The sequence below is a fragment of the Gossypium raimondii genome, chromosome 10, assembly GCF_025698545.1.
Source record: "Gossypium raimondii isolate GPD5lz chromosome 10, ASM2569854v1, whole genome shotgun sequence".
Taxonomy (NCBI): domain Eukaryota; kingdom Viridiplantae; phylum Streptophyta; class Magnoliopsida; order Malvales; family Malvaceae; genus Gossypium; species Gossypium raimondii.
This window is the reverse complement of record NC_068574.1, coordinates 10,405,611-10,477,699: the sequence shown is the minus strand read 5'-3', so window position 1 is coordinate 10,477,699 and position 72,089 is coordinate 10,405,611. Positions and strand designations below refer to the sequence as shown.

Here is a 72,089-nt window from a genome sequence, read left to right as displayed (position 1 = left end):
TGTGATGCGTCAGCAGTATCCTCACCTTTTCTGATTAGGTAAATTTTGAGGACAAAATTTTCTTTTACGGGGTAGAATTGTAATGCCCCAAAATTTCTAATTTCGTTATTGTGAAAATATGTCACAAATATCTGCCTGCTTTAGTGGTTAAGTATTCTAGGTATATGCATGAGGTCCCAAGTTCAAGCCTTGACTTAGGCAAATTTTGGTATTTTTATGAATAAAACCTTATCTCTGGTAGGGGTGAGCATTCGATCGAATCGAATCGAAAATTTTCGAGTTAATCAAGTTTTCGAATCTCATTTTATCATTCTAACTTTATTTGAAGTTTCTCGAATCGAGTCAAGTGAGATGGAATTTGAATCGAATCGAATCGAATATATTTGTTCGAGTTAAATTTTAAAAAATAATTTTCGGTCCTTGTAACCATTGTCACCCATCGTAATAAAATTTGTCCACCTTAATCAAATTTTTTATTAACTTTCATCACTTCATAATTTATTTATTAATTTTTATATCTTGGTTAGCTTCTTTGCTTGCTTAGTTGTTTCAATTATCTTGATTCTTGTCACTATGTATTTTAGAATTAAAAATATATTAAATGTAAAAATATGATTTTTAATAAAAGTTATTTTAAAATAAAATGTGAAATTGATACCAATATAAAATTTTAACCCGAATATTTTATGGCATAATTAATAATTCAATTTTAATATAAATATTCAATATGACTAAACAATTCAATAATATAAATAATATAAAATGTGAAATTTAATTTAATAATATAAATAGTAGATATAAATAAAATTATTACTATTTATGTTTAGTGATTTTTTGAATAATTTTGATTTTTATTTGAGAGTAAAGGGTGAGAAGTAAAAGTTTAGGGAAAAATAAAAAGTTTTGGGGAATAAAAGTTTGAGGAAAGTAAATAGGGAAGTAAAATTTTGGGGAAAATATTAAAAAAAATTGGAGGGAGGGTTTGGGGTAGATGAGAGGTGGGATGGGAAGGGAATAGAAGTTTTAGGGGAAAAGTGGGAGGGAGTAAAAATTTTGGGGGAAAATAAAAGGTTTTGAGAGTTTTTGGGAGTAAAATTTTGAGAAAAAATAAATGGGAGTAAAATTTTGGTGGGAAATGAATTTTGGGTAGATTGGGGGGGTTGGGAGGGGAAGGGAGGGCAGTAAAAGTTTTGAGGGGAAAGTGGGAAGGAGTAAAATTTTTGAGGGAAAAGTAAAAAGGTTTGGGAGTTTGGGGTAAAAATTTAAAATATTATAGTTTGATATTCGAATTATTCGAGTTATTTGAATTCGAAAACTCAACTCGATTCGAACTCGAAATTCGAAAAAAATTTGAGTTGATTCGAATAACTCGATTAACTCGAATAACTCGAATAACTCGATTCGTTTAACTTGAAATTCGAATTTTTTTATTTTTTCGAGTCGAATCGAGTTTTGCTCACCCCTAATCTCTGGTCAGTAGGCTTATAGTTAAAAGTTGGTAAAAATATATTAGAATGAGCTTGCTGGTCTGGTGGTTAAGGTGTGTGTTGGTGGGTGGGAGGTTTGGAGTTCAAGTCCCTACGCGAGCAAGGGAATAATTTTTTGTTGCTTGGCCGTGTGGCATGGTGGAGTCGTAGTCAAATTGAAATTTCAAGTAGTGGAGTTGTTACAACTGGTTAGGGACAGAATTAAGGAGATGAGTTGCCAGATTTTTAGGCATTATCTTTTTGTTTAGTTTTTTTTTTCAAATTTCGGACTTTTTTCCACCTTTCTGACATTTTCTCTCTTCCCCTCACTCTCAATTTTCAGTTTTCCTCTTTTTTTCTCTAAATAATAAATCATTGCTGCTGAATTTCCTTTGAATTCCCCTTCCGTTTTCGTTGTCTTTCTTCATTTTTTCCCCTTTGTGCGAGCGTGCAATTATGTTGTACGGTAAGTTTCCATTTTATTAAACTCAAATGTTACTCTGGATAAGGGATTAATGGGTGTTTTGTTGACTTTTTAGGAGTCGATCGTGAGGCTAGAATTAACAGTCGTCGATTTGACTCGAAGTGGTGATCGTTTGGTAAGCAAATAGAGTATGCATTTTCTTGTGTTGTTTGGCCGAGTGGTTTTGGCTTTGAATTCGTTCTTAACTTTGTTGAACTCTTCGTTAATGAGGAATGGTTATTTTTACAGCAGCAAATCGTTTCGGTTGCTATCTTCCTCATGTTGAGTAGTGGTGGAATTGTGCGAAGATAGAAGGTTTTTGGTGATCTCGAGATTGCGTAAGCAGCAAAAATGATACAGGTGTGTACCCGAAATGCAAAAAATGAGATTCGGCGAAAAGCCAAAATTGCTTGTTGTCGAGAAATAAGAGAAATAAGAGAAAATGATGTTAAAAATTATAGAGAAAGGAAATAAGGGTCTTATAATCTTGGAACTGTATTAAAATAGTTTTAGACAGCAACAGTAGTCTAAATTTGAAAAATCATCTAAAATATTGGAAATTGAGTTAGAGGTTGAATAAATTATGAAATTAAAGTTTATTGAGTCTAGTTTTTCATGGAAGAAACAATGTAAGAAATGAAATTGTAAATTATGAGATATGTCTGTGAGACAATATCAGAATCGTTTCAGGTTCCCCTGTTCTGACTTTAGAAAATCATCAAAAATTGTAAAAAAAATAATTAGGGGATTAAATTTATACATTTAATTCCTTAATGACTCTATTTTCAAGAGAAACAAACGGAAACATCATCCAAATTTCGTACTATGAGATAAATAATTTTTAGTAAGGAAAGGTTGAAGCTGTCAAACAACACAATAAGGATAAATTTGAAGATTTTATTGTACTTATTTAATAAGCTATAAATTTTAAAAATTTTGTGATAGAAAGGTATTTGAGTCTAGTTTCGAAAACATCAAGTGGATTTTAATTTGGAATTCTGTAGCTCAAGATATAAATAATTTAGTGACAATGACTCAAGTAGACGGCTCTGAATGATCCTATAAGTAAATAGTGAAAACATATATGAATATTTAGCTAACATGGGTTACATTAAAAATGAATCACATGGCAAAGGGCAATTTTGGCCGAGTGGGCCACACGGGCAGACACGGGCATGTGGGCCCATTATTACCGAAATGATTCTAAGATTGCACAGGTCGCCCAAGTCGACTGCGAACCTACTGTAAGGTCGGTAAGCGCTACTTAGACCCCTAAATGTGTGAAATTAACTGAATGGTATCTGTACTGAGCATTATATATACTGAAATTGCATAATAGCATATCATCCATGGTATGTTACATTGCATTGCATTGCATTTGGTTAGGGGTTGTTATTCAGAGGAAGTGTTCTGAAAGGCTTTAAGCCTAATTTTCTAGCAGCTCAGCTACAAACTACTGTTTTGTGTCGTATTCGGTACTACTTAGAGCGTAGGGATGGGTGAGTTGATTATATCCCCACATGGAGTGTAGGGTTGGACGGAGATGCTGTGTAGAGGCTGGATGGGTAGGATTTTGCTACTGCATAACTGTTACTGCTGCTGATACTGTGATAGGCTAAGGCCTTACCATATTTTTAACACATACTGAGGTGGGCTAAGGCCCAAACTGTCACTGATACTGAAAAGGGCTTAGGCCCAAGACTATTTAACTGTGCACTATGAATACTTATTTTTGTTTGTTTCTGCGGGATTACACACTGAGTTTACGTAAACTCACCCTTTTTGTTTAATGGGCATAGGTAATCCCCAGACTTAGACGGTTCGGTGCGGCGGAGGACTCAGTGGTGACCACAGTAATTTTTGGACTTCATGGTTTTCAATTTATGTTTTATGATTTAATTATTATTGATTATTTGGTTGTAATTTAAGGACCCTCTGGGACTTTGGTTTTAAAATTTAGGTTTTTATTTATTTATTTTACTTAATGGATTTATACATGCTGGTCGTAGGAAATTTGGTTTTCAAAAGGTTAAAGTATTTTCTAAACGCATGATCACATAGACTGTTTTACTAAAGCTTCCGCAACGAGGGATGTTTCAAAAAAAATATTTTAAATGAATAAAGACGTCTTCCTAAGTTCTAATAAAGGTTTACTAAAGATAATAACATGGAACGTTTTCAACGTAATAATAATGTTTCAAAAATACTATTGTGTGACATTGCCAGATACGGCCATAACGTCTAGGCTGGGTTTGGGGTGTTACAGTTCTCTTGCGCTCTTTGATGGTGTATCAATACTTTAACGTGTGGCTAAACCAACCATATGCATAATAAATATCAATCTATCATTATAATTAAATACCATAATAATATCATCATTATCTTTTTAGTTCATATTTGAGTTTGAAACCTCTAGGTTGCTGCTTTTCCTCCTTCACTACTAATTTGATGCGTATGAACTCACACCAACTGAAACTTTCCTCGCCTTTCTTGAAATAGATAGTAACAACTCTGAAAAACATATCATCAATCCTTAGCAAATTTTATTTTGTTCTCAGTTGTAGTGGCATGAGGTGTATTTAGAATCCTCCAAGTTACCATCTTTAGCCATGCTTTCAAGAACAAGTGATTGTACATCACTGACCACAAAGCATTACTTGAAACCTTCTTTCTATCCCTATCATCCTTGAAAACAAATGGGAACAAGTTCTTTTTTAAATCATGGACTTTGAAAGTCCCTTCGATAGGTCATGCCTTCTTAAAAATGGGTTGTCACACCTCAAACTTGGGCTTAGTAGTTTCGAGGATAATTTAAGGATTTTAGCTCAAAATGTGTTTGGAAATACGAAGCATGGTAAACCAGAAATGCCTTTGCCTATGGCTTTTAGAAATTAAATCAATTTTTAAAAATAGTGTAGAAAAGACCTTTAATTTTAAAATGTGGATTATTTTGAGCAGGGGGTTAAAATTAGGAGTACCACAAAGGTAAATATACCAAAGTTCAAAATTGACCTATTTCTTCCCCCCACCTACAGTAAACTTAAAAAAATTATTCCCCCCACCTCTTGTTGTCGTCCGTTAATTTTCTTGAACACCATTCATTTAATTTGTTATCATTCATCTTATGGGTTTTCTCAGATTTACTGTCAAACATTCGTTCTTTCCCCAAATAAGGTAATGTTTCATTTTCCTATTATTTTTTATGGTATCTAGCCTTTTAAATTGAGTTTTTATTCATTGAATCAAAAGTTCTGAATAAATGTCGAAATTTGGGTCATTAATTGTGAAATTTAGGATTTTAAATGAAAACGATGTCTCAAAGTGTTTTTCAATTTTTTTGATGTGAGTAGAAGGTTTCTAAACTTTCCCTAAAGTTTTGTTGAAAGACTCTAAAATTTTATTGAGTTTTCGTAAAAATGGTCATTGTACGTCGAAATTCCAGAACCATGAATCTGTGTAGTTTTATTTAGTTTGAAGGTTGAGAATCATTCTTAGATAAATAACTAGATGTTTGGAATCGATTTTAGGCAAAGGGAATGAGTAAATATTGAGATATTTGGGTTTCGAATTTGCAAGTTGAAAATTTCAATTCCAAGAGGAAGGAACCTTAGACCTGCGGTTTTTTAATTGTTTGGGCGTGTCTATAGCTATATTAGTGCATGACATCATGCTTATTTGGTGGTTTTCCGAGCATTCACTGAGATTGATTAAGCCCACCCACACTTTTAAACCTTGCAGACAGTTAGCTTTGGGGTGTGAGTGGTGCGGAAATTCCAAGGAAGTGATCCAAGTTAGGCTTAGTAAATTGAGTAGGTGACGTTATTATTCTTTTATACTATGGAAATAAAGGTAATGTGGCTAGAATGTTGGCTGGATATGCATATTATGTCTTTAATATTTTGATTTGTTTATAGACTTTTAGGATTTGATGGATGTTAATCACTATTCTGTTGGTTTTGCTTTGGTTGGAATATTTGTGGTTGAGATTTTGATTTGGGACTATAATTATGGTCATTTTGATGCTGAATGATGTGTTAGTTGAGGCATGTTGAAGGGTAAACGTTTGAATGTGTATTATGCCCTATTTTGCTCTAATTTTTGCTATTTTATACAGAGGTATCGATAATCAAGGCATTAGTATTGATACCTCCATGTTGAAACGAATGTGCAGGAAGTCAATAGCTTAATTTGGTATCGATACCAATTCTTGAGTATTGATACTCGAGGTAAAAATATAGACACTTTTTGAATTGTATCGATAAATTGTTGGGTTTTAATTTTTGCAGAGAAACAAAATGCTAAAAAGGTACTGATTTCGTAAACGGTATCGATACCCTTTATGAGAAATATCGATACCATTGAGTGCTATCGATACCTATGTGACTTGTTTGACAATTTTTGTTAAGTGGTTTTAAAGCATGCTTCTAACTCGTAATATGGTCGTTCAATGTATTTTTAGTATTATTAACATTGCCTAGGGTATTTTTGGACTTAAAAACTCCTATAAATGTTTAAATATGATGATGTTCGCATGCCAATGAGATATGGTGTAATGTGTGATGCTGTGATGTTGATGTAGCATCCTGTTACTCAGGCTCGACGACTGGGTCGGGTATTGGGTATTACATGGGCCACAGGGCCATTTCTTACCTTTCTATTAGAAACAGCTCTCTCGAGCATGAAATTTCATGAATACGTTAATCAATTTTCACATCAAATTTCAATTCTAAGTATGATTTCCTCTTCCAAATCTCTCACAACTATGTAGTTTGTGGTTATTTGGTTATCACTATCCAAAAGTGATGAAGAAGATTCGAATGATAGACAAATCTTTATGATATGAGAGATTATGTTGGCACTGAGGAAAAAAGATACAACCAAGAACCATCACCTTTTTTGAACTATGTGCCTCTTAACATTTACGAATTAGTCATTGATAGTGTCAATTAGAAGAGCATCATTTGGAAGAGTTCTGTTGAAAAAGTGCAACAATAGTAGATAAACATCCAAATCATTGTAGTAATAGGTTGACCAAAATCTTGAGCAATATCCTAGTAATAGAACATTACAAAGTGCTTTTCTCTATTAGGTGTGAACACATGTCACTTATTATTTGTTAGACCTTGGACATTCAAAAATAAAGCTAACCATTTTAGATGAGTGAACGAAAATAAGTTGGAGACGAATAGAATGAAGATGATCTTGTCGAATCTTTTAAAGTGGAACGAAAGTCTTTTTTTAACTCTAGAACACTCGAAAGAAAAGAGTTTGAGAGTGCTGATAAATATTCTTAAGTTGTATAATAAGGGAGGGATAGTGGAAGAAGATCAAGATCAAAAAGTGGAAGAGGATCGTATTCAAGTGGTTCAACTTGAGAAATAAATATTTGGATCTGACCTGAAAAGTAAACACCAAATTAATTTAGGAAAACAACGAAAAAAATAACAAAAACAAGAAATTTAATAACAAAGAGTAAATATTCAAAACAATAAACAAATAAATGAAAAAAAAATTAAAAGGGGGAGATGGATCGAATAAATCGATGGATATGATGGATAGATCGATAATTGTCCAATTGAACCTTTTGAGATATAAACCCCAACAAACTCAATTAATGTCTCTAATCAACCCTCTAAGAAATAGTTCTTTGACAAATTGAAGGATGAAGAATGAATTTCCATGACTCTTTGAAGAAAATTGAGAAGAAAACTATTAAAAATCACAAGAAAAAAAATCTTGCACAAAGAAACTAACTCCCAGAGTTGAAAACTTTATTAATAGAAACAATTGTGTTTCTAATGAACAACGAAGAGGCTTTTATATAGGCTAACTAAGTACATTCAAATAAAACTCTTAAGTATACTTAAATTCTAATTAATCTAAACAATAAGTAGTTTTAAATTAAACTTTCTTATTTGACTAAGAAACGTAAAACTCTTAAAAACTTAAAATATTTAAAAATATTCAAAATTCGGAATAAATAAATAATAAAATAATAAAACTTAATAAATATTATATTGGACTTATATATAATAAAAATTAAACCTAAAAATCAAACCCAATATGATTTAAACTCGAATTAAAAGCTCGAAACTCATAATTTCCGTAATAATCTTGTCTAGAAATTCTGCTCGTGCAGTCTTCACTAAAATTGTCATAACTTGAATTCCTGAATTGAAAATTGAGTGATTGAAAATGAATTTCGAAGATAAGAGATAGATGTTCAAACACTATGAACAGATCTCAACCCAAATATGCTTGGATTTCATCCAAAAATTCGTTGCAAGTCGACTGATTTTCTAAACCTAAAAATTGACAGCTTCGGTGAATGGAATTTAATAATTTTCACTCCATCTATATATGTATCATAATACCTATGCATATTGGTCACTTATTACTTAGTAAGCTATGGTAGTTTGATAAGAAAGTGATACATGATGGGTATGAGAACTAAAATTCTTTTGTGAAATAGGTAACACTCCAAAATCGGTCTAGGCGTCAAGACCAAGTTCGAAGAGTTACATTGCCGTTACTAGAAAATCCAGCTTTTATAAAACACAAATAAAAGAAAATCATTCGACAAATTATAACAATTATAAAAGCCAGTCGATCATTCAACAGTATTAAAAAGTCATATTATTAAGGAATACTGAAATGACTAATAATATAAATAAATGGTGATAAAGCAGATTGACTAAGCTTCCACTACACTGACCCGATCAAAACTGTAATTTACTTGAAATTCAATCAACAACAAAATGATTTGGGAACCCAGTGTATAACCGAAATAGATTCAACTAGAAGCACAATTATAATAATAAATTCTTGAATCTCAAGTTCCAATCAGAATAAGAGAATATCCAATACAGATTTAACGTATCAGTTATATGGTAGAGCAATTCCAATTCAGATATACAATAGATCAGAAACAGATGTAGTTATTCCTACCCCTATCCATTACACATCATCTCCGACCATCCCAACACACCGTTAAGGGAATTTAATGCCCATCCAGCCCTACACAACATATAGTGTCGGTCCGACATATTCAATGAGATGCAGACTAGCTGCTAGATCAAATTGTGATAAAATGCCAGATTCACATCCAAATTGTGGCTTAGCCACTGAATCAGAACATATCACTTCCTCCTTTACATAATTCTCATCCAATGTAAATGCAGATTTCAGATGTCAAGAACGTACACACAGTCATTCAGATTCAATTCATAGTTAGGTGATACAGATTAATATCATCAACAGTCATCACAATCAGTATGCATTTATATAATCAACACATCAGTCTCAGATAATCAAATAGCACTCATATGGTCTAATTCAGATCATAAATACACTACGGAAGGCCTACGTTCGCGTTAGACAACGCTTACAACCTGAGAGATAACTTTCAAATCTGACCCATACGTCTGTGTGGTTCCACACGACCTGGTACACGCTCGTGTACCAACCCGTGTGTCTTACACAGCCTGACACACGCCCGTTTTGTCTTCTCGTGTGGTCCTAAATCGTGAACAGTGAGTCACACGACCTGGACACACGTTCGTGTCTTTGGCCCATGTAGCCTCTAATAGCAACAGTGAGTCACACGGCCTAGACACACGCCTTTGTCCCTACCCGTATGATCCTTATCTTGTAATCAGTGAGTTACACGGCCTGGACCCACCCTCTTGTCCTTAACCCGTGTGATCTTTATCTTGTAATCAATGAGTTACACGGCCTGGACACATGCTCGTGTTCTTGTCTCGTGTGAACCTTATACTAACATGACCACACACGACCTGGACACATGTTCGTGTCCTTTGCCCGTGTGGCTCATATTTGGTGGACAGTGTGTTACACAGCCTAACACACGACCTGTCACATGGCCATGTGGCATCGACAACCATGTTTTCTGGCGTTCGAAATTTGCTAAAATTGGGTTTTTGGTACACACCTAAAGTGATTTCGAAGCAGTAACAATGTAAAGGATTTCAGAAGCCTAAAATGACCATCCAATAACTCAATCAACCAATTTTATCAACAATAATGCACAGTTATACGCAAAATACTTATGTTGAAATTTTCGACATGAAACTTTCAACAAAATCAACACTTACCGAAAGATCAACAACTACTACTTGAATTGATGTGCTGACGTTCACTACTTCCGATATCCTTACCTAATAGGGAAACCAAACGATTGACTATTAGAAAATTACATGATACATTCGAAACACCCAATTCAGAACATGTTACGAAGAACAAAAGGAAAAACCGCGAAAATAAACGAATTGACAATGAAACTTACTTAGTAACCCTTCGATCAACGAAACTAATAGCGTAAAACTTTAACTAGTCCCGTATTCACTTACGATAGTAATCAAAATAAAGAAGAAAGAAGAAAAAAAAATCACAAAAGAAAAGAAAAGTAAAGAAGAAGAAGAAAAGAAAATAGAAGAAGAATAACTAATGTTATATCCCAATTAACTACCAATCAGATTCTTAGCATTTAGCAAAAATGTTCCCCATTGCATACTCCGAAACTCGAACACAGGACCAAACAAAATACAAAAGCTTAATCAGTAAACCAACAGGCTCATTCTTGACACATGTTTACATTGAATTAAACTTAAATATGTAATTCAATGATAGATATTATTTTAGAATAAATTAGCAAAACTTCTAAAGATGCTACTCAAACTCCTGACCTCGATCACATAAGCAAAGCACATAACCACAAATACAAATACTCAAATACGACAGAATCCAATAGTCAAACATTCAAATTTTTGGGGCGTTACAAAATATAGTAGATTTGTCACAGTTATGTCTTTGACACTGTAGGTGTACGAAGACTAATTTATGCTTAAGATAATTATTTGTGAGAAAAGCGAAATATATACAAATGCACAAAAGAAAGGGGTTGATCTTAAGAGAAAAACAAAGAAAATCATGTGTAAAAAGAGAAAAGAAACCATAAGAATGAAAAAAAATAAGGCTTGACTTTAGTAGAGAGAAAATAGAAAAAAAATTTCTTTGTAAAAGGAAAAGAGAACAAAAGTTCTTTTAATACCAACAGACCAATGGTTGTGTTTGCATGTAAACAAGGTTAGTATTTGGCATACTAGTAGTGTACTTTTTTTCCATAAGCAGTTTTAAAAGTTTATTATGTGTATCTTTTTTAAAATATTTATTTTTAATATTATATTATACTTCTTTAGGACACTTGTCAATTCATTGACCTTATTTGTGGAGTTTAAAAATTTTACTAGCAGTATAATTGAATATTTTTCATATAAATAAGTTTTTTTATTGTTAACCTTGACTCTTCTTTCACGAGTTATTTTATTATTATTTTACTGTGATATGAAAATGTCTTTCTCAAAGATGGCTAATGGTTTACCACAAGTAAGAAAGATAGAAAATCAAATTGACTTTATGCTTAGAGCTTTGATCCCAAATCAACCTATAATTCAAGACAAGGTTAATGTACAGAGGTTAGTAAATATCTCAAAATCTTGAAATATGATATAAAGGCTTAGTTGATGATGCGGGATAAGAAGGAGAATGAGATTTACAGAAGAAAGTTGAGGAGTTCTTACAAAAGGATATATTTGATTTCCAAATAAAAAAATATTTGAAAGATATAACTAACTCCCAAACAATTTTTCTTTTCTAAAATATATGGGATTGATGTAAGAATAAAGTTGATTAATTTGTTATTTATCCTATTTTTAGTAATCAGATTTATTTAATTTAGCATTTTATTAATTGTTATCAAATAAATAATGTTTATCAATTAAATTTATTAATATCATAATGTTATTTTAATAACATGGAATAAATGTTAAATGCATTAAGAGTAAAACTTTTTTTTTTGAAATTATTAACACTAAAACTTAGTGTGAAGTTATGCCTTGCATTTTCAGACCAAACAGTGTGTGGCATCGCAATGAGGAAGTGTTTTTTGTGCTGACGAATAACTGACATCGTGACGAGAAGAGAGCCTTCCTCCCGACGATGCGATGCCCCTCGCCCCGACGACGTGAATGCCGTGTCATGATGAGGCGACGTATTTCTCAAGTTTCTTTATTTTCTTCTCTCAGTTAAACTCTGTTTCAGATTCCCACTTAAACTCTTATTAACCTAGGGATATTCAAGTCATATATGCTACAAATTTCAACCTATAAATAGACCTTAGTTACCCTAGGTTTGATATAACAGAAATATTTAGATTGAGAGAATTTTGTTCTTTGTTTCGAAGAGTTTTTCTTTTGAGGCTTCGGGTTTTCTTTTAATTCTCTCCATCTTTTGTATTCTACTTTATTATAGTGAAATCTCCTTTTACCCGTGATTTTTTCATAACAGCTTGTTTTCAGTGGTGTCGAAAATAGTGGTTTCCAGACATAATTCTGACGTATGGGTCTGTAAATATTATTTATTTAATATTTACGAAGTCATTAGAGTATCGCATTAAAGTTTAGTCTAATAATTTTAATGTTTGAATAGTTAATTGAGAAAAAATGATTAAATCGAAAAAGCCGCAAAAGTTACTCGCTATTGATTTTTATTAATTAAATAGCTTAAATAGTAAAAGTGGAAATTTTTATGTTGTAATTAGACCATAATTAAATATTATGGACGGTTGGTGATGTTTTGTTTTAAAGTTTCTTAGTTGAAAATGTAAATTTATAAAATAAGGTAATTGAAAAACATAAAAATGAATTATCATCATCTTCCACTTAGTCTTTCACCACCGAAATAAGAAAAACAAAAGCTTGAGAAGCCATTGTTAAGCCTCAAGGTTCGGCCAAGCTAGGACCTTTGCGTGTAAGTTATATTCCCACCCGTTTTTCATGAATTTTATGTTTTTGAGATCGTTGTAACTTAATCTAGCTATCCCAGGGACTATATTGAAATATTGTTAAAGTTTTGAAAAGTTATCATTGATGTTCTTAAAGCTTTTTATATGTTAATGGTTGAATTTGAAGCTTAGTGTTGAAATGGGACTATTTTGTAAAGTGGATTTGGATAGTTTTAAGTTTAGGGGCTAAATTGAAAGCATGTTAAATTTGGCATGAATTTCTTGTAAAATTTAAGTACTTAAAGGCTTATGGGGATGATAATGAATTCGAAAATATGGCTTTGGGATTAATTATGAAAAATAAGCTTGTTTCGGTTTAAAGGACTAAATTGAATAAAATGTCAAACTTTAGGGAAATTGCAAAAAAATATTAATAGGAGGTCATATGCATTACATTACATTTTTATAAGGTAATTGAGACTTATAAATTGAAACAAATCATTGTATAGATCAAGAACTGGTAGATAATCGAGGAAAAGAGAAAATTGCAATATAGACCTTGACACTCCTATCTTTGTTGTTTGGCCCTGGTAAGTTCATATGGTATAATTTTGTGTATTTTGGAATGTTGGAACATAGGATGAAATTAAGCAAAGCATAAAAGCATATCATAAATGAACAACAATTAAAAGTTAGAACATAGGATGAAACTATTAATCTTAATTTCAACATCAATCTTATTATCAGTCCCCGCATTATCTTCATTTTTGAACTTCTGGTGGTGAGAAGAATTATTATCATTATCCCTTATACGATTATTATAAAGCTACTTACTACATCTACGTCAAAGATTACATCTTTATATATTGCTACATTTGCTTTAGGGAATGGAGCAGATCTAATCTAACAGGTTTTATGGTTTTTCATTTAATAGTTCATTATTTAATTCAACCATAAGTAAACATGAAATTAATTCACAATATATCTTAAAACCTTTTCTTTTATGGTATTATTATTTGTAGGAGCACATTTGAAACATGAAAAGTTTAAAAAAATCTCTAACAAGTTCTCATTAGTAATATTATTCTAACATAATTGAGAGTTCATCTTAAATAATGCAAAGTTATACTCATAGATTTAAAATATGTAACTTCAAGCGCATCTAATCATAACAAGCTATAGATAAAATTATCATATTTCAATGTGCATATATTTCTCTTAAATTAATCCACAATTCAAGTGGATTGTGGATCTTTCACAATCAAAATCCAATCTTTCTCTATCTTTTTCAAAATAAAGATGGGCATCTAAGTATCATGCATAATATAATTCAATAACTTAATCTTTTCTATCAAAAGAAGCAAATATTTATAACAAAAGTGATTCATACTAATTTTTTTCTCATTCACAATCTCAATGTGAGATCTATCATAAGGAATATCTTTTAAGACAAAATAATTTCTCGAGATTGACTAGAGCATAATACATTAATTATCACTTTGTTTCTTCGCACAACAATGTATTATCTCTCCTAGAGCCTTGAATTAATTTTTAATACAAAATATTAGTGTGTTTCATTGCCACCTTGAACATAGGGTAACATTATATTAGCTCTTTTGGAGTCTTAAATTAGTTTTGTACTACTAAAGTTTAATTTGTTTCATTACCATATAAAAATGTTTTTATCCCTAAGGATTGTATGCATTGTTGTGTTGTCTCTAGAAATGTTTCCTTCCTTTTAAGGAATATTAATAGATTGATAAAAATATTTAGATGCACGACAAGTACATTTCATACATTAAGAACTTAAGTTATTTCTCCTCAATTTCTAGTTGTGAACCCTTTATCATATTCACAATTATGCCATTCAAATATATTATTATGCTTGCATTCAGGGAATGTGATTCAATATGATGGACTTCTATACGGGCAAAGTAACATTAATATAGTATATAATAATTAGAAAACTTTAGGGATCATATGTAACTAATCGATAAATAAATAACCAAATGATGAAGTTTGATAAATAAAATCTCAAAGATTGATATATTAACTCTTATGAAGCTTTTAACTAAATTTGTATTACCAAATATTTCAATAATATTGGTTTGTTTCAACACCACATAAGATAAATATTTTTTACCTGTAAGGACAATGTTCATTGTTACAAAAATATTTGGGTATACAACAGGTATGTGACCAATGATATTTCATTTTACATTGGTAACATAAGTTATCTCTACCTTTTGAAGGGTTATTTTGAGAACTCTCATTGTTCTCTTATTTATTACCATGTTTCCACTTCTAGTGGTTATTCTTATGTCACTTATCATATCCATGATTGTATCCTTTAAATTTATTTTTATGCTTGCATTCGCGAAATGCAAAAGATCTAATAGGAACTTTAGAAGTCCGTCCTACTTGGACTTCAACAATAGTAGGTTAACAAGTACTCCTCATTACAATTTTAACAAAATTTCAAACATATTTAATAACAAGAATTTAATCATCAAATATTCAATTATCTAAATATCATGCATAATTTAACTCAATAAAAATAAACTCTAGTTTGAAAAAAACTTTAAAGTAATATTTTTTTAGCTTAAGGGTGTAAAAAGCCCTCAAACTTCTTCAAAAAAAAAAGAATTAAGCCCCTGCTTTTTTTTTCACTCAATTGAGTACTTGAACTTTCAAAATGCATAAAAAAGACACTTAAAATTTTTCACAAAAGCAATTAAGCCCTGCTCTTATTAAAAATTAGAAAAAAATAAATTTTATAAAATTGTATTAAATTTTAATAAAATTTAAAATTTAAAATTATTAAAATTATAATTTTCTATAAAATTGTTAAAAATAAAAATGTAAAATTTTATAAAAATCATAAAAATTAACGACCCTTTTTCAATTAAAGTTATCACGTGTCGCAACACAAGTGTGACATGTGACAAAAATGATAAAAATTCAATAAAAGTTATAAAAGAAAATTATAAAATGCTTCTTTTGGTATGATAATTTTATAATTTTTACAAAATTTATATTTCTTTACATTTTCTATAATTCTCTTACGAACTTATAAAATTTTATAATTTTTATATTTCTATATATTTTATAATTTTTTACTATTTTTATAAAATTTACAATTTTTATAATTTTTACTATTTTATATTTTTCTAATTTTTAATAAATTTTAATATTTTAATTTTTTAATTAAAATTTAATAATATTTATAAATTTTAGATTTTAATTTTTTCTAATTTTTAATAAAAGTAGAGGCTTAATTGCTTTTTTTGAAAAAGCTCGAGGGTCTTTTTGATGCATCTTGAAAGTTCAAGTACTCAATTAAAAGAAAAAAAAAAGGTAGCGGCTTAATTGATTTTTTTGAAAAGGTTTGAGGGCCTTTTTGATGTATTTTGAAAGTTCAAATGGCAAATGAGTACAAAAAAAAGGGGGGGCTTAATTGCTTTATTTGAAAAAGTTGATGGTTTTTTGCACCCTTAAGCCTATTTTTTTTTCATAAAATAATTTGCCAAAAATAAGAAAATAGGAAACAAAACATATGAATTTTTATTGTCAAGAGGATTATTTACAATATTTCTCCAAAGTCTATATTTATAGACATAAAAGTATAAATAAATTAAATCTCTACTTCTAATGAATATTAGAGTATTAAAATTCATCAAACTTATTTTTATCTTAATGGACATCCACTTAATGATAATATATTCAAAACACTCCCCATTGGATATATATTGGTAGATAATGTGCCTTGTTATACTTTACTAAGATAAAAACTCTGTAGAAAAAAATCTTAGTGAAGGAAAAAGAGTATAATTATCTATAATATGCATATCATGCTGCTTCATTAAAAATCTTATCAAGAAAACTCAGTGGGACAAAGCCTCAGTTAAGGGAAAAAGAGTGCAACGCGTATTTACTCTCCTCTCATGACAACATCACATAATATCTTATATTCTATGTATTCAATCTTGAATGTTAACTTTTCAAATGATCACTTGAATAGATTTGCTGAACATTTATATCATCATCCTTCTAGAAGTCATGAGTGAATAAGGCTTTTAGGGAAATATATTTGATCTTGTCAAGACTTCTAGAAATCCTATGATTGGTCTGGTAGTCAAGAGTTGTTCACCCAGGTTCAAGCCTCTGAAAGAGCAAGTAGGCCTTTATTTAGGCACCTTCCTTTAGACATAGTGTGTGCATGTGTGGTGTGAGTATGTTCCTATTGTGTGTATGATAACTGAATTCATAATGGTTGTTTTATTTTATTGAAGAATAAATTGATGTGGTTTGATTGAGTGCAGTTAGGTGACGTCAAGGGAATTACTGATCTAGTTTAAATAGCTCACAAAATCGAGGTTGTTGACTTGAACTGTATTATTCTTGTTCATGAGACTATTGGAGCCGTGGGAGTTGATCTCGAGATTGTCAAGGCTATTCCTTGACCTCTACAACCGACTTATGATTGAGTGGAGTGGAATCCATAATTTGTGAGCAGTTCGGAATCGAAATTGAAGTTGTGTTTGGGCTAGAGTTCTCTTTATTAAATTTATTTTTATTTCAAAATTCTAATATTCTATTTTATTTTATTGTATTTTGATTTTATTATATTTTAACCCCTCTTTATTTTCACAAGAAACTCACTGATTTTAAGGAATCTTAAAATCAGTTAGATCCACCTCTTTGGAATCGGCCCTACTTCTCCAATAATGAATTTAAATTTTAGTTTAAGAGTTGTTATTTTTTTATGAATTTAGTTTTGTCTTCTTAATTTTTAAATCAATGGGAGAAAATTTGGGAAAAGGTAAATATTTTTTATCTTCTTAAGCTTTAACCTAAATTAATTATAAAAGGAATATATTTGGTTGTGAATTCTTTGATTTCTCTTCACTGAAAATCTGAGTAGTTTTATGTATGTAAATAAAATAAAAGGATATAATTTTATGGCATTAATCTCTCCCTCTTTTCTTTATGATTATTTATCCAGGTAATCTTTGCAATTTCCAACTTTGTTTTGTCTAGCCATGGACCTATATGATCCTTCATAATTAGGCATGATGACTGTGTCATCCTCAAATTAGATTTTAAAATTCACCTCTTAATTTTAATTGCTCTCTCCCAATCATAATTTCATTAGTTTCTCGTTGTTGAAATAAATGATAAAATCAATGCTTTGATGTATCCATCAAACTAACCCAAGAAAATTTACCAAAAATACAAAAAAAAAAAGATACCTATCATTAGCCTCATTAAATTATTAAAAGCAGCATTGATTCCTTCTTCAAGGATTTCTACATCATTTCACAATTACGTATACTACTCTGTCCACCATTGGTTCAAAACCTGGACTATAATTTTAAACATTAAGAAAAAAATGATTATAGTGAGTATGAATCTTTGGATTAATACGGCAAACACAATAAATCATGAAATTGACCTGAATCAATTTTTATTCATTTATATCATTTTATTTTTAATTTTTTAACAATATATATATACTCCTTACTAATAAATAAAAATAAAATATTTATTACACTGAATATATTTTGTTAGAATTGTGTCACCCAAATTTTTGTTAAAAAATAAAATATAATGACAAAATAAAAGAATCTGTGTAGGGTTTAAAGATATAATTTTTTAGAGGTACGGATCACGTTGCACAAGTAGAATTCGTATATAACGTCGAAACTCCTCTTGCATCATTCGTTTTTCAATATTAATGAATTTCTTTTTCTCTGCGCGTGATTTTTCCCCGTAAAGGTTTCACATTTAGTTTTAACATATCTAATTATTAATAAATAGATTTGCTTGATATTTTCTAGCCCTATATCTAGTCAGATGTTTGAATGGCATTATTTATATCATCCTTGTTTTCTTTCCTCTCTTCAAACTAAACTTTAAAGGTATGTTCTCTTGACATCCTTGTCCGGTCGTATATATTGTGCTTCTTTTTTATGCGTTTCTTTTGTTGTTTGTTGTTAGTCCATAGTGAAAACCAAGGGAGGGGATGGGCAACCTATTTTGTTGTGTCCAAGTAGACCAATCAACCGTAGCGATAAAGGAAAGATTTGGCAAGTTTGATGAAGTTCTAGAGCCAGGATGCCATTGTTTACCTTGGTGTATTGGGAGCCAGCTTGCCGGCCATCTCACTCTGCGTTTACAGCAGCTTGATGTGCGTTGTGAGACCAAGACTAAGGTTTGCAACCATCAAATCCTCGCTTTATACCATTTATGTTGGTTAGACTCAAAAAATTGTTGGTGCAGGACAATGTATTTGTCAACGTTGTGGCATCCATACAGTATCGTGCCCTGGCTGAGAAGGCTAATGATGCTTTCTACAAACTTAGCAACCCCAGGACTCAAATTCAAGCCTATGTTTTTGATGGTCTCACAAACAGCTATCTTATTGCTTTAATATCCTTCTTTAATTTGTTGCCAAATGGTAACTTGGATTTTCTTCTTTACCTTTTTTTTTTTTTTCTTATTCTGTAGTTATTAGGGCAAGTGTTCCAAAGCTGGATTTGGATGATGCTTTTGAGCAAAAGAATGATATTGCTAAAGCTGTTGAAGATGAGCTTGAAAAGGTAATTCAAACTATCAACTTCTTTATTCTCCAAACGGCTTGTGAGCCTGTACAATCTTGACCTCCGTATAAAATTTTTTGATGGGATATTTGATGATTTGTGATTAATAGGCTATGTCTGCTTATGGATATGAGATTGTCCAGACCCTCATTGTTGATATAGAACCAGATGAACACGTGAAAAGGGCCATGAACGAGATTAATGCTGGTGAGTTTATTTCTAAATCAAACATAAGCAAATCATTATAAAGCTCTTATTGTGACATCTAATTGTTCCAAAAATTTTGATTTGATCAATGATTAATTATTGGTAAGAGTTTTGATATATATGACAGCTGCAAGGATGAGAGTTGCAGCAAACGAGAAAGCAGAGGCGGAGAAGATTATACAGATAAAGAGAGCAGAGGGAGAGGCGGAATCAAAGTATCTGTCAGGAGTGGGGATTGCAAGGCAACGACAGGCGATTGTGGACGGTCTAAGGGACAGTGTGCTTGGGTTCTCAGTCAATGTTCCAGGGACAACGGCTAAGGATGTTTTGGATATGGTCCTTATTACCCAGTATTTTGATACCATGAAAGAAATTGGAGCTGCCTCTAAATCTTCATCCGTCTTTATCCCTCATGGACCTGGTGCTGTTCGAGACATTGCCACCCAGATTCGAGATGGCCTGCTTCAGGCATCTCACCATCATGAATAAAGGGTCAGACCCAAACTCAATTGTAATAAAGTCTTAATACCAGGATACGGTTTAGTGTGTTTGAGTGAAATCTATATTTAGTCTCTCTGCTTAGAAATATGAAATGTAATTTGCTATCTAAAGTTAATGAAAGTGAACTTTTCCATTTATGGTTTATGATTTAGAGAATTTTCTCTTCTTTTTTCCCCAGCATACAAACAACAATGTTAAACAATTTCCCAGGAAACTAGCAGGATTTTCCAGGAATTTCACAATGCTAAAACAAGATAGTAGATCAATGCTACAGGTAAAGCAATAAGCATGCCAAATATCACCCTGGAAACAAACAACAACCAAATCCTCATCAGTCAAATGGATCCAAATCAAAACAATATGAATTGAAATGTTGATTGCCCTGCGCTTAGTATATCCGGATGAAATTCGAATTCTTTGGCGAAAACAAATGGAACTACTCCTGGAGGAAGAGCTGCCTGGAATATGTAGATTTGGGGGTATCAATGTTTAGCTTTTTCATCCCTTTGAAAAATCAAGATTAATGGAACAGTTACTAACCTGCACGATTCCCACTCTTAATAATCTGCCCGAAGTCCCAAGGCAGCTGAGGATGCAGCAATTAGAGCTGGACCAGCCATGAATTTCATGACCATGGCTACTGCTGTCATTCGTATACCACATGCTATTCTGCTACGCTGTGATGCCATAAATAGACCTATATTAAGTGGGAAGAGCTGGGGTTAGGATCAATGACCGTGTTCAGTAACTGTAACAGGTACTCTCACTTCCGCACGCACACACAGTCAGGTCTATCATATGTGGAAGTCCTGGGTTCGAGCATAAAGAGGCGCACTTTTGAGAAATATAACCTTGAGAGAAGTGAGAGTACTCAAAGAGAGCAATTCTTGATTGTAATGTACAGGCAGTCGTTACAGTCACATAAGCAATCCTATTACGGTCAACTGTGATGGATATGGACAAAAGCGAGAACTAAAACTGTAATCCTACCTAAACTGATCATTGACATACCAAGTCCTCCGCTAGCTAATATTGATAATGAATTCTGAATAATGGCAGGGAATTTTATTTCCCACCTACAGAAGATAATCCATTTTCAGCAAAGTTGAAGCAAATTTACAGTCACGAAATAATCTTTATCAAAGATGAACATCGTGTTGTTTGGCTTAATATTTTATGTAATCTAACCTGAATCGAATGCCTGCCTAAATGAGACCCAGCCAAGCTGCATGAGTGTTGGGATTTGCCACCAGCTTCTTTTCCACAGTCTAGAAAATGAGCATAATCTTGGATTTGCTTGCTCTGGTTTCTGCCTCTTCTTCTCCTCTTTCCCTTGTCCTTCCGTGTCCTCTTATTTCAACAAAGATTAAATAGTGATATATGTCGATAGAACATTCATATAATTGTATGAACTTGATGCTGGATAATATATATCGGTATAGTTTATGAAATTGATCCATGTTTAGATTTCATGCAAAGTTAAAAAAGTTTACCTATGTCTTCTGAAGTTGGTGTAATCTCAGAGGCTGGCTTTGCAGCATTGAACTCGAACATGAACAACAGTAAATTATACCAAATCAAGCTTTGAAGAACAACAATCTGAGCCAGTAATCCGGCCGGTTCATCACCATACATGGCCTTCAACAACGGTATCCCCAAGATCAAAGTGTTAGGCAAGGTCGATAACGAGAAGCCAGTTATGATCACTACACCAAAACAGGTTTTTAGCGGCGTTTTTTTTTGCCTTTAGCGGCGCTTTTTAGCGCCGCTAATACTTTTAGCGGCACTTTCACAAGTGCTGCAAAAAACGCCGCTGTTGACAACGTCGCTAACATTTGCGGCGTCCGCTAATACTTTTAGCGGCACTTTCACAAGCGCTGCAAAAAACGCCGCTGTTGACAACGTCGCTAACATTTGCGGCGTTTTTAGAAACAAACGCCGCTAAAGGCAAGGACCTTTAGCGGCGCTTTTCCCAAAAACGCCGCTAAAGGTCAGGATCTTTAGCGGCGCTTTTATTACAATTGCCGCTGAAGATCATGACCTTTAGCAGCGCCTTTTCCACAGACGCCACTATGAAGAATGTCCTTTAGCGACGCTTTTTTACAAACGCCGCTAAAAACATGACTTTTAAAAAAAATTAATTTAATAATATTTATTTCCATCATAAATATTATATTATGTTTTATTTTTGAAATTTAAACTTTAAACTATATACTTTTAAGGATAAAAAATATTAAATTAAAATTTCTATTAAAATTTGAACTTAAAGCTAAATATAAAAATTAATGAATTTAAATTAAGAAAATTAAAACAAGATACATTCTATATTAGAATTACATAAGAAAATTGTTTACATTCTATATTAGAATTACATAAGTCTTGTGACCGCATTTAGTATAGTTCCTTAATCTTAAAGATATTTCAGAATACAACAATTTCGCAAAAAAGGGTACAATATTTAATATAAGTGGAACAACAAGCACATTATTTATCATAACCTTCTCCAGGCTCTATACATCCTCCAAGCTGGAAATCCATCTCAATTCTGAAATCTTAAACGTCAAAACTGGTCATCAGTATGCAAACAACGTGGCTGTATAACTTCAGCAATAAGTTATGCTATCATCAAACTATGCCTCAAATCAAAGATATAGGTTACCCATCCACATAGAGAAATGCATGTATCTCATTCTGCCAAATACATTAGACAATTTGTGGTGAGGAGAAACCAAAATAAATCATAAATTGTAAGAACAAATTATGCCTGGACTATATGCTTCTATGCCACCTTAACTAGAAACTATTTCACAGGATTGATTGCCAAATACTCAAGCATACACTTAGACATCAAGTTTTGAACCAAAAAAATTGGAGCCAAGAGAATAGGAACAATAACAAATAATGCAACTCATCGAGACAACAGAAGCAATATATAAGTTTACACACTGACCGAGTTCTGCTCCAATGGAAGGACTTCGAGAAATAAATCAAGAATGTCTCTATTTTCAGAATCATTTACAAATCGTGAAAGCGCCCGGACTGCAAGCGTACGAATTAACGAAACCTTGTCCACCACCCGAAATTTCATTAACTCTATCACCTCATCCCATAGTTCATCGCTCACTTTTGAGTCATCGGCCAACCGTAATATTATCTGTTTATATATATATAATTCCTAAAATTCAAAACGCTCACTTCTGACCAATTTTCTTGGCAAAATAAACGATCATTTATCATAAAATTTTAACATCATGCACTCGCAAGTCAAACTTTTTTATTCATATATGCCGACTAAATTTTAATTCAATTGATGTTAGTATAATTGTCAATCTGTGACTAAATTTTAACATCATGCACTCGCAAGTCCCATTACATCTACCATAAACATAAAACAGTAAAAGGAAGAAACAAAATATTCTTTTCTTATCCTGATAAGTCATAAACAAAAGTTACCAGAAATGTACATTCAAAGTCCAAATAAGCAAAAGGAAAATAATGCAGACCATAGCATACCAAAACTTCATTTTTCCAATTTATCAAAACATTGCCTTATTTTCTAAAAAAAAATTTTGTTGCTGGGTCGTAACTAAGGCGGGAAATGAAAGGCTGATTACATGACTCAAGCTCAATGCAAAATTGTAATTTTGAATTTTATTTTTAAATTCTAATTTTAAATCAAAATAAAAGTTAAATTTTCTCAAGTTTACTTCATTAAACTCATAGCTAATTGTAATTAGCTGAAGTTCAATTCCCAATCTCAAATTCGACTTTTTAATACTTAATAGCAAACAAAGGTACTGGGATATGATCCTCCAAGGACATATCCAAGTCTGAATAACATAGCATATTATAAAAAAAAATATAGATTTTAAACAACTGAACTGAGGACCCAATATAAAGTCCTCAGTTAATCATGGATTTCTAAAGAACTTCAAGGAATAAACATGAAACTAAGATCGAAGCATTGTTTATCTTTTCTATGGCTCTAAACATGAAGGGAATAGTAGCAACCATATTAGTTATTGTAAGGCATGGAAATTGAAGCAAGCATAGAAATTGATGCAAATGAAAAATAGCATCCACATTTACAGGCAAATCAAGAATAACTTATTACTTATAAGGCATCAAAACTGGACAGTTCACATTTTCTTCATTTTTGCACATGCATCCTTTTCTTTGTTATTATTATTTCCATGAGCAACCTACTACTTAAGCATTAGGATAACACAGAATTACATACCATGGCCAAGAAGATGAGCCAGATAATCTTCTGGTTTCTGCAGATACCTTGCAAAAGACAAGGCAGTGCCCACCTTAATTCAAGGATATGGACATCCTTAACTGCCTATAACCTGTAAAGTTTACCAGCTCTCCAGACAGGACCTTCCACCTTAAACTCTGGCTTTCCTTGAGAACCTTGTCTGACGTCAGAAAATAATTCAACAACCAAGTGCTGAAGTACATCCAAAGACTTTGCACCATCAAGAAGTATTATCATGATTATGCTATTAAAGATGTAAACAAATAATTTAGATAACAATTACACCATAATTTTCTTCCAACTGACATATGTACAATAAGCACTAAAATTCCTTCAAAAAATTAGAATAAAATGCTTAAGTATGTTTAAGATTTTCATGGAAAAGTTATAAACTTAAAAAAATTAGTTAAAAAATCAGCTGTCTAAACAAGGTAAAATGGATATGAAAAATAAAACAAAATTTTGGACAGAAATGGAGGAAAAAAGAGGCAGTGAAAATAAATGCCATCCAAGTTAAAACCACTGTTGCCCTCAGAGACTAGAAAGAGAGAGTAAACAATGGCCACAAATTTAGAGAATCACAACAAAGTAACTTACCACCACCAATTACCACTAACTTCATCAGTCCGCCATGGTAATAATCATTATACAGTTCTAGTATTTGTTTGCGTAGATCAATCCCTTTCTCAATAGCATCAACCAGGCTCTTCTTGTTTCCTTCCATTTAAGATAAGGAAAATTCTCATTTTTCATTCCAGTAGACATAAATAAGTTAAAAGTGAACAAATATCAATTGGATGCAGAAACTAGTAGTTAATGGAATAAGCAGATTACCATGTCAACATTGAATCGTTCAATCCCAGCCAGAATCTGTGGTGCTAGAAACAGATCTGCCTGCAAACAAAGTCTATAGGCCATATTTATGAATTATTCAGAACATTTCAAAATAAATAGTTTCAGATATTCCTTATTCTACAGTACATTAGGAGTGAACTTCTAAAAGGGTTTCATAACAAGCAACATAAGATGATATTAGCTAAGGCATAGCCGGCTATGCCTAATTTCCAATTTTTCATATTTGGAATGCAAAGGCATATATAATTTCAACTTAGATATAGGTATAACAGGGAGTAAATCTATCTAATTCACTAACAGTATAAGCTATTAAAAAACAAAGCAAGTAATACATAATTCCACAAATTTTCAACTAAACTCAATAGATTAAATTGAAATATATATATATATTATAATCTCGCATTTCCAGATTAAATTCTAAATGTTAAAGCACCTTGAGTTTAGAAAAGTCCAAATTCAGAAAACTTCAAATAAATAAAAAAAATGATAATCTAAACCAGAAATCCAATGTCGATGAAGAAATTCAAACCTAAAAATTCTACACATGAAAGTAGCTTGAGTCTAGAAAAGTCCAGATTGGTAAAAGGAAATTACATTACATTTGAAAAGAAACTGAGAACGCCGGAAACCCTTAACGAGGAGAATAGATAAAAAAATATAAGGTTGGTAAAAGGTTTTAGGTTTTGGCAATTAATTATAGATCTGATTGAGGGGTTTTAATAAACCCTGATTTAGAAAGGGTAAGGAGAGGAGAGGAGGAGATTACGACGAGGGATTGAATGAGAGGGGAGCTGGTTTGAAGAAGAAGGTTGAAGGCGAGTTCGTTGTTTCTTGTTTGGATCAGAGGAAAATCAGAAAGGAAGGAGGGATATTTTTAGGGGGAAAAATTAGGGGTTTCAGGGGAAAATTTAGGGATAAAACCGGGCCATTTTTTTTAAAGGCCGCTATTGCTTACCTTTAGCGGTGTTTTTCATAAAAGCGCCACAAAAAAATTCATCTTGAACAAAACTAATCCGTTTTGCTATGTTATGCTAAAAGGGGCTTTTTTTTAAAGTAAAATTATTTTGTGGCGTTTTTTTATAAAAACGCAGCTATTGCTTACCTTTAGCGGCGTTTTTCATAAAAGCGCCGCAAAAAAATTCATTTTGATCAAAACTACGCCGTTTTGCTATGCTATGCTAAAAGGGGGCTTTTTTTAAAGTAAAATTATTTTGTGGCGTTTTTTATAAAAACGCCGCTATTGCTTACCTTTAGCGGCGTTTTTCATAAAAGCGCCGCAAAAAAAATTCATTTTGAACAAAACTACGCCGTTTTGCTATGCTATGCTAAAGGGGGCTTTTTTTAAAGTAAAATTATTTTGTGGCATTTTTTATAAAAACGCCGCTATTGCTTACCTTTAGCGGTGTTTTTCATAAAAGCGCCGCAAAAAAAATTCATTTTGATCAAAACTACGCCGTTTTGCTATGCTATGCTAAAAGGGGGCTTTTTTTTTAAAGTAAAATTATTTTGTATGCTTTTATAAAACGCATTATTACTACCTTTAGCGGCGTTTTTCATAAAAGCGCCGCAAAAAAAATTCATTTTGATCAAAACTACGCCGTTTTGCTATTCTAAAAATTTTTTATTTTGTTTTTTATAAATTGATTTATTTTTTTATTTTTTTCTTATAATTTGGTCCTCTCCAAAATAAATAATTATACCTAAATATCCATATCAATCTATTACTTTTTTAAACTTATTTATTAATTCTATTTAAACTAATATTTAAATATATCAAATGGTTTAGATTAAATTTTTTTTAAATATAAAAGCATTAATTAATTGTATAAAATTTTATCATTTAACAAATCTCAAGTAAACCCTAAATTAACCATTCAATACATATAAAGTCTATCTATTATATATCTCTTAAATAATTTAAACTATACTCATAATTTCAATATATTTGATTTATTATTATCTCTTTTACAATTATATAAGAACATATTTAAAATGTAAATTAAAAAAATAATTAATCTAAACTCAAAACCTTAACTCGACCCCTAAATCCCTAAACCTTAAATCCCTAACTCTTAACCCCTAACATCTAACCCCTAAACCCCTAACCCCTAAACCTTAAATCCCAACACTTAAACCATAATCCCTATTTCATAATCCCTAAATTCATATTCCCTGAACCTTAAAATATGAACTCCTAAACCGGCCTTAAATATTAAATTAATCACATACCTTAAACTAAAAACCCTAAACAAATTTATTATTATCTCTTTTACAATTATATAAGAACATATTTAAAATATAAATTAAAAAAATAATTAATCTAAACCCAAAACCCTAACTCGACCCCTAAATCCCTAACTTTTAACCCCTAGCACGTCTAACCCCTAAACCCCTAAACCTTAAATTCCAACCCCTAATCCATAATCCCTAATCCATAATCTCTAAACCCATACTCCCTAAACCGACCTTAAATCTTAGATAAATCATATACCCTAAACAAAAACCCTAAACAAATTTATTATTATCTCTTTTTCAATTATTTTAAATAATAGTATTTTAATTTTTCCATGTGTTTTGTTTCAAATTATTTCTACGTGTCATTATTTTTTTGGCCGCTAAATCCCCGAAAGCTCACAAAACGGCGTCGTTTGGCTTATGTTTTTTTGCGGCGCTTTCTTAAAAACGCCGCTAAAGCCCCGAAAGCTCATAAAACGGCATCGTTGGGCTTAGGTTTTTTTGCGGCGCTTTTTCAAAAACGCCGCTAAAGCCCTGAACATTAGCGGCGCTTTCTTAAAAACGCCGTTAAATCCCCAAAAGCTCAGAAAACGGCGTCGTTGGGCTTAGGTTTTTTGCGGCGCTTTTTGGAAAACGCCGCTAATGCTTATTATCAGCGGCGTTTTCCATAAAGCGCCGCTAATGATTGATATTTATCGGCGTTTTTTATCTAAACGCCGCTAAAAACCTGTTTTGGTGTAGTGGATAGACGGCTAACCGCCCCGAGATCGGAGTTGTCCAACGGCAATCAAAACAACGAAGGCGAATACTTTCTGAAGAAAGTCGGCAAGTATGAGTTTGATGTTCATCTTGTGAAGGTTGCTTCCTGAGATCACTTGGAAAGACAGTAGTGGGATTGAGAATTTAGCTACGAACTTGTTTATGCCTGCACATTGTTGTGGTGTAAAAAGCTTCCACCATTTACGGAAATGTAAGCCAAAATCAAGGCGAAGTATAAAGGAACAGTGGCTGCAAAAACATGGTAGATATCTGCCGGAGAAATCATGGTAAACTAGTTATTATTGAACGATTTTTTTTTTCTTTTAAAATGTACTGCTTTGATCGTATAACCTTAGTAAAGACAACCGCTATTCACATTCTCATTGAGTAAAATTACTTAAGAAATAATTCTTTTGGAGATTTAATGGGTAAAGTGAAAAGAGAAAGAATCAAAGTGTAAATATTAAGACATAAATTTGTCATTGTGTCATTTAATTTTTCAATAATTCACTTTATTGAACAAGATAGGCACTATACATAAAGCCCTGACTTGATAGCTTACAGTGTACAAGGCTTGAGAAGTCAAAATGCTCAAGACGAAGAATAATAAAACACTATTTAACACGATATAAAAACTAGTACAAGTCACAACAAGAAACAAAACACTTAACAACACAAAAACTCTACATGGACGTGTTTGATCACTCCACACTGGCTCTACTATAATCTTTCACTCATGAAATAAAATAAAATGAGAACATACATTACCAACTTTATACCTCTACATATCTTTTTCTTTAAACATATCCCAACCTAAAGATTGATGAATTCGTAAGCACCCCTTCATAAAATTAGGCTCATTCTTCACTACACCCTTTTCTTTCCCTCCTCCATCAATCAATATCTAATTAAGTTTTCCCCATTTTCTCTTTCATTATCTCCACCTACAACATGAATATATTCCTCTACCTTTCCTAACTTCTTTCTTCGATCAACAAATCCACTTGATTTAGTATCCGATAGCAATAGAGACATGAATATATTGTGCTTTGTATTTTGGGAGAATATCTAATGCACTATCAGTGCATAAATCACATGCACCATCAATTAATAATAACATAACAATTAGAGGTGCTCATAGGTTGGACCAATATAAGGTATCTAGATCAATTTTTCAAGCTCGGGCTCCATTCAAAAAACGGGCTTACTTTTTTTCCCAAGCTTGACCCAATTTATGAAAGGTAAATCTAGGCTCGACTCACCCTACCCATATTTGTTATTTTAGATTAATTTTTATTTTAAAAAATATTTTTTAAAAAACAATGCGATAAATGCACTAAAAAAATACTAAAATAAAGGTTTCTAACACATTAAAAAGGTATTTATATTAAAAATACTACAATAAATATAATAAATATTTTATTATATTAAATATAATTTTAAAATTTTATATTTTGGGTTGGGTTATTTAGTTGGGTAAATTTTTTAGGTTTTAGGTAATGAGTTTTATTGTTATTAGGCTAGTGATTTAATATAAATATATTTAATTATTATTTAACATATATAATTAATATAATTAATTTTTATAACATAATATATTTGGGCTAAACCCAGGCCAAAAAACTTATTCAAGGCCTGACCCATATATAAAATACCCATATATAAAATGGGTCTTAAATTTTACTCAAGCCCATTTTTTGACATCGTATTTTTGTCCAAACCCTCTCATTTTTTGAGTAGGCCTTCGAGTTTTGGATAGGTGATCCGACCCATAAACAAGTTTAATGACAACTCATCATTAAATTAACAAAAAAATAGTGGAAGATTTATAAAAAAATACTAATAAATTTATTTAGACATAATTAATTATAAACAAATGCTAAAACCCTAAATCCTTGAACCCAAAATCCTAAATATAAGAGTTATTAATATTTATTTATAATAATTAGTTAATTACAATAAAATAAAATTATTAGTATTTATTTATAAACCCTCTATATCTTTTTAAGTTAACGATGATATGTCATATTATTATTTGAATCACATATTATTCCATTAATAAATTTGGAAAAAAAAACAATCAATTAATAAATATGGTAAAATAATTAAGTAGTACTAATTTGATAGTAATTGAGAAAATTCAAAATTCCTCTCTGTTTTCTCGGCGAAATATTTTGCATTCACTTGCATAACAGTAAACTTTAACTGTCACCGATGAGTTCACAATTTCTTTCACATTTTCCTACAATCCAAGCATGCCAAATTGTCAGCCTAAATGGATCCTCCCATTAGCTTTTGGCTCCATTTTCCCCTTATTTTTACTCTGTTTTACAACCATAGCCTTTTTTAATGGCGTCCCATTACTTTTCTTGTACCGTTCCTCCTACCATTTCGTGGAGAACCAACTGAAACCCATCCCCGTCTCGACTCACATCACTATCTCCACTCCGCCTTCACCTCCCCGCTTCGCCTACCTCATTTCCGGCTCCGCAGGCAATGGTAAGATGCTGAGAAGGATGCTTTTAGCCATTTACCATCCCTTGAATCAGTACATAGTTCATCTTGACCGGAAAGCTAGCCCTGCAGAGAGGCAGACTGTTGAGCAGTTTGTGACAGATTATAAAGTGTTTAAAGAAGTTGGGAACGTTAGGATGATTACGAAAGCTAATTTGGTTACTTATAGAGGATGTACAATGGTTGCTAATACGCTCCATGCTGCTGCAATCATGTTGAGAGAAGGTGGAAACTGGGATTGGTTTATTAATCTTAGTGCTTCTGATTACCCCCTTGTTACCCAAGATGGTGAGTTAGATCTTCAAAATATATGATTTTTTGGACTGTCTTTGTTTTTATCTATTTATTTTGACATTTGGGTTCTGTCAGATCTTTTACACATATTTTCATACGTACCAAGGGATTTGAATTTCATTGATCATACAAGCAAAATGGGGTGGAAAGCGTGAGAACTTGTTTGAAATCTTTCCCTTATCTGGGTACTGTTTTATTGTTTGGGAACTTTGTGTGATTTGATGGGGTTTTAATGTTGAAATGGCAGGGGTCAAAGGGCTAAGCCAGTTATAATAGATCCAGCAGTGTATAATTCGAAAAAAGCTGAAGTGTTTTGGATAACTCAGAGGAGAAGTATCCCTACTGCATTCAAACTCTTTACAGGTTAATATGCTGAAACCTTCTACTTTTCTTTTCAAAGTGTTGTTTTAGCTTATAATATATTTAGTTGTTATTTGCCAAATTCAGTCTTTTTTGTGTTAACAAGTAGTTCGGCCCTGCTTGTATGTTGTATCCTAACCCCAAACAGTGTTTTAATCTTTTCACATTTATGGTTATTATAGTAATAATGCGAAGACAAAGTTTATTCAATATTTACAATTTAAAATGATGAATAAAAGTTTTATAAAAATTATTAATTGTAATTAATTTATTATTAACTCATATACTAAAATATATAAAATAATAATAATACTACTTTAGTTGAAAATCGTCTAAAAGCATATTGTTTATCTATATAACTTTATATAAATCATCATACTCAGATTTTTTTAATAATACTACTTTGGTACCTGAGTTTTATACTTTTTTTTTAATATGGTAGTTGTGTTTATTTTTAGTCTAATGTGGTATATGTATTTAACAAAAGTTACATATTTTTGGCACTTGAAGGTAACAGATTAACTTTTTAGTATTTAATTCAGATTTTATAGTTGATTTAATAAAATTCATAACTAGCTAATAATACTAGCAATTATTTTTCATCAAATTTACCTTAAAAATCAAATTAAATCACATCCATTGCATTGTATTTAACAAATTAAATACAAACTTAAACAGATTTACAATTAACACTAAATTTATTATATTAACAAAGTCAAAGAAAATTTAAACTTAATAATATTAGCAATTATAACTTTCATCAAATCAACCTTAAAAATCTGAATTAAATATTAAAGAATTAACATCGTTATCTTTGGGTACCAAAATAAGTATTTTTGTCAAATACAGATACTAGATTGGACCAAAAATAACTCAAGTACCACATTAGAAAAAAAAGTGTCTAATTTGGTACCAAGATATACTAAGCCTTTACATTTTGTAAGAATGATTAAATTTTAATTTTGGTCCCTCTAATATGTCTAAATTTGAGATTTATAACATATTTTGGTCTTTATATTTATATAATGTTATTAATTAGTCTAAATGATTAATATCTTTAAATTTTTATTAAATCAAAAGCAAATTCTTAAATCCAGACAATAGAAGGGTTAAAATTTTTAAAGTAAAAGTAGAGACTAAATTTCAAATGTACGAAGTGTATAAAAATTTATAATATATTCTTTACTTTATAGTTTTAACCAAACAAATAATGAATCTATGCAAAACGTAAGTAGACTATACTAGTACAATTTGAAAATATGGACCCATAGATAGAATTAAGCTTTGCTTGGTATCGAGGAAAGAAAATTGAAAAGATAAAAATTGAAGGGATAAAAAATATATAAAGATGAAAATATAAATTTTCTTTCCATTTATTACTCGGTAGGATTGAAAATGAAAATAAAACACTTGAAAATGTATAATTTTGATCTAAGATACACATCTCTTCCATTTTCTCTACTCTTATCATTCAAATTTGAAAAGACTAGTTTTTATGCATTAGGGTGAAAAATGATCATTTTTCTTTTTTTTTTCCTCTTACTTTTCTTCTCTACTGAGCACCCTCAAAATTTATTTCTTTTCTACTTTTCCACTCTTTCCTCAAATCCTTCAAATTTTCTACCCAACCAAACACGTCCTTAAGCAACAAAAGTATTTATTCCAAAAAAGAATATATGCTTTGTTACACTTCAATTCATATATGTCATCCATTTTGAGAATTCCATTGTCAGTATTTAGACGTAGAGGTGCTCATGGGCTGGGCGGCCCGGTCCGGCCCGACAGCCCGCCCGAAATATGGGAGGGTTTGGGTAAAAATATAGGCCCAAAATATGAGTTTGGGCAAAAAAACAAGGCCCGTCTCGGGCACCACTTTTTTGGCCTGGGCCCAGCCCGGCCCGAATATATAATAAATATATTTTTTATTTTTTTATTTTTAAAATATTTTTAAAATACTTTTTTTTATTTTTAAAATAAATTTTTGGTGTTTATTAAAAAATGGGTCGGGCCGAGCTCGGGCTTAAGAATTTTTCTCGGGCCGGGCCTGGACAAAATTTTAGGCCCATATTTCGGCCTGGGCTCGGGCCTAGGATGCGGGCCGAAATTTTTTCTAGACCCGGCCCGGCCCATGAGCACCTCTATTTAGACGGTGCCTACATAAATTTGTTTATACTTTTTGTATAGTAGAGTTGAGGTTGATTCTTTCAAGAGCAAACCGACGATAAGATTAAAAGACTGTAGGAATTCAATTGCTATGCTCTTGGTCTTGATTTCAGATACACTCTTATGGTTTGGGTGGAAAAGTGAAGGGGTGGGAGTGTAAAAGTTGAAAGAAAATAAATTTTGAGGATCGAAAGAAAATAAATTTTGAGCGTGCTTGGTAGGGAAAAAAGTAAGAGGAAAAAAATAAGCAGGATGATCATTTTTCATCCTAATATCTAAAAACCGGTCCTCTCAAATTGAAATGATGAGAGGAGAGAAAATGGGAGAGAAGTGTATGTTAGTTCAAAATTATACATTTTTAACTTTTTTTTTCTTTTCTCTCAATTTTCAACTTTGCAAAGATATGGATGGAAAGAAAATAACTTTACTTTTTATTTTTCAATCTTTCCTATTAGGCACACCTATGGAAAGAAAAAATATATTTTTTATCTTTTCAATTTTCTTTCAACTCTACCAAACAAAGTATTAGGGTGTGCTTGGTTGAGTGAAAAGTGGAATGATAGAAGTAAGAAGAGGAAAAGTGGAAGGAAAATAAAATTTAAGTGTGCTTAGTAAGGAAGAAAAACAAGAGGAAAGAAAATGGGAGAGATAATCATTTTCATTGTAATGCATAAAAATCAATAATTCAATTGGAATGATAATAGGAGAGAAAATAAGAGAATAGTGTATTTTAGTTTAAAATTATGCATTTTCACTAGTTCCATAATGGATGGAAAGAAAATAACTTCTTCTTTCAATTTTTCTATTTTTCCTATCAAGCACATCTATGAAAAGAAAATTAAAATTTCCACCCTTCAACTTTTCATCTTTTCAAATTTCTTTTCATTTTACCAAGTAGAAAATATAATATTTCTTTCTATACCTATACTTAATAGGAAAATGGAAAATTTGAAAGAAAAAATATTTTATTTCCATTCATTATTTGGTAGAGTTGAAAATGAACTACAACATTTAAAAATGTATAATTTTGAACTAACATGCACTTCTCTCATTTTCTTTCCCTCATTATTCCAATTGGGAAGAATTGATTTTATGTATTAGGATGAAAAATGATTATTTCTTCTATTTTCTTTCTTCTCACATTTCTTTTATATCAAGCATACCCAAAATTCATTTTCTTTCAATTTTTCCACTCTTTCCATCCCTCCACTTTTCTTTGAACTTTGTTTGGTGGAGTGGACACAAAATTAGAAGAATGGGAAAATTGAATGGGTAAAAAATTAGAAGGATGAAAAGTAGAAATTTTCTTTGTATATGTGTGCTTGGTAGGAAAGATGGAAAATGGAAAGAAATTTTTTTTTTCCATCTATTGCTTAGTAAAGTTGAAAAATAAAAGAAAAGAAAATAAAACATTTGAAAATTACATATTTTTTAACTAATATTTTATCTCTCTTATTAGATTAAAATAAAAATTATCATCTTTCTTATTTTCTTTCCTATCACTTTTCTTCTCCATCAAATATACACAAAATTTATTTATTTCACGCTCCTCCAATTTCTCCACTTTTACACCCAAACAAGCATTCCTGTTTGTAGAAAAGGCATGTCTAAATTGGTTCACCTGTTTAAGTGACTTGTAGCGTAGCAGACTAGCAGTATATACAGCTCGGAAAGAAAGCTTTGCTGCTGTTTCCAAGGGATTGTTGGTGAGAAACATTCTAGAAAATTGGTGCAATAGGCAAAAATATCTGAGAGGATACGAAATTACTTATGCTATGCTTCCATGTTCTCGTTCTTTCACCTGGTTAGCAGCCCACTCTCTCATTTCCCCTTAAAACATTAAAATTGGAGGATTTTTAGTGCATTTAAATTTTGCTGAATATTTCCGAAGTCTTGGTCGAAGCTTGGATATCCTAAAAAGATTGTTGTATGTTTACACTTTAATCTCATTTTCTTGTACCCAATTTCTCAAGAAGTTAAAAAGTAGCCAGTTGAATAATCTTATGTTTGTCATTTTCATTGAATTTGGATGAATGTTTATAACAGTGAATACTCATCATGTTTATGATGATTGTACATAACGTAATCTTATATCGTCAAGCTGTAAGTAGGTTCGGCATGGATGGCACTTTCTCGCCCTTTTGTGGACTACTGCATTTGGGGATGGGACAACCTCCCTCGAAAAGTCCTCATGTACTATACCAACTTCCTATCATCTCCAGAAGGTTACTTCCACACTGTCATTTGTAATGCAAAAGCTTTCAGCAACACTACAGTAAACAATGATCTTCATTTTATATTATGGGATAACCCACCTAAGCAGCATCCTCGTCGCCTCACGCTGTCTCACATGCAACGGATGCTCAACAGCAATGCCCCTTTTGCCAGGAAATTCCATCAGAACAGCCGAGTGCTGGACAAAATCGACACTGACCTCTTATCTCGGGGCAAAGAAATGTTTACTCCTGGTGGTTGGTGTGTAGGAAGTGGGGAAAACGGGACTGATCCGTGTTCAGTTGTTGGTACTCCAACAGTCCTCAGACCTGGCCCCGGCGCCAAAAGGTTGCAAACTTTGATCAATTCTCTTCTATCCAATGACAATTTTCGACTGCGACAATGTAAATAATACTCAAGGAAAGCTGCTATGGGATGGGAGGCACTCTTCTTGCTAACTGGGATTTAATATCAGATGATGCAGTCCAGCATCCGGTGTTGCTTCCGATACAAGTTGGAAAGAAGAGTGAATTGATCAAAGTTTGAATACTAGTAAAAAGAAATATCTATATTCAAAGTGTATTGGGGAGAAAGATTTATTTTTACTAGAATGAAGACCCAGGGGACTCATAACCATAAAATTTATTGATTTTGGTTTCAAATCGAAATGTTTCATAGAGCAATGATATTAGACAAAGGCTATTGCTTGGACGACAAATAATAAAACCAAAAAGTAAAATGGCTGTGTTGGGTCATCAAATGGGTTGCCTTGTCATTTGCATTTGTTTCAGGCTGCCATGATTCCATCAATTCTCCCAGGCAGTGAAGTGAAGGAATTGACGATCGGAACCGAACTGCTTTTTAAGGTTTTTATAGTGTTTCTGTTTTTTTTACAACCAAAAATCCTGAGGAGGAAAAAGAAAATAGAGGAGCAAATATATCAAAGATGTACGGAAGAAAATTTTACAGCCTCACCAATATTGTGCCAAATTTACAGGCTTCTCACTTCGGTTTTTCCAGCTGAATCTGAGCTACCTAAAATCTCCACAACATATTAAATAATAAATTAGACAGATGTAACTACCTCCTTCAACAGGTATAGTTTTTATATATAGGTATAGATTATGAAAGGTTATATATTATTTGAATTATAAAAATTATTAAAAATACAAACTAGTAATAATAAAATAGGACTAGGGCTCATAAATTTCATTAACTAGTCCCTATATTTTTATTTTTTTGAATAATTTAATTTTTTTGAATGAGGTAAGCTTGTGGACTAGATTTAATAAATAGAAAACATAGAAAAACTACGTTAAAAGAAATGGATAAGGAAGAAAAGCATAGGGAGAAGCATAACAAAATAGAAAATAAAGAAAAAAGAAAGAAAGTTAAAAAAACATAAAAGAAAAAAATTAAATTGCTCAAAATGAAAAAAATATAGGGACCAAATGTAGAATTTAACCTAAAATTTTCATTTGTAATGATGATTTAACGTGCCACGTCAACTTACCGTTGCACCGTTAACGGTAATTAACGGCTTAGTGACTAAAATGTTACAACACAATAACGTTAGTGATTGAAATGTAACATTTCAAACATATGTGACTAAAATGTAACCTGAGGCAAACAAAAGTAACTATTTTAATAGTTAATCCTTAAAAATAACACCTTTTTTTTTGTGTGTAAAAAACTTGTAAAACTAAATAAACCTAACTACCCTACAATTACCTTATTATTCCAATATTTCTCCAAATGAACGTTCAGAATCTAAATTGTGTTCTCTAGATGGATTCCACCTTTGAGTATCTCTGTACTATTTTGCCCAACTCACTGATATCTTAATGATTTCTATAAAACTCTATGATAATCCTTAGAAAGTAAAAAGATTCTTATTCTTCCATAGACGACATGCTAGCAAGCCAAAGAGAGTAGCACAAGGAATCTCAATCCTTGGCACCCACTCACAATTTCCCAAATTTGTCTCAACTCACTCTAAGAGATTTTTTTGAGAAGAACTGAGGTTGGGCGCAAAATTCAACCAAATCTCTTTAGTGGCCTGACAATCTCTAATGACATGCAACATATTTTCTATATTATAATAACAGGTTGAACAAAATGCATTTTGACCAATTCTTCCTTGCATGCACTCAAGGTTAGTAAACAACCGTTGCCTGCAAACAAACTATAGAAAAGAAAAAACGTATAGGATCACTTCTTTAATTAGTTATATATTTTATTAGTGTAAGAGTTATTTTATTTTACTTTTTACAATTATAATTTGAATTCAGAATATTTTTTGAAAAACAAAAGCAAGCATTCACTAATAAACTACAACTTAGTGTTGTTATGCTAAAATTTATATTAAATATTACTTAATCATTTATTTAGTTTGGAATTAATTATGTTTGTATGTCCTTTTATTAGTTAATTTATTTCATCGATATATTCAATAGTTTTATATTCAAAATGATTGTGTAATGTGTATAGGTCTCTTCCTGTACATTGGTGAGATGTCACCTTACAACCCATCTACAGAAGATCAAACGTCCAATTCTTTGAACAACATATTTTTATAATATATTGGAAATTTCCTTCTTCAAAACAAATACATATGTTGAAAATATTTGGTCAGAAGAAACATCAGAAACTAACTATATGCTAAAGGTGACTGATATCATACTACCAAATATATACACAAATTCATATAAAAGAAGATAATAATTTTATTAGGGGTTTGGTTTGTGCAATATATTTATCATAATATTATATTTTAGAATCAGAGTTACGGTGTTTGGATTTCAATATTCGATCATTTCGTAACTTCACATTACGATCATCTCATAACATAGGGTATAATCTCATTACGGCCCATTCTTTATGTAATCTTAAATTATGGGCGTAGTTTTAAATTTTGAATCAATTTGCCCTTTGTTTTGTTATTATAATCATTTTAATTTTTTCTTAAATAAAATTTAAGACTAATTATAAATAAATAAAAAATTTCTTAATAGTGAACTAGCAAATATCATACATTAGAATTATAATCATTATATTTTATTTAATAAATTATTTATTAATATATTAATTATGGTTATAATTATAATGTGTTGCAATATTTTTATTATGAAATATTATAATTACGATTTACAAATTTATTTCATCATAATATATTTACTTATTAATATATATATTGTAATAAAATTAAGAATTGTAATAATTTATCATAATTTTATAGAAAGTGAGATTAATAAATATTAAAGGAAGTAAACTTGTTAAAACAAATTTTATAACAATGATAATTGAGTAAAATGGTACTTCTAAGTAATTTTACATTCCGTTAATTAAATACTCGAATCTTACATTCCAGTTAAATGAACTAAACAAAGTAATCTCACATTCCATCTGTAATCCTATTATAAAAGGTAATTTAAGATTCGGCGAACCAAATGCAGTTTAAAGAAAAAGAAACTGTGTGGTAAGAAGTGTGTATTATTTGAAGAAAAAGTTATAAAAACTCTAACTAGAAGCCTGGTCAGTCCCCCAAGCTGAAGGACAGAAAGTAATTACATAGTCTTTTGAGGCACAATTCACCAATGGTGGAGGCATGTCAAAGGCATAGCTATAATAAGAAGGGCATGCGTCCTTAAACATCTTTGCATACACACTTGGTTTGCATTTTTCAGGTGTCCCAAACTCGTTTCTGCAACAAAATGAATCGATATCAAATGCCAAGCAAGCACTTTTGCAAGCAACTACTTCCCCATTTTTGTTAACAACTTGAAGTTCTTGAGGGCAAAAGTTGTTTGGATTTTTTGAGCAGCTTCCGATGGTGCATTTGGGTGAAAAAGGTCGTGTAGTGACCGAGACAGGAAGGTTGTAGCCGTCAACCAGGCTAACGTCGTAGAAATTTGGCTTGCCTTTATCACCTTGAAGTGCAACTTGGACTAGTGTGGCTGGAGGTATTCCTATTAGTCCATTGCATTGGAGCCTTCCATCACAGTCACCGGTTTCACAAGCCGGTTGCCAATTCGAGTTGAAGTTGCAACCTGTCCTTGCCCAAATTCGTCCGTTCCACGTCCACGGTGCCTCAAACCGCTGCATCTGTCCTGGTGGGAGATAGAATCCGCCATTTGCTATCACTGGATGGCCGGTGTTGGGGGCCGTTGCTGGCCATATAGGAAAGGGGCACTTATTGTGTACATAAAATGTTACCGTATGTGCTAGTGAATGCCCTGCAAATTTTATTCGCTTCCATTGAATTAATATTGCTAAAACCATCAGTTATTCAACAAATTTTAGATAATAATTGGTATGAAAATTACCAGAAAACAGGAGCAGAAGAACAGCAGCAACCTGCAATGACTTCATTTTTTCAATTCAGATGGAGATGAAAGACAAAAGGTTTTCCAAACTGTAAATGGAAACATAAGTTACGAATTTTAGGTCTGCTTAGATTGCAATTTAAGGTTTGATGTGTTTAATTTTTGCAAACAAAGCAATCTTGTCTTTAAGGAAAATCAAACAGGTTGAAGGAAGTCGACATTTGTTGTAAAAATTTACAAACTGTTAAAAATCAGGTTGTTTGTGTTTGTCATTTGAATTAAGTATAACAGTTGGAAGTGAGTATTTTTGCATCATTTTCACAACATTCAGAAGGGTAATGGATGATGCATAATACTTGTATCTAACATATAATGGATATGAATATGAAAATATCATCCTTTAAATATATAAAATTTTATATAGACACATAAATGTCTCTACAAACACATTTAGTCAAAAAAAAAAATCAAGTCACCATTATACGAGTCATTTTAAATAAATATGAAGAATAATAATTGTATGTCACATAATATCAAATGGGGTAGGATGGATGAAACTGAATTCTGATATGAAATATATAAAAACTACATTTTCTAAATGTGACAGGCATCAACCAATCATATTTCGAAAAAGAAAATTGTATTTCTTAAATAGATCCTACTTTTAGCATTTTCAATGTAATTACCAAAACCATAGTACTTCTCCCAAGTGCTACAAAACTCTGATCATATTAAGAGTAAAGAGTTACACTCAAATTTAGTTTACCATAACCATTTGTTTGTATCTTCGCTGGATTTTTGACTCCCACGTTTGAGTTTTTTTTCCTAAAAATTTGGTTTTATTATTCCACTTTTGGGTCAAGAACCATGACGCAACTGTGGATCGTGAGCGTGATGGACATGGGATCCAAACTCAGACCACCTCTGTTTCAATTCTAATGATTTGTAAAAGGGCTAGTTTCGACTAGTCCCAGTGACGTCCACAGCTTCAATTTGTCCTCGTTGGTTTAAGAGCCCATGAAGCAGAAAGGAAACTTTCACGCATTGATGGTAATGTAAATGGGGTTCTAGTCTCGATGGTAATTTGAAGCTTTGGTTGGAACCTTCAGTATGACGGCTGAGCATTTCATTGAAACATAGATCACTGCTTCATGCTCATGAAATAATTGAAGAACTGTTTTCGACCTTTGTAGAAGTTGCTGCTACATTATTGATGAGCCTTTTGCTACTACTTGTAAGGTTTTCTGCTTTTGCGAGGATATGATGATCTAATAGTCTCCAAATACATGGAAAAACTTCTCTTCATTTTTCTTCTTCAAGTATACATGTTTGACATATATCCGTTCTTGGGTACAAGGATATGATACTCCAAAGGCCTCCAATTTTTTTTTTTTTTTTAAAGTTGAGCATAGAGGCATCAATGCATACCAATATCAAATGATCACAGTCAAATCCAATTAAGCTAGTACATAGTTAGCCACACTACTATTACACCAGAAGTTAAACTCCACTTTAAGCCAAATCTAACAAGTACTGAACAAGACAAAATGTAATGCGTTAAAACTTATAAGAAAATATCATAGCATTCCATAAGCTGAAGATCCTAGTTATTATCTTCAGTTAGGCTTTATCATCTTTGATTGGCAAAATAAAAGGGCTTTACCAACATGGACACCATTGTTGACAGACAACATAGTGATGCATAGACTAAAGAACTATTACGTCTGCTCGTAAGCCATAAAAAGAGCCAAATTTGAGCACCCTAATAATGCTCATGAACCTAATCAAACTTTTATTATAATTATATATGTTATTTTTAATTAGTACTGAAAAATATCAATTTGATCTCCAACTGGAGCCTGAGAGTAAAAAATCAAGTTTGATATTGAGCATGGGAAACGAACTCATTATTTATTAGATAAACAAGTTTAATCAACAAGCTCAAGCAGCTCGATTTTTTTTTCACAAATTGAGTTCAAGCTTTAAAAATGAAACTTAATAGAGCTCAAAACAAGCTTCGAGCCTTGAATTTCAAATTAACTCAAGCTTCTTACATCTAGAGCTCAGGTCGGCTCAATTACAGATTTTATAAAGAAGTGATATATAGACATGGTCTATATTCTAAAGCAGTACACATGATGTGTTAAACATCAAAATAAAAGAAAAAAACTGTCTAGCAACCCAAGCCAACAAGGATGGATTCTTTTTTTTGATTGTCAATGAGCAGAAAGGGCCATCAAATTTGCTTAGCATGAAACTAATCAATAAGACTATATTGACAAACACTTCCAAGATATACAATGCAAATATACGAATAAGTCAAGGCAGAATGTATGGAAAATCGGAACTCAAAACAAAGTCTCATATAATGCATGTAGAAACAAAGAAAATAAGTAGGTTTACGGAACAATAAGTAGAATACATGATTAATTAATACTCCGTTTGGGAACATGGATTTGAAAACTTGGGATTTGGATTTCATTATTATGTAAATGGTAAGAATGAAATGCATATTATGGAAAAACTAGCTGGTATTTGACTTAATATATATTTGAAAGGTATAAAAACATGGAGTTGTCAAATCCAAAGATATTTTGAGAATTTCAAATTCATTACTAAATAAGCATCTAACAAATTCATGGATTTGAGAGATTATCATAAAGTTATATTTCTGAATAGTTTAGTACTCAATTTACCCTACTTTTGAAATCAATATCCAAATTCTAAAATCCAAGTTCCCAAACGCAACCTGAATTATTTGGATAAATACTTTTCATTTGCTTATTCGAGGAAGTCAAAAGCAACATGCAGGACACATACAAAAAACTTTGCAATCTAATCTTTATAACTTCTAAAATCCAAAATATGGTGCATTCAACGAGCGTTCGTGCGTGTGTACATACAGGAATCAACATGATGTTTCCAAAGTCCAAACATACAAACCAAGATAGCAGATTGACAACGGTATGGACCAATCTAAAATAACTTTTATCCCATCCAATATAGAATCCGATCATATCATAGTAAAACATATCCTCATCAATGCAAGAAGTTAGATTCAAAAGAGATTAGATGCAAGCAGTAACAACTAAAAATTCATTACATTAATGGGATTCTTTACAATTCCCATTATTCTAGTAAACTAGATATATGCACAAGGGTAAAAGACTGATAAAAGTTTTGAGGGCAACCCATTATTTAGTCCCATTGAATAAAGTTAAGTAATGCTAAAATATAGAAGGTAGGAAAATGATAGGATAAAGAAGTAAGTTTCAATCTGATCTGTAGAAACAACATAATAAGTTGCAACTAAGAATCCACCATTCATTTCTAATTATAAATAAAATCTAAATTAGCAGCACATCATGAAAACAGAATTTGGAATTCTAACAAAAGGCAAAAGGAACACACACTGTCATAATGAGCCCTCAAAATCTCATGCCTCAACAGTATTCCCAAGTTCAAATGAGAAATATTCACGAACAGGTGAAAACTCCACCAATCCAATGTCCATTGCATATCCAGAAACAGGCAATTTGGACTCTCTCAACACACAAAAAGCTTCAGCTATTCTTGTTTTTGGCACATCCTGAGCTACTGCACAAAAGGGAATCCAAGAGTCAGGTTTAAACTCTTCACCAATTTCGATCCCTTCCTTTTTAATTGCCTCACATAATTGAGCTTGGAACTGTATGAGGGCCATTGTTGGAACAGGTGCAAGAAAAAGAACATTTTTGTCATTTGGGAAACTCCCAATTGAAGTAAAAGATAGAGGTAAAGGTCCTTGTTTTGAAGCAAAAGACTTGACAACAGATTCAAGCTTGGCAGGGTCTAGAAAAGGGCTGGAGAAGAGAGTAACGTGAGGCCTTGACTCAATTTCAATTAACTGAGTGCTGATTTGGCGACGAGCCAATACATTCCAAGCTTTCAAGACTTGGTTTTCGAGTGCTGGATCAAAGTAAAGCTCAATTGAAAAGCCTTGTGACATCGAATCTTTGATGAAAAAAAAAGGAACCCAAATTTGGAAGGGAGATCTCAGACTACCCAGATGATGAAAACTGGAACTTGAATTAGAATTGGAAGTGAGCCAGAAAGGGGAAACACTTCAAAACCCTAGAAAGAAAATGGAAAATGAAAGATGCCCAGATTAGATTTTGGTGAGAAGACCAAATTACAAGAAAAATGTAAAAGAAAAAAGGATTTTGATGGTTTTCTCGAAGAGACAACGCATAGAGAGAGGGTGCGGGTGATGATTTTCGATTGGGTTTGAAAATTCAAAATTAAAATAATTACATGTAATGAAATTTGATTGAATCTGAGTCGGATTTTATGGTTTGGATGGTTTTGGTTTATTTAATTTTTTTTTTTTTAAATTTGAAAATCAATAAGAGTTGAATAAAAATAAAAATAAAAACTTATTAACCAAATAAAGCAAATTCAGTCAATTTCAGGAAGGAAAAATAATCTAGTCAATCCAATCGTTAAGATTCAGAAAAGAACCCCTAAAGGAAAGAAAAATTTTACTTATTTTAGATTTAATATCAAATTGGATAAGCTATAAAAATAGTAACTTGATTATGATTCTATTTTTTTATAAATAATTTCATCACTTAATTATAATTATTTTCCGATTTAATCAGTAAATTATTCCGCCGTTAATTACTGTTAAACGAGTAATGGAAAATTGATAATTTTCAGATTTCCACGTGGGTAGGTAAATTTGTTTTACAAGTCCTCATAGCTTTTTGGTTTCACAAACCCACTAACCATTTACCTAGTCCCTCACTTAACCTAGCCGCCGCACCCTACCCTGCTGGCCTAATATGAGGTCGATCCCTTTCTCTTTCTCTGTCTCTTTCTCGCTCAAATCTCCAGAGACAACAATCCGAAATTGGAAATTTTCATAGTTTATTTATGTGGGGATTACTATTAAGAATAACATGAAATGTGTTTCCAACTGTGGTGGGTTTTTGAAGATGACAAAGCAAAGAGGCAACAAGTTGAAGAAATCTGCTAAATTTTGTTCTTCTGAGAATTTTGATTCTGGGTACTTTAGACATGAACCGAAGAAGGTGGAATAAGAAGATTTTGTCAATGGGTTTCTCAAGAACATTGAGTTTAAGAAGCCTAATATGGAGTCTAGATATGGATTCAGAGACTTCAATGCAACATTTAGGAAGTGTTTGAGTAAATTCAGATACGTGAAAACGGGATTTCCAAAATATAATTTAAGAAGAAATGCCAAGAATGATTATTACACTCCTCAAAAGAGAAGCAAATATGAGTGTTTAACCTGTAACAAGACCTTTGACTCCCATACAAAGCAAATTATTCTTTTACAGCTCCAATGGTTGATACCAAAGTTACCAAGTCGTGTTAGCCTTGGTGTTGTTGTGACACCCTCGTCTAACTCGAAAGAAAGATCCGAATGTAAAATGTCACATTTTGTTACTAGAGTAACTCAAAGTATCATCATTAATTTCCATTTAAATCAAACCAATAAATGTAATATAATTCATAACATTTCAAGTTATACAAGTAAATTGCACATACATGAGGTCAAACAAGTCCACACATAGTGATCCATGATCATATGAGGTCAAGTACGGAGTTAGGACATGAATCCTAACTCAAATCATTGAAGTGGAGGGTAGTGTCTCGAGAAATGCCTCCTTTATTTTAAAATATTTGCTTCGAACTATGATGTCTCGAGACAATAGGGTTCATTTCTCGTCACTTGCACCCTTATGTCTTAAGACAGGTCCCGAGATTTAACTCCCCTGTTTTAGACCCTAAGCTTCGATGTTTGTAATCTCGAGATAATGGCCTTGATGTCTCGAGACTTACATGATAAGTCTCGAGACCTTGATCCATAATTGCACAAAATGATCATTTTGTTCTCGTTGTAATTATTTATTCAAACTGCCCACAACATAATCATAAGAAATTGCTTATATTCTTTTTTCCATTCTACATGAGATTAAATTTGTCCCTTCTTTTGCATAGGAACAATTCTTATTGAACAATTATACATATTATATTTCTCTAGAATTCTTCCGATGTAGTTTTTCCAAGACAGTCCTAACAAATCTTGTGATCTATCACAGAATATTTCAGTTCCCATCATATAAGGTGCCTCCTTCATATATTTTATTTCAAAGTTATTCGAGAGAAAAAAAAATTGTCTCACACAATATACTAAAATCATTTGTAGCAAGCAAAATATCATCAACATACACATATAGAACCAAGAAAATAAACTTGCTCTCACAAATCTTTTAATATATACACAGATTAACGATGTTTGCTTGAAAATAATTTTTTTTTATGTTATCATTAAAATTGATATACTATTGTTGTGAAACTTGTTTAAGTCCATATATTGACTTCTTAAGTTTACACACCATATGACATTTTCCTCCAAATGTAAAACCTTCAGGTTGATTCATATAAAATTCTTCCTCAAGATCTCCAATTAAAAAGCTTATTTTCATATCCATTTAGTGTAACTCTAAATCGTAACAAGCTACCATTGTTATAATAATTTTGAAGGAGTCTTTCTTAGAGATTGGTGAGAAAGTCTCTTCATAATTAATGTAACAACCCAATTTTCAGTAATGTCAGAACAATGATTTGAGATCACTAAATCCGATGAAAAAGTTAGAAAAATTTATTAATTAATAATTTTAAGTTAAGCGTGATTTTAGAAATATTTTTGAATTAGTGAATTATCGGGTCTCCGTTTTGGTAAAACGGACTAGTAAAATCATTATTAAAAATATTTATAAAATTAGTTATATAACCAATTAGATTTTAGTTAAGTGAATTTAATTAAATTAAAGTTAAGCGAGTATTAGGACTAAAATGAACTAAGTGTGAAAGTTAATTATAAAATAGAAAAAGTGAAAGGACTAAATTAATAATTAAACCATAAAAAGTGACGAGTGTGCGGTAATTATAAATACATGTGTAATAAATATATGTATACATTTGTAATTAATATATGTACATACTTATTAATTAAGTAATAGGTATTTATATATTATATTATTATTAATTAATTAAAAGAAATAAAAGATAGAAAAGAGAATAGAAACATAATAGCAAAACGAAAACAAAGGAGAAAGAAAAGAAAAGAGAAAGGGAAGGAAAGAAAGAAAATTTGGGATTTCAAGGTTTAAGGTTTGATTGGTAAGTCAATTTAGTCCCTTTTTCTTGTAATTTTGAGTTTTGGAGTTCTAGAACAAAATATGTCATGATTTATGTTGAAATTTTGAAAGATAGTAGATTTTAGACATGAGTTATGTTGAATTAATTGAAGAATTAGGGATTAAATTGATTGAATTTCAAGTTAGAAGTTAGTAAAGGGTTTATTTGTAAAATAAAATATAAGTTTTGAATAATAGGGACTAAATTGAGAGAATTTCAAAATTAGGGATTTATGGTGAAATTAGAGAGTTAAATTAGTTTAAAGTGGGAATGAAATGAAAATATGAAATTAGTTTGAGAATAAAAGTTAGTCTCAGTTCAAGGACTAAATTGGAATTTAGGCAAATATTGAGTAAAAATTGAAATATTTAATGTGATTTTTAATTATTTTAATTCCGTAGCTAGCGTCGTACTGGAATTCTCGACTAAAAAGGGTGAAAAATATAATTGACGAGGAATAGCTCGGAATTCCTGATTTGTATTTCTATAATTCGAATCTAATTATTAATTGTTGTATTTTAATTAAAAGTTATGGCAAGTGATTGAGGTGAGAATTATTGTGTTTTACAATTGAAATGGATTGTTTTGGTATGTGATGAAATTATATTGGTTGAATTGAATTGGAATATATATATTATGAATATATATGTGTAAATGTGAAATTGTGCAAATATGATAATTGGATTATATTTTATATGTATAAAATTCAGTTTTAATGCCCAAGTAGAAGGAATTTAGAACTGCTGGGATATTAGTGGCATGCCATTAAGGAACTTTAGCGCGCTCTCTGATTATTAGCACGTCAGTGCTCTCTGATTACTAGCACGCCAGTGCTCTCTGTTTAACACATCTGTGCTCTCTGTATAGCACTTTAGTGCTCTCTGTTCATTAGTGCATAATAATGCACCTCTGTATTTGTTCTGTATATCCGGTGTGTTCTATAGAATCTACTTTGAGCTAAGAATATGAGATAGTAAACTGAAAATAGAATGTGAAATATATTGTAAATACATGGAATACACGAGTTATATATTCATAAATTGATGGTGGAATGGATAGTGCCATTGTTTAAATGATATGTGAATAAATTATGGAAATGTATTATATATAACAAGTGATGATAATTGAGTATTGTGTGATTTTAAATGTTCAATTGTGCTTAACATTTTATTATACATATTTTATTGTTATAATTTCTTTAAAAATTCGGATTATAAAAATATCACTGAGTTTTTACTCAGCGTACGGTTTTGTTTTCCGTGCGCAGGTTAAGTACTTAAGTTTGATCGCTGATTCAACATTCAATAACGATCCTAAACTCAAATATGGTGATGTTTATTTCTTTGTGTCGGCATGTACCTAGAGTGTCTAAATATTAGTTATTTTGTGGTTTGATTGTAAATGAGGTTATAAGATTAATTTTGGAGAGTTCATAATTAGGATTAAAATGATACTTTGATGTCTTGTTTTGATGATATAAAATGTTTGAGATTTCTGTCTGTTTGATTTGTTAACTCCGGTAATGCTCTGTAACCCGGTTCCGGCAAGGGATACGGGTTGGGGGTGTTACAATTAATACCATCATTATTAATTATAATGTGCTTAATTGAAATATTATTATTTATTTTAATTAATTTTAAACATAAATTTTACTTAATTTAGTACTTAATCAATCATTTTATGTGTAGATACAATTCTTGTCCAATGTGTTGGGAAACGAATGAATATACGAGTTGCACAAAAAAATTGTCATGAGAATTCGAGTTGATACACAAGATGAAAATTTTAAAATTATTTTATGATTATTTCTATTATTTTTTTATATTTTTAAGTTTTTTTTATTTTAGGGTTTATTATTACAAGTATATGCATGAAACAACCCTATTTTTTAGGTTTAAATATATACGAGGATAAATGGGGAGGCGAATGAACACACAACCACCAAATTTGTCTCTTTTTATTTTATTTAGATAAAACTCAAAATTACATATGAAATTTTATTTCGATTCAAATGAATAGGTAAAATTTTAATTTTGATTCAACTATACACGATTTAAAAATAAATGTATCACTTTCTTTTCATATTAGATAAATACAATTATTTGTGTATGTAATATGTTAACGTAAAATAGTGTTATATTGATAATTGTTTTAGTAATTTATGAAAATCGAAACAAGTCAAAATTTCATGTATCAAATTACACAAAATCATAGTTCATATGTTATATTACACATTTGATGAAGTTCATGTATAATTTTGAGATTTTATATAATTTTGCGATTTATCCCTTTTGTTTAATATATTTTCTTTTATTTATTTTTATTTTCTTGTTCTTCAATTTATGATTAGTTAGTTTTAGGCTGATAATTGATCTAATGTTTGAACCGTGAGACTTCAAATTTGCACTTAATATTTTTCACGTCGATATTCATGAATTCTCTAGTTTAGGAGACACTCAATAATCTCACAACATCATTTTAGCATCAAATCGAGAAGGGGTACCCTTCATTTCAATGTTGGATGACATATTGTTGGTGAATTGTTACGATTCTTAATTTTTGTATTCATTCCATCAAATAAAAAATTGATGTGACCAATTGAGAGAGTGGTTGGATCTGTCAAGGGAGTTAACGATCAAGTTTAAACAACCTGCGCAGTTGAGGCTGTTGATTTAGGCTGGGTTCTTCTAGTTCGTAAGGATGCCAAGGAATTAAATCATAGAAGTTGATTTCAAGGTTATTCACTTGGTAAGGGTTAGCTATCGAGTTGTTCCCACAGTTAATTTATCACTACAAAAGAATTAAGAGGTTTGAGATAGTTCCACGATTTCTATAACCAACTTATAAATCGGAGGAGAAAATCCATTATCCAGGATCAGTTCGAAGCCGAAGCCAAAATCGCGCCTAAGACTAGAGTTTTCATTTATATTTAATTTTGTTCTACTTATTTTTATTTCTTTTTACTTTTATTTAATTTCTATTATTTATTTTAGATTTAATCCCCATTTTCTTTAATTTCGCATTTTTGTTTAATCTTGGCCATAAGAAATCGTAAAATTAATCAGTCTAGCCTCTATGGGATTGACCCTACTCTTTAAATTACAAATTTAATTTATTTTCGGTTCAGGTGTAGAAATTTATTTTTGATAGATTAGACACCCATCATTGAGTATATCATTTGGCAACAAATCTAGCTTTATATCATTCGATACTGTCACTTGAATCACATTTGGCTTTAAAAAAACTCATTTACATCCAACTAGTTTTGAGCCTTTTGGCGATTTGACAATACTTGATACTTTGTTTTGTTCCATAGATTTCATGTAACACCCTTCGACTGATCCAATCGTCGAATTTGAGATACAGGATGCTACATTCACCGCCAGAGCAATAACGAACAAATTCACAGTAAATAAGCATTCATTCATGCAATTACGTGTCAATAACATTTGAACTATGATAAACAATCAATACCAAGTCTCAATCGAGCTAACGAAAACTCTTTTATCGACTCGAGCACGAAATGTGATCAAATTGCAAAGTTTTAAAAATTGAGGACCGATGTCGTGACGTTGCCTCCTCCATGTCATGTTGTCACCTAATAGTTTGTCACATCGTGACCTTAGGCCACTCGACGACGTGGCGTGACTCACTGTCAGTCGGCGTTGCAACAAAAAAGGTTGTTCATCTAGACATGAACTCTATTTTTGGTAAAAATGAACCATTTGATACATATTTCAAGCCTTTCAATCAAACCATACCAAATATGCAATAAGGAATGGATTAACTTGATTCAAAACATACTAAAAATATGTCAAACAAATCAAGTATCTATATTCAAGTTCTTATCAACATATTCACTATTTGTACATCATGTAAACTTAACAATTTCAAACGCATTGGCACTTAATATCTAAACTATGCAATTATATATCTTTAACTAAAAATACCTTATGGAAACTTGTCATTTTTCTTTCATTACACACACTCAATAGCAAATACACAAATATAGCTTATAGATCTTAAATATGAGCCTCAACAATAGAAAATAAATCACATTTGATCCCAAATTCCATTCACCTATGTAAACCAAATTCAATCTTTATTAACATGTACCAAATAGCCAACAAAACCTTTATGACCTTATAAGTAAATCAAACTAATCATACACCAATTTGCATTCCAAGTACAATAACAAATATATCATTTCATCTAAGCATCAACTATTGCCACAATCAGGCATTAGGTAAGTTTCATACTGTGTCCAACATTCAAAGCTACCATTTATCAGAACACTTATATACATCAAACTAACCTCAATACTCCCTATAATTATACATGCCACAACCAAGACTCAGAATAATCGAAAAAAATTACCAATTTGGTGATACGATAGTATAAGCTTCAAGACGATCCAACTTGATGTGTTCTGCAAGGTGGCGATCTACAAGGAAGAGGGAAAATAAACGAGTAAGCATATAAAATGCTTAGTAAGTTCAAAATGGAATTTAACATACCTTGAATATTTAAAGCGATTAAACTAATCAAATTAACATTCAACTTAGCTATCCTTTGGCATATTATGACATAACTAGGCATATAACAACATTGACAAATAAACCTGTTATTCATATTTCCGAATCATAAGCAATATTGAGACTTTCACGGAATCATGTAACCATCCACATATCAAGCATCAATAATTTCCATTTCATGTCACCGTTTTTATTCCCAATTTATCATTAAGTTCCATTTATAATATATTGAAAATCACCCGATGTAACTATAGTTAAGCGGTGTCACATCTTGAATTTCTTATTGATAAAATTGTAAATTATATCATGAGTGAGTAATTGACCTAGTGATTAAGAACTAGAGTAATTTTCCTTGAGACTTGAGTTTGATTCCCTTTGTTCGCAAATTCTTATTTTCTTTTAAGCTTGTGTCTCCCACCCTGTCAAGTTATCAAATTTCAGTCTCACTTAAACACTAAAAAATCTAATTAACTTGAATATTCAAAAACAAAACTATCTAAAGCTATCAATTTTTCTTTAAAAAAAAAAGATTAAACTAATTTTTGTTGAGGTTTTTTTTTACTTTTCTCTCTCTTAATTTCCCTTTGTCTTCCCCTCCTCCTTATCCCTCTCTTCTCTCAATTTTCTTTTCTTTCTTCTTTTTCCTCCTCCTACATTGTGTCACCATCACCATTATTCACCATTGTGCCACCCATTGTTCACCTTCTCCTCCCATTTGATTTTATTTTTCTAATCATTTTCTTTTTCCTAAAAGCTGAAACTTGTTTTTTTAACTGTCATTGCTGCACCTCTACAGCCCTTTTTTCCCTCCATTGTCTCTATCCCAACAAGCCATCGTCCTTGTTTTCGCCATCCTTCTAAACATTTTCCCCTACCTTTTGTTGTTTTTCTATCGTCAGATCTGAGCAAGTAGTGTAAGTGCATAATTTTTTCGATTAGTTCATTCAGATCTAAGTAGTTTTCTCTACTTTTTATATTCTATTATGGCCAAATGGTTTATGGAATGGCTGAATCTCACATGTTTCATTACTTTTGTGTTTAATTGATTCAAGGTCTAGATCCAAACCATTTGGATCAGCAGTAACTTCGGTGAACTATTTGCAACTTCATTGTAAGCATGATAGGGTAAGTGTTAACTTTCTAATTCAAATATGAAATTTTGGTTAATACCAATGCCTTGGCCGAACCCTATATGGGTAATAGGGGGCTGATTTTTTTTATAAATGATCTCTATTGTGTACATATCTAATTGAGTTCTAATCGAATCAAAGCTATAGGAGCTGCGGATTTAAGTTAGTGCTTCGTATTTACGTTTAACAGGTGCAGGTCTGTCCCCTATGTCTAATTAGTTTGGAAATCATACAATATGTATTTAAATGGTTAATTTGCTTGCTAGTTTTGGCTTGGATAAATGGCCTAAGTGCAATTAAGTGAGGTGTCAAGCAAGGTACGTAAACACTTAAAAAGCCCAATTGTTAAAGGCCCTTTTTTAGTCTGATGGAATTGTGTATGAGTTGTAAGTAATGTATGACCTATGTTATGCGTTGGTTGATTGTATGATTGACATTAGACACATCCATGGGTCGGGCGGCGGCTTGACCCGACCGACGCCCGCCGAAATATGGGAGGTTCGGGTAAAAATATAGGCCGAAATATGGGCTTGGGCAAAAAACGAGGCTGTTTAAAAAATGGGTCTGGCTCGGCTCAACTTTTTGGCCCGGCCGAATATAATAAATATATATTTTTTATTTTTATTTTTAAATTTTTATTTTTAATTTTTAATTTTTAATTTTTAATTTTAAAATACTTTAAAAATATTTTTTATTTTTTATTTTAAAATATTTTTTTTGTGTTTATTAAAAATCGGGCGGGTCGGGCTTAGCTTACTCTTTTTCCGGGCCGGCTGGGCAAAATTCGAGCCCATATTTGGTTTGGTCGGCCCGAGCCTAAGAGTCGGTAGAAAATTTTTCGAGCCGGCCGAACCGGCCGACCCATGGACAGCTCTAATTGACATGCCATATATTTGATTACTTAATCTGTGATGAAATTGTGTATGGAATGCATGTATAGCATGTCATTGTTACTGTTAAATAAAAAATATGCAAAGTATAAATTGACACCGAACATTGACATGCATGTTAAACATGCCATTGTACCGAAACATTTATTGAAAGCATGATGTGCTTATCAATCCAAACTCAAGTGTTGGTGATGTTTCAAATTTCTGTCTTGGCATGTACCTAGGAAGTCTTTTGGTTAATATGATCATTTTGTATCTTGATGGTATTTAAATGTTATGTGTATAAGTGTTTATATATGTGGCTGATGGAAATGGTCAAATTGATGTTATCTTGCTAAAATAGTTTGGTTATGTGCATAATGGTTTGATAGTTAAGAAGTTAATATGCTAGGTGTGTATTTGGTTAATGCATAGTTGTGATAATGATGGTTGGTACATGGTTTTGGTCTTGCAATAGATGGCAATATTTGGTGTATGTTTTATAAGTGAATTTGAATGTTTTATCATGTCTTGTACAGGTTAAGTGATGCATGCTTAGTTCAAGCTTATCAATGAATTGGTAAGTTCATGTTTATATCTATGCTATGTTTGAAAATGATTTGGTAGTTCAAGTATTTAGGTTATAAAGCTTATATGAAATCAAATGTTGAATGCTTGAATATTTGGCTTGATATTGATGTGCCATTGAAGGGATATTGGTTAGACATTTAGGTTGATTGGTTAGGTGATATTAAGATATACCTTTGGTTGATATAGTAAACTTTTGATTAGTATGTGATTTTGGCATGAAATGAACATTTTAAAGATAGGATTTTACCATTTCTGAGCTCAAGTATCAATATTTTGGCATTTGGTACTGATACTTGACCATATGAACAGTTTTTAAAACTAATAGAATCCAAAATGGTATCGATACTTATACAAGTATCAATACTTTTTCATAAAATATCGATAGCCTTGTTTTTGTAAATAAATAGAATCTTGATTTGGTATCAATACCAAATAAAGTATCAAAACGATATCAATACCAAGAAATTAAATATTGATACCAACTTTAAAATGTTGAAATTTTACAATTCAACCCAATTTCATGCATGGATTTCACGATTAGGTCCATATAGCTTACAAATTACAAATTATTATTATATTTGATTGTATGTGATTTGATGATAATTAATTGAGATTTTGGTTAACAAATTACATGTAACTTATTTGATTTTTGTTTGTAGCATCCTATTACTCGGGTCCGGCGATCGGACCAGGTAAAGGGTGTTACACTGTGCCCTAACTTCCCACAGAGGAAGCAGAATAACATTAATCTTTCATATTGGAAATAGGCATATCTCTCTTGATTTTGGTCTAACAATAATTTCTTCTTTCGTTTCAGTGGCACTCGAACATCCAAGTTTACCCTAATTCACATATATCTCCTTATTCCCCTTGTCACCAAAGTTGTATCATACTGAGTGAACTATCCAATAAAATTTCCAAACTGACACGCCAAACCCTCCGACGTCACCCTCGTCAAAAGATTATGAATTTGCACCCAAAACTCTAAGAAAACCAACGGGACTTGTAGTGGATCTTCTCCTGCTTCCAATCGATGAAATATAATAAGATGCTTGTTAAAAGATCATGGCATACCATCGATTGCCCTCTTTAGATCTATCTCATAGTAGAATCGAAATAGACTTCCTTTCTCCACGATATCTGCTATAGAGACCCCTTCCAATGGGTGCCACAAATCAACCAAGGTATTCCTCATTGACAGGAAGTGTACCATACTATTCGTTAGTACTCGTCCCACCAAACATAGCTTATAATCCTCTTTTTCATCAACGATGTTCAGATTCTCTAACTCCTCCTCCATTGTCACAACACTCTAACAAGTAATCCAGATCTTTAATAAAACGAAACAAATAAAACCCTAGAAAAAAGCGAGCTATCTTAGCAAACAAAGGAAACAGCGTGCTATATTATATTACATGAGCAAACAGAGGAAACAACGTGCTATATTATATTACATGTAAAATTTAATGACCAGTATATTATGCAAATCAAAACCTTAATATTTCATAAACAATAATCTTAGGATAATCAAAAGAATATGATTTTCACAGTTACAAAGAAGTACATGATGCAAAATTGAAGTTGGTTATTGGATTTGACAAAGAAAATACATGATAAATTGATTTCACTCTCTTCACTTTTTCCCTTATGTTACACAATACCTAAGTGGTGGAGGCTTTTACTATTAGTTTTTCTATGTTTTATGTGTAACCCTAATAGGCATCGGAAGAATCAATTTATAATAATTAACCTTTAATCTAATACATCCATTAAATAACTGAATAAGCAGATAAGATTTAACTTCTATTAAATTAAAATACGTAATCCCTTTAAATTGGATCATATAGTTTTAAACTGATCCACATAATTCAACTAAAAATTTTACATGTTAAGTTTACAACATTTTTTGAGTGGAAGTTCCTATTTCAGTTGAGTGTTAAGCTGAGATTACCTTTAATAACCAAAGAATCTATGTTGAAATACTCAGTTCTGAAAATAGTATGGTTCCTTTGCTTCCAAATAAGGCAGCAAAGAATGCCAAACAGAGTAGTCCACTTTGTACTCAATATCGACCTGCACATAATTCATAACCCACGTTTTAGGAGGAAATTGTGAAGTTCGTGTGGAACAAGTTTAATCCAAACTCTATTGGCACCCACAACAATCCCGTAAAGCATGTAAGCTTGTTTCGCAAGCATTCCCACGTCTGTAACAGGTACTGTCATCAAAGGCATGCATGGAAAGAAAATATGGGCCTGGCGTTCATTTAATTACATCTGCATTAACGACATATGCGGTTGGTCTTGATTCCTTTGGGCTTTCTAATAGTAGTTGATGCATAAGTAATTTGTTGAGAGTATAACCTTATTCATCATTGACAACATTTTGTGTCCTCATTGGCGTTTGATTCAATTGACAAAGTGAAGCCCAGCAGCATACCATACATACCCAATTTTTTTGGTCAGAAATGAAAGCATAAAGAATAGGAAGAGGGAAATAATTCTATAATTTATTTTATAAAAAAAGGGAGATAAGAACCATCCAAAGGTCGAATTTAAAACAAATGTCTACCTTTTACGATACTGCTTCACTAAAGCTAGAAAATTGTGAAGATAGTCAAAGTGCATATATGCTATGGAGTGGGAATGTAAGATGGAAAGGACAAGAAGGAAAGTGGAATTAAGTGGGATCGAACAAATTCTAATTTAGTATGTAAGTGGGGTTTTTTGTTTTTTTTTGGAAGTGGTTTTGTGAGGTGGGCTTTTGTTGTTCTTCTCATGAACTTCCACCGACTGTACGATTGGAGCCTACTTTACGAGAAAAGATTGACCCTAAACAATTCAAATCTCATTTTGGTTGGTATTTATTTAATTCCCATGTCTTGATGTTCTCTTTTTCTGTTGTACCTCACTCTCAATTTTCTACTTCTTGCTTAAGTACCATCATCTTTCGTTGTCGTGGCCATAGCTTGTTTTGTAGGCCAGTTTTGATTACTGGAGTGGCTTCAAGCTAAGGGATGCTTAAATAGTTATGTTATACCTCCTCCACGTGCCTCTTTACGTGTCCGTAACATTTCACAGCAAGCAAATCTTCAACAGTGTGAGTCTTGCGAACCTCAAATTATGATAGAATGACGGACTTTACATAAGATAACCTTCGCTAGATATACATGGAATGCTCAAATTTATTGATTACTCGACTAGCATAAAGAGTCATATCCTATGACGTCACATCACCATCACTGCAAGGAAGTAAAATGGGATATCATTGTCAGTACACTTTAGACACGTAGATGTTTTGGTCCCCTATATATAAACCCATCATAACACGAGAGAAGTCCACGACACAACATCCCTCTTTTCTTATTCTTTATTCTCCTATTTTAAGAAAAAAATCTTACCAGACTTGCTATCCAATGGCTCTTTACCCTAGCTAAGGGTGAACCACCATTAGATCAACTTGCTTCTCTTCATTGTTAATCTCGCTAATAAACAAGTTGTATTTTGAATGACTTTTTGATCACTTCCATCTGATTTTGAAGAATGAAGCGCTAATCTACATATTTTATGATTGTTATTATCCTTTAGTAAAAAGAAATTTAATACACAAATAAGAATAAGTTTAAAATATGAGTTTATTTATTATCTGATCTCGAAGTGGACATTTATTTCCGACCCTTGTTTTGAGTCAGGGTAACCGATATAGATACATGTGGTCATGCATTAATTACTACAAATCAAATGCAATTTTACACCAAGTTACTGATTTCGTATCCTGGTCATAAGTTGATTTCTTGTCCTCATGATATTGTTTTCATTTGAGAAAAGACGACTGATTTGATTTTATATATAGAAAGATTGAAGATTGTTTAATTATTAGCTTTCCAAATGATAAAATTGAATATTGGAGATTCACTATGGTCACCCCTTGAGTTCATGAAGAGTTACTCGCACATAATCTTCATATTTGTTTGATTGGTTGTGTTTATGTTAGCTTTAAACCAAAGTAATATAAATAAGCTGAAAACAAGAGAGGAAGGAGGTGATGTAAAACTTAAACATATTATTATTATTCCATTGACTTTAGACTATATTTCATCCATATACTTTACCCTATGTACCGGGTTTCTGACATCACTTGTATTTTTGGTTATTTTCAACTGTTGTCTTAATTCAACGCATGACATCCATAGCATGAAACACTAGAGAAATATATTGTTGCAGGATCCTTTAGGTTAAGACCAGGCCCACAATCCTAATGCCTCCTGCTCTGTGGTTGCGAACACATCGGAGAAGTAACTCCCGCAATTATCACTGCCATCCTCATCTTCCGACTGAACCCCATCGAAAGGGCCAATGCCTCTGGAGTATTCATCGCTTGGAAAGTAGGAATTGCCGCTGTCCACCAGCTGTGGGGCATCCTCATCCACCACCGCGCTTCCGACACTGCCGCTACTAAGACGGTCCTCCACCTTCATACTGAATTGGAGGGCGGAGGCCATCTCAGCTGCTAACCCTTCATCCTTTTCACCTGCTATTGCTTCTGTTGCCACATCTTTGGCTTGTAGTTTTTCAGTCAAGGAAGCTACCTACATAGGACAATCAACATTATCTATATTAATATGTATATGTTAATGTTGCTACCGTGGTGATTAGTCTTATGGGTTGTAAAATATATATACATATAACCATTTTTTAAATTTTTAGTGGGGGAATCCTAAGCATATTTCTGAAAGCACCATGGTATATTCCTCTTTCAGTTTGCTTTTGAAATCCGTCGCTGAAAATCAATGTGGGGTTAGGAATAGATGCGGTTTACATTACTACACAAACACATGTTTTTTGAATTAGAAAAATATGGAATCTCCATTTACCAGCCAGGGCCAGGTGTCAATATGTTAGTAATATATTTGGAAAAGAAATATTAATAAGTGGCAAGTAACATGGTTAGAAATAATGTAAGACATGAATGAGTTGAAAGTGGGCAAGTACCTCAGATTTGAGCTTCTCATTTTCTTTGAGAATAGTGTCATAATTGGACTGAAGGGAATCAAAGGAAGATTTGAGGAGGTCATAGTCCCTTTCAAGCTGCTTTGTCTTCCACCTTGCACGGCGGTTCTGGAACCATACCGCCACCTGCCTTGGTTGCAGTCCTAACTTCTTGGCCAACTGGCTCTTCCTCTCCGGCTCCAGCTTGTTCTCTGCCTCAAAGCTCTTCTCTAGCAGATACACCTTCACACCCAATCACACTTATCAATTTCCTTCCATATCTAAACCCCCAAACCCCTTTTTGTTTCAAGTTTATTTGATTCCCTATGATCTCAAACTAATATCAAGGGAATTTGATTCTGATATGGTGAATATTTATCAAATCCTTTTCTTTTCTTTTTTTAAATATGGTGGAATATATGTTCCTACGGGTATCATATGCTTTTTTTCCCCTTTAAACATATAGCCTATCTTTTTCCAAAACTGAAACTAAATCCAGGATTGAAATCTCTACTGTATTCCATCTGAATATCATGTTTTAATATTAATTATATAAGTTAATCGGTGGATTAAATTTCATGTTCCATATATATTTGTTGGTCCTTGTGAGGTTATCATTGACTAACCTGCTCCGACGTAAGGCGACGCTTTTTCTCGGGCAACTGCTCGTCGTAGTACTCTTCGTCGTACAAATCCTCCGGCGAGCTGAAGAACAGTCGCTTCTTTGGGTTTTCCTCCATGCTAACCATTGTTCTTGCCCCTTTATATGTATGCGTGTAAAAAAAGAAAATCTATTTAAAATCCGAACTGAAATAGTTTTCCACAAGCTTAAGAGCAACAGAAACATTTGAGATCAACTATATGAAAATAGCTTAAATAAAAGAATCACCTCGAAAGATGGGTTCAGTGTTCCCGAGAAGCAACATGTTGCGGTGGGTAGTGGAGGGATTGAAAAAAAGACGGCCAGACTCCATTTTCTTTATACAAACTTGTCTTTCTATATCTTAAACTTCGTGTATGTGTGTAATATTTTTGTGTCTAAAACTTTCCGGCGAGTAAAAAGACACAAAAAGTTGCTGTAAAAGAAGAAAAGCAAAGATTGTACACAGATAATTTCTGTGTTTTACTTTTACATAAAAATTAAAAGATCATTAGCTTGTGGCGAAAGAAGCTAGTTGTCCACAACAACCTTGCTGGAGTCTCCAATGGACAAATACAAAATCCCATTACACTTCCCACTTACTGTTTACTGTAAGCAAAGAAGAAAAAGAAACCTAATAGGAAAGCAAATTTCGAGGCTCTCAGACAGAGGAAGCTTTAGCTACGAAGAAGAAGAAAAAGAAATGTTTTGTGTCGCTTCTAATTGTTTTTGTAGCTAAAGGTTCATCGAGACGAGGCATAGGATGATTTATATATTTGATGCCGGTATGTTGGAAGGACTGAAATACCCTTTCAAAGATTCTTTTTATTTCAAAAGGAAGGGCGTTTTTGGTAATCTGAAGCAGTATTTCTTGACCTGGTGGTGGGCTTCACTAACTTGCGCTGGGGATGTAATAGGTGTTGAATAGATCTTGACCGTTGGAATTTTTCTAATGTACGTGATGTGATATTGGGAGCATAGTAATTTGTGCCAGAGTGTTGAATAGGTCCCATGCTTTGCGGTCGGGGAACTGTCGGATCTAGTTGACTAAAATCATATTCCACTGCTATTTACGGCTGTGATTTTGCCTGTGCTTAATCCTTGAATCCTGAAAATGGAATTAAGCTCTAATCCATTTTTAAACTCATAACTTTCAAAAGTCTACAATAACAGTTGATATGAATTAAATTAAGATATAATCTGCTTTTCTCTAAAGAATGATAATTTCCTCGTTCTTACTATTATTTGCATGGTTATGATTATGAAGAAAAGAGTATGTGTATAACAGATTTTTTTTCCTTTTTGGACACTCATAGCTGAAAAGTAAAATGAAAAAAATTTACCAATATATATATATCTTTATTTTATTAGGATAATATTAATCAATAAATCACGTCTTCAATGGGATGAAGAAAATTTATTTAAATATATTAAAACCAATTAAATTTATTATTATTTGTTTTTACTTAAATAACTACGAAAATAAGCATTTGATAGTGCCCGACTGAAATATGATGACTTAAAATATTCAGAGGCCTGATACATAAATTTATCGTTTTGATTGGCAGCCGAAAAAAATGCTTTTAGGGTTTAAATGGGTAAATTGCTTCATAACTCCCCTTGTTTATTATTTTGTCTTTTTTATTAAAACACTTTGAGTTTTTTTCTTTTTTCATTGGAAATTTTCATTTGTTTCTCAAATCTGGGGAATACCCAAAGGAGTACTATACTAGCAACGACAACCCCAGGAGACTGACTTCAACATCCTCATCTTCTTCACCATAACCAACAAAAACTAGCAAAGCAAATCCTACATAGAAAAAGGAAATCCTTTTTGCTTTAAACCTCAAAGACACTGCAAAAGAAACTCTCATTTGTTTTTGTTGTATTTTAATTTTGATTGTGAGATTATAGCAAAGGGTTCAGTTTTCTACCTTCATTTTTTATTTTTAGTTTTTTGAGAAAAAAAAAACTAGTTATGGCTTAAGTTTTGGCAAAGAGAAATCTATTTACAACTTGTAACTATAGTTAGACGAATGCTCGTCGTTGACGAAGAAGATAAGGATGTTGAAGTCAATCTCCTAGGGTTGTCATTGCTGGTGCAGTACTCCTTTGGGTACTCCCCAAATCTGAGAAGCAAATGAAAATTTGCAATATGAGAGATGTTAAAAAGAAAGAAAAAAACCCAAAGTGCTTTAATCAAAAAGATAAAAATAATAAATAAGGGGAGTTATGAAGTAATTTACCCATTTAAAGTTTGGTACTGCCACTATATCAAGCGGCACCCTTAAAGCTTTTTCTCATCTGCCAATCAAAATGGTAAATTTACAGATCAAGTCCCTAAATATTTTAGGTCATCACATTTCAGTCTGGTGCCGCCAATATGTCAGGGGCACCGTCAGAACACTATAACAAATGCTTATTTTCGTAATTAATCTGTTTCCCAAAAAAATTTTAATTAATTATTTCTTTTATATTATTTAGATAAAAACCCTATATAAAAACTGGGCAATTTACCAAAAAAAGTCTCTTTTTTTTAAATTACCGAAATGGGCCCGGTATTTCATTATTTACCGGAATGGGCCTTTTCCGGCAAATCGCGTCCACGTCGGCCGATGTCGGGGGCGTGCCAGAAATCATGACCACGTCGGTAGCGCTTTCTTTGAAGTGGCAACAAATCGCGTCCACGATGGGGCAATTTGTTGCCACGTCGGCCGCGCTACCGACGTGGCCACGACTTGCCCAACGCGTGAACAGTGCAACTAATGAAATTTCATGTATATAGTTGCACTAAATTATTTACATTATTTATAATACCTAAATTATCCCTATTTATTTGTTATATTACATAAAATACTCCTTTGAAAATACAAAACATTATGATAGCTAATTTAAAATTTATTCTCCACAACTAATGAAAATCATTTAAAATACTAAAACTAGATCTGTCTGAACAAACTATAAGAAAATCCCTGGAATGTTGTGATTTCTTCGTTTTCAACGAAAGATCTCGAGAAAGATCATGGTGAGGAAAGCTTGTGCTTAATGAGGAAGCAAATTTGGACACTCGGAATCATCTAACAATTATGTAGAACAACAGTCTTTCTTCACAGCTGAAACATCATCCCCAGAGCCGACATTGATGGTTTGTCCCTTGGGCAATGTTGTTTGATCATTCCCTCCTTCGAGTGCTTTTCGACTGATCACATGATGTATTTGAGTTAGTACTTCAGTGAATGCATGCTCAACATTTGTAGATTCAAGGGCAGATGTTTCCATAAAGAAGCGCGTACACGTGGGCGCGACTTATCTGTTTACTTTTTTCTCCAAAACCCTAAAAATCCTAAAAACCATAAAACCCTAAACCTTAAAATCCAAAAACCTACATGTCAGGAAATTGTGGCCACGTCAGCGCGCTTTGCTGACGTGGCAACAAATCGCGCCCACGAGGGCGATTTGTTGCCACGTCGACAAAACGCCTGACGTGGCCGCATTTCGGCACGCCCTCGCATCGCAGCGCGTGGACGCGATTTACCGGAAAATGGCCCATTCCGGTAAATAATAAAATACCGGGCCTATTTCGGTAAATTTATAAAAAATTAAGCTTTTATTGGTAAATCAGCCATAAAAATTTCTTTAAAATAGTAAAAAAAAACATATAAATTTACTACTTTCTCATCTCCCTCTCATTTTATTCTTTCGTCTCCTCAAATATATTGACAGATTTGTTGAAAAAACTTATATCAAACTAACCATTTACTTTATTGAACTTATTAATATCAATTTGAACTTATTATTGTCTATTAATTATTATGCAACCTATTTATTTTCTCTCCAAAATTGTGTTTAGACCAAATATTTATCTAAGAATTTTTAAATAAATAAATTTCCCAAATCCCAAGAGAAAGAGGAGATGTGTTAGTTTGATTTAAGTTTTCCATGTATTGAGAGGAGACAAGAGAATATATTGAGAGGGAGAGGAGAGAATAAAAAAACTTATACATTTTTTTCAGAATTTTAAAAAGACTCATTAATGAGATAGTTTAATGCAGTTCATTGATGATGCATAGAATTTATGTGTCGAGAGTGCATTAAATAAAATCTCTGTTTTATTTTTAACTTCTTTTTAATTGTTTTGTATCATTCTTTTTTCCTCAATTACATTACAATGAGAAAAGGAAAATGAGTTTGCAAACATAGGAATTGAACCCTAAGCTTCACATCAATCAACTTGGAACCAACGCAAGTTTTACTACTAAATCAATAATGGGATCATGATGATGATGAAGAAGGAGGAGGAGAATATTTGCTTAAAAAGAAAAAACAACTTAACAACTAAATATTGAGGATGAAATTTTGAGAATTCTTTTATATAGGTGTTATAATTATTTCAATGAAACAACTAATGAGAATGGTATCTTCAATTGATTCCTCTAGTAGATTAAAAAGAAAAAGAAAACGCTAGGGTAAATGGAAATAAAGAAGAAAATGGTTCATAATCACATGGTAGGGCTTGGTATTTTTAAAATGGATGGCTTTTTTTGTCCAAAGAAAGTTGGATACCATACATACATACTGTCTTGTTATTATGATGCTAAGCACTTAAAAAGCATATTGATTTGAGAATTTCTTTAATATTACTTAATTACATACATGCACACACATATGCTTTTATCTTTCATTTAAAATAAAAGTGGTCACCTTTTGAGCATAGAAACACAATCAATTTTCAAAGGTCTATTTGGCTAGGGATTAGCTCAAACTTAATTCAACTATCCTCAAACTAATATATTTTAGGTTTATTGATTTTTTTTAATGTAGTACTTATAGTATGGTTACTTTTTTTAATGTTTAATATGTGTTTTAGAGTTGATTTGATGAAAATGCATAATTAGCCAATCATATTAGAAAATAACTTCTATCAAATCAACCCTAAAACCCAAATTATATCACATCCATCCGTCAGATTTGACAAATTAAACATAAAATTAAATAAATTCACAATTAACACTAAATTTATTCCATTTACAAAATCATGAAAAATTCGCAATTAATTTTTATCAAACCAACCCTAAAACCCAAATTAAGCATTTACAATATATAACTTTTGTAAAATATAGGTACTAAATTGAGCCAAAAATAACATAGATACCACATTCAAGCATATATTTTATATAAAATTAATAATTTAATAATTACTATACAAGTTAGAGTATTTTAATTCCACAAACAAATTTTATATACTATGAGATATCTCTTCTTTTAATTTTAAATCTTTATATTAAACCTTAAAAGGAAATGAGTTATTAAACTCTACTTATAAATGACAAACAATCTATTGGATTTACAATTATTTTCTCTCATGTTAAATAATTTTTTATGGATAATACATTCACAAACATCTTTAAATGTTGTCTGAACCTAACCTCTTTATCTAGCCTTATAATAATGAATTGTACAATAAATAACATTAGTTGCCCGATCAAAGTGCAAATGCAAGACAAGCAAAAACTTGAGATAGTGCTAAAGCATGTGTCTTCACTTTCATTGAGTTTGATTAGATGGATGATTGCTTAGTGCACCCATCCACTATCACTTTGTCATCAATTTTATGTGCCAAGATTTCTTTCATTTTCTACCTATATTTTTATTTTAGATTAAAATTTAGAATACTATAAACTACTTCCCTTTTATTTTAATAAAATTTAAACTTATTGAATGTTTCTAGATTTATCTAAGGATTGAAATAAGGTTTTAGACAAGTTTTTTTAGTATTCGAAATTGTCTAAAAATAATGGATTAGAATTTAGTACATTAAAAGTATTTTTATTCTTATTTTATTTTATAAGTAGTGTTATCTCTTTTGAAATATTTACTTTATTAATATTTTATTATATTCTTATAGGTTATTTGTTTGTAGAATAGAAAAACTTCACTAACGATGTACCACATATTATTCCATAAGATAATGCTGCATTTTGTGTTTAGAGTGTAATAAAATAATTAAAAAGAAACCCACTGAGTGGATAGGAGAATTACCCTAACAAATATAGGGTTATTATTTAGTAAATTAGTAATGTGCTTTTTATCCCACATACAACTTTAAAAATTATCATGTGTCCTCTTTATATATATACATTAATTTTTAATATTTTACTATACTTTAGTAAGACATTTGTCAATATTCTTACCCTTATTTGTGGAATCTAAAAATTTAATTTACTGGCAGTGTACCAAGTATTTTCTCATAAAATAAAAAAATCTTATTATTATTCGATTTGTACTTGGACCCTCGATAAGGGCCATCAATAATAATCAAGTATACTTAACTTGAAAGATAAGCCCACCAAAATTGCCGTTATTCTCCATCTTTTTATTGACATTTGAGAGTACAAGCTTCAACACCTGTCTTGCAGGCTCGAAGCCCTTGTAAACCTAGAATTGATTTTCAGCCCATCCTCCTCCCAAACGAAGTTTTTTTTTTTTTTATTGAAGCTAAAATATTCATTGTCTGATTAAATCTTTTAATCGTAAATATTACTTATAAGTAAAGGTGCATATGTAAGAATTCTTACATGAATTAAATTTTTGTTGTGATAATCAAAATCGGCATAAAATTACTTTATATGATAAAATAAAAGCATATTGTTTCATGAATATCATAAAAATGCAAATTTTCAATGGTAACAGAGATGTTAACTAATAAAATGAATGTGATTTAAAAAGTACATATATCAAAATTATTTGACCAAATTAAAAAAAACCTTTGGGGGCAAAGTCATAATTTAACATATTTTTAGGTAATTATTCATAAGTTTAAATATTAATTACAAAAAAATTATAAACGTGCAAAAACTTAAACTTTAAAGAATATTACTAATAGTTTATAATTTTATAGAAATAAATACAAGTGTCAATTTATCAACAATATGGATTGGGAATGTATTTATATATTATTAAAATTTTGTATAATTGTTAGTTTTCCATATCGTGATGCCATGGATATATATACACACTTGAAATTGAAGTTGAAGTGTCATCTCTCACGCCTTAATAAAATACATAGTCCATAGTTTCAACATTGAAAAGTCATAGATATAAATTTTGACAATAACTTCTAATTTAAGTTATTTATTCATCAATAAAATTGACCCAAGATCCCTATTTCCGTCCATGTGAAATTTGATAATTTCATCCAAGTTCCAAATTATCCAATAATTTAGGAAATTGTGAGTTTATAATCACGGTTTCCAGACCTCAAATTTAAGAAGAATCTTTTTTTCATTTAAGTTATTTTAGAGGTGACGGTTGAATTGAGAGTTGAGAATTTAGTAGTTCAAATATATAAGTGAAGCATATCTAGAGAGCACGGTCTGGGAAGTTGTATGCTACGGTTGGGAAAGATGAGTGGTTTTTGAAAAAGAATTTATTAATTCTTTTTCAATTGATTGAACTGTAAGTGCGATGATTTACTTCACGGGCGAGATTTTTAGTTCAAGCCCACGATAACTTAACTGCGCCAGGGAAAAGTTAGAAAATTGTTTAGAAGGGATAAATTTTTAAAAAAAAAATTGGATTACTTTATTGAGAAATTAAGGGTCTAATTAACATAAATTTTAAAGATTTCAAAATAATGTTTGATAAAAAGAAAGGACATTTTAAAACTTGGTTGGTATCATGTGTTGGTAGTTGTCACCCAATGGCTACCATTAATAAAATTATTACAGTAATAAAATATAAACCCCAAGACTTGATCAATCATGCCCGACTTTTGACTTGTAAAAATATTTGTGCTAATTAAATGATGATTAGTTTATTTTATAATAAGTCTCAATAAAATAATGTTTAAAAATAAAAAATTAATTAATATATAAAACTATTCAAATAATATTTAAATTTGAAAATATATAAAAAAGTAAATACAAAATATATTTAACATTTGATCTTAACAATTAAAAGATAATTGCTAAAATTTGAATTTCTTTCAAAACAAATCCATGGACAAATAAAAAAAAAGAATTTAAGGTTGCCTGCTTTGTATAATATAAACAATTTAGAATGAAAATTTAAAAATAATATCATAATATTATATTACCTCATCATCACTTAAAATAATATTTAATCTCTCACTAATGCTATTATTGTTCAAATATGATTCGATATTACCTTTTATATAATTCTAACTTATTATTGCTAACAATTTTCATTTTTAATCGGTCATCTTTTTCGGATGTTACGTGATTGAATATACCTAACTCTTGAATGTTATTTATAAAACCAAAGTTAAATTTTAATTGGTATATAACTCTAATACTAAATAAGTTATAGTTAAGATGCTTAGAGTTTTATATAATTGATAATTCTATTTTACATAAATAAAAAATCATAATGACTTATTTGGCCCTCCAACTTTTAAAAAATTCATTTTAGCTCTCCATTTAATTTGTCGTCTCTTTTAGCCCTTAAATTTGCGCTATTTGTCAAATCACCCCAAAATATATGGAAAAGTTAACATCTATTAACTTTGCTTATGTGGCAGACATGCGGATTAACAATTAATTAATTTTTTTAAATTCAAAAAATAAAAAAATATTTTTAAAATTTTTAAAATTATTTAAAAAGTATAAAAGTTATCAAAATATTTTAATTTTAAAAAAGTAATTAATTCCTAACGTGACATGCACATGGATGCTATGCCAACAAAATAATATACATTAACTTTTTCATCTATTTTGGGGTGATTTGACAAATAGAGCAAATTTAAGGGCTAAAATAGATGAATAATTATATGGAGGGCAAATGACCTCTTTTTTTGTAAAGTTGGAGGGTCAAATAAGTCTTTATGCCTAAATAGATTAGCACAACTTTTAAAAAATTTCATATTATATAATAATGTCAAAAATTTATAATTATAATTATCATAATTTTTCTTATATTGTATGCTTAAAGTTCTATTCAAGTAATAATTTTATTTTAAAATTAGCAAAACTTTGCTTACATTAAACTTTATTAAATCATAATTTTAAAATAAATTATAATTATTTTTAAATATATAATTATCATAATTTTTATTAAGTTATAATTACTTTTAAATATATAATTATAATTCTAAATTAAATATTATAATTATTTTTCCAAATGTCAATTCAGTAATATGATAAAAAATAAAGGGCATTCAGGTCAATTCAAAAGTTTTCCCAAACTCATCATGTTTTTATATGTACTAGCTTCTAAACTTACATGCCTTGCATACGATTTTATACATTAAATATTTAATCAAAATTTTTAAATATTGCATTTTTATTATAGTAATTAACATAAAATAATTTTTTATTTGAATTATTGAATATAATTAAAATATATTAACTTATCAGTTTAAATATTATAATAGAAAATTTTCAAAGAATAATTGAAATAATTTTAGCATATTCAACATATAATATAGTTTTACTTTATGTAGTTAATGAAAAGTTATATTATTCAAAATAATAACTAATTAACATGATTAACTCTAATATAAATTAAGTGATAATTAAGATAATTAGAATTTTGATTCAATAATAACTTTATTTTACATCAATAAAATTAGCACAACATTTGTAAATTAAATTATACTTATTTTTAAAATGTAATTCTCACAACTTCAACTTCTAATAAATTATAATTATTTTAAATGCATAATTATCACAATTTCAATTTTACTTCAATTATCTTAATGTTAGATGTGAATTTAGTAAAATATTAAAAGAAGAAGAAGCATTCTCGTCTTTTTAATTTTTTTCTAAATTCGTTGTTATATATATATTAGTTTATAAACGTAGAAGCTGCAAATGAAATTAAAATTTTAACATATATTGATTTGATTAGATTGATTTGTAGACCACATTTGGATGACAAAACTCGATTTAGGCTTATGTTAAATCATCTTTCACATGCAGTCCCCTCCGAGCCAGTTTATGTGCCAATCTTTCCACTCCTTCCAATACGAAGAAACTTACATATATAGCTAACAAATCTTGTCTGCTGTTCTTATGTCATCCATAATAACCTCCCCCAAAGATTGGTCCATATTGTTTGTAATGCAAAATTATTTTTTCAGCAATTACAAATCATTATATTTAATAGTTACAGTTACAAAAATGTTAAATATTAAATTATATATTTGCCCCTTCCAAAATCCTATAAATAGGAGACATTTTTCCTTCATTTGAAAAATAAAGTTTCTTCTATTCTCTCTCGACTCTCTCTCATTCTTTCTAAAATTTTAGATTTTTTCTTAAATTGTATTAGAGAAAATCCTGTCTAAGTGTTTGGGTTTTAAGCAAGACCGTCTGTGACCCCTCCAAACTTTATTGGGAATTGATCCTAGTGTGATTTTTTCAATTAATTCTATTTTCAAAAGAGTAATATCAATTGAGTTTTACCTTCTTTATTCAAGTATACGAATATTGAAGAACTGTGTTAACCTTGGGGGATGACATCCACTAAATGATTACACCAATCAGGGCAAATTCGTTTCTAAGGCAGTGGTTCTTCCACAACACAATAATACTTTATTCATTTAATCTTGGTTTATTTTCCAGTCAGTGCTAACGAGTTTGTTTTACAATAGTATATTTTCCAATAATTTAAAAACGAATTACTACTACCGTTAAACATGTCTGCCTCGATAAATAAATATATTCCTGATCTCTCCAAGCTCAAGCCTCTTGATGGAACTAACTATCACCGTTGGTCCCAAAGGATGGTCATATTCTTCAAATGACTACGTCTTCTTCAATCCACCTATCATCGAAGAACTCGGAGATTCGGTCACTGTTCCTAAAGACTCGTATGTCGATGCCACAAAGGTCAAGTTTGAAAAGGACAACAAAATGGTTAGAGGTCACATGTTAAGCCACATGACTAACTACCTCTTTGATCTATTTGTCAAAAACAAGTCAACTAAGTCCATTTGGAATACATTGGAAAAGAAATATGGAGTCGATGATGCTGGGGTCAATGACCGCCTATAAACGTGTTATCATTTATAGTAAAAATATCACACACAAAATGTAAGAAATTAGATTGGCAGTGTCAGCAAGTATACGGGTCAAATTGTAATATAATATATGTGCAACAGAAAATAGGAAGTATTCTAAGGATCGTACCCAAGGGAGGATGGAATAAATCTAATGAAAATCTCTTTACAATAATAAGTCTAAATAGTAATAATTAAATCCTATATTACGATAGATCATAAGAGGGATTAATAAGAGAAATTAAATAACTACAATAAATAAGAAGTAAAATAAACAAACAACTAAACAGATAGAACCAATCAGGAAGATTAACTCATTTCAGGGGTTGTAACTAACTTCGAATTAGGGTTTTAGGGTGGATTAGCGATCAATTAACCAATTATTACCTCCTGGCCTCTAACTGATTAATCGATTGGTTGATACTCGCTTATCTCCCGACCTCACTTTCTCAATCAGGATAAACTACGATTTACTTGGTGAAGCTTATCTCTCGATCTCGTTTCACTTATGATAACTTCCTAGGGTTGTCAAGTCTAGGGTTTAGGAACGCATAATCTATACCAACTAATCCTTTCAGAAAACCCTAAATTCTCTATTAATCACGTCCCCATCCACTGGTTAATCTTTATTAAGAGATTTAGTGTAACAATCTATTTTTTAGTGGTGCCGAAAATAGTGGTTTTGGGGCTACAAATTCGACGAATGGGTTCGTAAATATTATTATTTTATATTTATGAGCCAAATATATTATTATAATAAATTTTTATTTGATAATTTATGTTATTTAAATGAATAATTAGGTTCAAGTGGTAAATCCTTAAAGTCAAATAGTTTTAGAAAATGAGGTATTGAGACCTCGTTTCTATAAACCGAGTCTGTAATATTTTATTAAATATTTATGGAGTGCCATTAGGGTCGTATTAAAATTTGGTTAAGAAATTTTAACGTTCAGTAACTAATTAAAGAAAAATGACTAAATTGTAAAAGATACAAAACCTAGTAATTATTGCATTTAGATGAATTAATAGCTTAAATATCACAGGAGGGAGGACCTATGTAGCAATTAAACCCTAGTTATTATTTTTG

At 31.4% G+C, this 72,089-nt stretch overlaps 5 protein-coding genes, 1 long non-coding RNA gene and 1 pseudogene across 7 annotated transcripts; 2 read left to right on the top strand and 5 right to left on the bottom strand.

The window, feature by feature from the left end:
- Positions 1–18,579: 18,579 nt before the first annotated feature.
- On the top strand, positions 18,580–20,173 carry LOC105777594 (hypersensitive-induced response protein-like protein 1). 2 transcript variants are annotated; one of them, XM_052621899.1, is made up of 6 exons: positions 18,580–18,651; positions 18,731–18,944; positions 19,013–19,133; positions 19,241–19,332; positions 19,443–19,539; positions 19,667–20,173. In XM_052621899.1, the coding sequence occupies exons 2-6, from the start codon at positions 18,756–18,758 to the stop codon at positions 20,026–20,028; spliced, it is 861 nt and encodes a 286-aa protein (XP_052477859.1). In that variant the 5' UTR covers positions 18,580–18,651; positions 18,731–18,755; the 3' UTR covers positions 20,029–20,173. The 2 variants fall into 2 exon arrangements, with proteins under 2 accessions (XP_052477859.1, XP_012456393.1); XM_012600939.2 differs by lacking the exon at positions 18,580–18,651 and having other exon boundaries at positions 18,658–18,944.
- On the bottom strand, positions 20,147–28,436 carry LOC105775256 (auxin efflux carrier component 1a-like; annotated as a pseudogene).
- On the bottom strand, positions 22,346–26,070 carry LOC105777595 (uncharacterized). The gene is made up of 4 exons (XR_008189835.1): positions 25,756–26,070; positions 25,136–25,208; positions 24,281–25,018; positions 22,346–23,194 (listed from the first exon to the last, which is right to left on the bottom strand). It is a non-coding gene; the product is annotated as an uncharacterized LOC105777595 (long non-coding RNA).
- Positions 28,437–30,405: 1,969 nt separating the features above from the next.
- Positions 30,406–36,253, top strand: LOC105775255 (beta-glucuronosyltransferase GlcAT14B). The gene is made up of 4 exons (XM_012597785.2): positions 30,406–30,952; positions 31,034–31,109; positions 31,206–31,321; positions 35,593–36,253. Exons 1-4 carry the CDS (start codon positions 30,406–30,408, stop codon positions 36,105–36,107), a joined length of 1,254 nt encoding a protein of 417 aa, XP_012453239.1. The 3' UTR covers positions 36,108–36,253.
- A 2,918-nt stretch (positions 36,254–39,171) lies between these two features.
- On the bottom strand, positions 39,172–40,158 carry LOC105777928 (thaumatin-like protein). The gene is made up of 2 exons (XM_012601452.2): positions 40,021–40,158; positions 39,172–39,930 (listed from the first exon to the last, which is right to left on the bottom strand). The coding sequence occupies exons 1-2, from the start codon at positions 40,064–40,066 to the stop codon at positions 39,215–39,217; spliced, it is 762 nt and encodes a 253-aa protein (XP_012456906.1). The 5' UTR covers positions 40,067–40,158; the 3' UTR covers positions 39,172–39,214.
- A 3,115-nt stretch (positions 40,159–43,273) lies between these two features.
- LOC105777929 (hypothetical protein) lies at positions 43,274–44,333 on the bottom strand. Its single transcript, XM_052621590.1, has one exon. The coding sequence runs from the start codon at positions 44,006–44,008 to the stop codon at positions 43,457–43,459; it is 552 nt and encodes a 183-aa protein (XP_052477550.1). The 5' UTR covers positions 44,009–44,333; the 3' UTR covers positions 43,274–43,456.
- A 14,063-nt stretch (positions 44,334–58,396) lies between these two features.
- Positions 58,397–60,733, bottom strand: LOC105777417 (homeobox-leucine zipper protein HAT5). Its single transcript, XM_012600677.2, has 4 exons — positions 60,232–60,733; positions 59,969–60,102; positions 59,346–59,585; positions 58,397–58,942 (listed from the first exon to the last, which is right to left on the bottom strand). The coding sequence occupies exons 1-4, from the start codon at positions 60,314–60,316 to the stop codon at positions 58,589–58,591; spliced, it is 813 nt and encodes a 270-aa protein (XP_012456131.1). The 5' UTR covers positions 60,317–60,733; the 3' UTR covers positions 58,397–58,588.
- Positions 60,734–72,089: the final 11,356 nt, after the last annotated feature.

Bases quoted from the DNA above. Each gene is read 5' to 3' on its own strand.
- LOC105775255 (XM_012597785.2), top strand. From the start codon at position 30,406: ATGCCAAATTGTCAGCCTAAATGGATCCTCCCATTAGCTTTTGGCTCC. The intron at 31,110-31,205 runs GTGAGAACTTGT...TTGAAATGGCAG, and splicing joins AGCAAAATGGGGTGGAAAGC to GGGTCAAAGGGCTAAGCCAG. The intron at 31,322-35,592 runs GTTAATATGCTG...AGCTGTAAGTAG, and splicing joins TGCATTCAAACTCTTTACAG to GTTCGGCATGGATGGCACTT.
- LOC105777929 (XM_052621590.1), bottom strand. From the start codon at position 44,008: ATGTCACAAGGCTTTTCAATTGAGCTTTACTTTGATCCAGCACTCGAA.
- LOC105777417 (XM_012600677.2), bottom strand. From the start codon at position 60,316: ATGGAGTCTGGCCGTCTTTTTTTCAATCCCTCCACTACCCACCGCAAC. The intron at 59,586-59,968 runs GTTAGTCAATGA...TTGGGTGTGAAG, and splicing joins GTCGCCTTACGTCGGAGCAG to GTGTATCTGCTAGAGAAGAG. The intron at 58,943-59,345 runs GTACTTGCCCAC...TGTCCTATGTAG, and splicing joins ATGAGAAGCTCAAATCTGAG to GTAGCTTCCTTGACTGAAAA.
- LOC105777594 (XM_052621899.1), top strand. From the start codon at position 18,756: ATGGGCAACCTATTTTGTTGTGTCCAAGTAGACCAATCAACCGTAGCG. The intron at 19,333-19,442 runs GTAATTCAAACT...TGTGATTAATAG, and splicing joins TTGAAGATGAGCTTGAAAAG to GCTATGTCTGCTTATGGATA. The intron at 19,540-19,666 runs GTGAGTTTATTT...TATATATGACAG, and splicing joins CATGAACGAGATTAATGCTG to CTGCAAGGATGAGAGTTGCA.
- LOC105777928 (XM_012601452.2), bottom strand. From the start codon at position 40,066: ATGAAGTCATTGCAGGTTGCTGCTGTTCTTCTGCTCCTGTTTTCTG. The intron at 39,931-40,020 runs GTAATTTTCATA...TAAAATTTGCAG, and splicing joins TCTTCTGCTCCTGTTTTCTG to GGCATTCACTAGCACATACG.